A 70,592-nucleotide genomic window follows, 5' to 3' on the forward strand; every position below is an offset into this window, starting at 1 on the left:
ATTATTTTTGGAATCTTATTCCTAAAGGGACCTCAATCTTTGCAAAGTATTCCAGTAAAAAGTTAAACTTAATGGAATAGAAAGCCCCTGGTCAAGTCTGTAGATCCTCTCCATGTGAAGAATACCAGGAAGGGGGAATCTAGGCTCATGGAGCATTTATTGAGCACCTGTTGTATGCAAGACGCACCTATTTCTCACAGTAGCCTTCGGGGGGAAAATCATCCCCTCATTCTATCGTTGTGAGAACTGAGGCACAAGTCGACAAGGGCAGGGTCGGTCACCCCGTCCGTGGGGATTGGAGCCCCGCTCTTCTGACTTCGAGCACTGAAGCTGGGTTTGTCTCTGGTTGCTCCTGGAGGGAGACCCAGCTGGAGACAGGTCTTTGTATTCAGCACTGGCACTGCCCTCGCCCCACCAGGAACTTTTATCTTGTTCTCCAGGAGGGATAATTCCTTCATTAAGGTCCTGGTGCAGCAGGCAGTTCCCTATGGCTTCTGCCTTCCTCTACACAGCGCCCCCACTGGCTGGGGCATCTCTGCTGGGCTGGCTGAGCAGGAGGCGAGGGAGCTTCCAGCTCCCCAGTCCATCCTCACTAGCTGCCCCTGTGGCCATCCACATGGGGTCTCCGAGCCCCATGCTGCCTTCGACGCGACAGTGAAGACCCTTTGTCCTCTCAGACCCAGGCCATCGCCTGCTAGGCCTGCCCTGGCCCACCGTGTCACCCTCTTGCTGAGGAAATGGAAACATTAACTTCTCCACCCACTTAGCAGTCGAGAGCTAGCTAAAAATCTGTTTTATGTCACTGCTGACTTTGGCGGGTGCTGTGCCTCAGGCAGAGGGAGGGGCTCCCCTCATCCGCTGGCCCTGGCCTCTCCTTTCCTTCAGGTGCTTGTGGTCTTCACAGTGTCAGGGGCAGAGAACTGGGTGTCAGAGCCAGGCCTGAGCTCTGGGGCCTGGGCTGGGTAGGGGGGGCGTGACGCCCCCCTCTCCCCCCATCCCCCGCTACTCTTCACCAGGCCTTGTCCAGGGGCTGGCCCTGGCAGGAAGAATTTGTTTCTCTTATTCTTGAAATGTCCAGAAGTCACAATCCAATACTTTTTCTCTAGAATATTTTATGCTAATCAAGTTCATGGCCAACAGATCATTTAAAATGCTCGAATGGAACTAGGGAAGTTGAGGGGATGGTGGGGCTGAGAGGGGTGAGGGAGAACGAGGAACGGGGTGAGGTGGATCAGGATGCACGGTGCTCGTAAACCGACACGTTGAAATGAAACCCCTCTGCACCATGACTTAAAAGATATTAAAATAAAATGCCCAGGCATCCTCCCCTCCCTCTTCTTAGCCGTGCTAAGATGCTGTCTTTCTGAAGTGTGGTGAAGCCTGGACCCCAGAATGAGCAACGCTAGCATGTCCCCTTCTGTCTCCCGGTCCGTTTTTCTTTTCTTGTTTTTTGGGGGGAGGAGAGGAAGAGAAGAGGGTCTTGCTATATAGCTAAGGGGCTGGCCTTGAACTCCCAGCCCTACAGCCTCAGCCTTCTTCATGTGGGGGTCCAGGTGTGCACCATCACACGTGGTCATTGCCAGCTGTGAAGGGAATCTGAGGTCTCCTGGAGAGCTCCCGCTAACATGGGTGTGCTCCACGCTCTGCACAGTGACAGTAAGGAGCATTTTGTTTGGTGTGCCTCATGCTTCGGCTATGAGGACTGTCGGGGTCTCTAGCCCCCATGCTCCCCTGACCCACGGGAGAGACGGGGAAGGCACACCCCAACCGGACGAGCCAAGATAGGAGAGGGTCGGCAGGCCGCTTGCACCCAGCCCTCCCTCACCGGAGGACAATCGGACGGTCTGGGAGTCAAGTCGGCGCAAGATCTCGTTTATTGGGGAAGTGCGTGCCACTAATATAAGGCACAGGAGCCAATCAGGTCTAAGATCGGCAGGAAGGGGCGGGATGAGCTGTCCATCAAGGGCAGAAGGGGGGCGTCACCACTCACAGCACCGCCTCCGGGTTATAACCAAAGACACTTGGAGCAGCTGCGCATTGTTGTGAGGCGCCGTCATCTTAGCCACGCGTGGCCCCACAACTGAGAAACAGGCGGAGCCAGCTAGTCGACTTCCAGGTGTGCCCCACAGAGGACTCCTTGTTGTTCCTGGGAAGCCTGTGAGTCGGCCCCCAGCCTCTGAACCGCCAGCGTCAGTGATTAAGGAGAGGCTCCACAGGGTTTCACCTTCAGTTTTCAAGGAATCCAGCTGAGCACTTGTGGGCCAGGGCCATAGCCCGGACACAGATGAAGCCATGCCCGAGCATGCAGGGGCAGCGAGGAGGGACGGAGGAAGCTCCTTCCCAGTCACTTAGTGAGGGACGACAGGCCCCAGGCCGGCTTGGCTCGGGGTTCAGGACTGTTTGGCCCAGCATGTGGTGGGCACCTGACTGTGTTGGTGGACAAGCTGTGGCACCCAAGCACATGCACCCCTCCGGGGCTGCCTCCCCCCCAAGGACACATTCTAGAAACATCAGCACTGAGTGACAGGAAGCAGCCGAGGCCTTGCAGATGTCAGGCCCTTCTGTGGGGCCAGGATGCTCCTGCCCTTGGGGACCTCAGGCCCATTTCTGCCAGCAGCCAGTTACCAAGCACCAGCCCAGGAGGGCGAGAGGCTTTAGAAGGGGCGCTGGGGGTCTCCAGCCCATCTCGATTCCACTGAGGCCCTGTGCATCTAGGCCCCAGGTGAGCCAAGGGGGGGGGCATGCCCCAGGGGAACGGGACCCACGACTTGGGTCACCAGGAACTGTGGGTGGGAGGTCAGAGGCCCAAGAGACACAGGCCCGCCCTGAGGACTACACAGCATAAGCAGCGGGAAGCCTGGTGTTTGTCCATACCGGACAAAGCTCATCTCGGGCAGGGATAGTGTGGGCCATCTACAAAGGCAGAGTCCCCAGGAGACCAGACAGTACTCAGAGCAATGAGGGGAGAAGGTTCTAGTACGAGAGGGTGGTGTGCTTCCCAGCTCTGAGGGCTGGTTTGAGGTCAGGTGAGGACTTGTAGGGCTGCATCTTGAAGCCCCGGGGCCGTGGCTTGCTTCCCAGTTCCTGCTCCTCTTGTCCTGCATCTGTAGCCTTGCCCGTCTCGCTCTCCTTCCTGAACTCATTTCAGCCCCCAGCTCTGTTCTCTGGCTTTGTTCCTTCCGGAAGGATCCGTTGGGGGTGGCTGTGGCGCCCGCTGCTTGGCTCAGTCCTGACACGAGTCCTCACCGGTGTGGACTCCATGTCTCATCCTCAGCCAGACCTGTGTTCTGTCTTAGATGCTGTTCCTTACCTCTGGGAGGCACCTCCTTGATCTAGTCTAGTCCCTCAGGCATGCAGACCCCCAAGAAGACCACCCCGAGACCCAGCAGTTGGGACCTGGCCTTGATACGCACAACCCACCAAGAGCAGCACGGCCCTAGCTCTCCTCAGGGCCACAGGAGGACTCTACTTGTGATAATCTGAGATGATTTAACAGAATGAAGGAAAAGAAATAACTTAAAATATTGACAGCTAGAGGCATAGAGAAGCTAAATATACATTTTTATGGGGCAGGAGGGTGATGCTAAGGCTCAAACCCAAGGTCTTGCATATGGCAAGGAAAGGAGTCTCTCGACCACTGAGCTATGCTCCCCTACCCCGACATTTTTATTCTAAAGAAACACAGCGATTAGAAATGGTGAAATATTGGCATTCGCAGGGAAATGGTCAGAACTTGAACAAATAATGTTGAGCGAGACAAGCCTAGAACACAGAAAACAAAGGGGCATGATCTCCCTGATATACGACTGTTAAGGTAGGGGGAGGGGGAGACAGTAGAGACCAGGTCTGCAAAACCAAAAACTTCTTGTCAAATGGTGCCGGGCTCGGGTCGCCTCCCCTGGCGCGGGGATCCAGGCTCTGCTCTGCTCTAACAGCTCCCTTTCTCACCCTCTCCCCTGGTCACCCGACCCGCAGGTAAGGCCAGGGTGGAGTGGGGGGCCCAGGAAAGACCTCAGGTGCACGCGGTCGAACGAGATCGCTTTACCTCCCTTCTTACCTGTAAAGAAAGCCAGGCGTGCACGGACCTCGGAGACGCTTCGTGCGCAATCTGATTTATTAAAGCGGGGGCAAGGGCTAATGGTAGGAAGGGATGGGAGAAGGCTGATCGGCCAGGACGCTGATAGGCTGGCGAGCTTGCCATAGGACCCGCCCATGAGCTAACGTCACTCGGAAAGGGCCAGGCCAGGGGGAGACTGGGGGTGCATGGGCTGGCGAGAAAGTTTGGGGGCTGTTTGCAAAGCCGGTTCTTCTGGTTCTGGACCCAGAGAATTGTGGCCTGCTTCCGCATTCCCCAGGGCTGGGGGAAGGGCGGCGTCTCGGGCACGCTCCCAATGCCCATCCCCCGTCAAGTCCAAAGGCTGGACCCCAACAAAATGGTATTGCCCACAGGTTTGGGTCAGCGACCCTACATTATGTAACTAAAACCAAACAACTAGTCAACATATAAAGGTCAAAAATTGACCTCTCAGTGGAATACAATAGCTCAAAAGCTATGTATGTACGTTCATATAAGACGAGGATAAGCAAACCCTATTGCTGACATTACATTTAATGCCCTAGGCGAATTTCCTTTAGCATAAGCCACGTGGCTACTGTATATGTTCTTGGTACACTGTGTATTGTATATATGTCTACCTGACCTGGGGAAGGGAAAGAAAAACAGGGCGTAAGATATCACAAGAAATGTACACACTGCCCTACTATGTAACTGTACCCCTTTTGCACAACACCTTGCCAAAAAATTTAATTAATAAATAAATTATAACAAAATAAAAATTAAATAAAAAAAAAAAGAAAAAGGAGAGGGTGATCCGTTTTGGCTGCAGTGGGCGAGGGCTGCCCGGGGCAGGGCCAGCTCTGAAGAGCTGCTTCCTTCCAGCGGCCTGGCTGCAGCAGGCCGCTCCACACCGCCGCTCACTCAATTCAGACCTCGCGCAGCCGCGTGGCTGCCCCGCTGGGCACCTGCTCACCTTCGCCCTCAGCATCATCCCCAAGGCGGCCTGCTGGGCTCCAGGGCCCGCCCGGCACCCGAAGCGCCCAGAGTGAGGGTGAGGGGTGAGCTTCCCCTGGGGGACCCACATACTGGGGGCGGAGTATGAGTTCTTCCACGCTCCAGGTGTGGGACCTTCGAGAAGGTTCCAGACCTTGACTGAAATAGACTCCCTCCCCTCTTCCTCGAGGCCGGAGCTGGCTGCCTTGCAGGGCGTGGATGGACGGCACACGCCACGACGAGGCGGAAGGAACGCAGTGGGGGCTGGGCACACGCCACACCCAACAGCTGACATTGGCCCATCGGAGCCAGCCACTCGCCGGAGAGAGAGCATGGATTGGAGACCCTGCAGCCGGGAGGAAAAGAAGGGGAAGGAGGGGGAGACAGAGGAGGGGGGAGGGGGCTGCAGAAGAGAAGGACCACCCAGAAAATGACACCAAGTGCCTGACACCACAGGTGACAGAGAGCGCGTGGATCAAAGCCGTGGGGACCCCTGGGCCCTCTAGGCGTGGCGCCTACCTCTGGAATGAGGTCCCCGAGGGGCCGTCTCCTTGACACACGGGAAGTCCTCACTCCTGATTGCCGGCTCTGCGCTGACTAATGGCCGACCTGACATATTTCAATGAGTGACCTTGTTGCAGCTGATAATTCGAATATCTTTCAGTGTCAGAAATAATAAGCACCACCATGAGATGAACAAGCAGAGCTTAAGTTGAGTGCAGATTAATGGGGTTTTAATATTCCTAATTTAATCACTCCTTTCTGTCGCACTGTGGGCAACATGATGTAGCAGCTAATTATTTTTTTTTTAAACCACGATGGGGAATCTTTCCTAATCAATTTTATATTTAACATGAATGAAGAGAGGGCAGTGATTAATGAGAGAATAAATCTCAGCAAACAGGGGCAAGCAAACGATTGGTTAGAGATAGGACGGGAGGGTCTTTCTCTTTCCTTCTGCAGTGAATTCTTCAGGGGTGGGATGGGAAGGAGCCGCATGGTACATATATGTCTTTCCTTTTGAAAAGAGGAAATAAAAGTTGTAGAGATGGTGTTAGCTGAAAAGTAATAAGCACACCTACTTTTGCAACTGTGTACTGGTGTTCGCTAATAAATCATGCTATACTAACAAGCTCCTTCATAACTGTCACAAGGTATGCTAGTAAGTATTGTAGCATTTCATGTTTGCTACATTGTATACTGGTGAGTATTGAAGCATACCATGTTTGTTACAATGTTTGTAGCAGGTATTATAGCATTTCCTGTTTGCTACAAAATATTGTAGTAGTTATTGTAGCATTTCCCATGTGCTACAATGTATACAGCAAGGGTTGTAGCATTTCTTATTTGTTACAATGTATACAGTAAGCAGCCAGAGGCTTTTGGAAGCTACCACAGGCTGGAGGAGCACACAGAGCACAGAGTGGTGAGAGGCGCTGGCCTTCATGTCAGGGAAGGGTCTACGTTTAAATGCTGGCACTGCCCTTCAGTCGGCGACCTTGGGCCTCAGCTTTTCATTGTCCCCATGGGTGTAATGGTGCCCTTGGTGCACCGTGGGGACCCTGTGTGGAGATAACATTGCCTGGTTTCGATTCCACCGCACTGGAGAGTGGGAGGCTGGCATCCACAGACCTCGACCTGAGGGTGTGCACAAAGGAAAGCCACAGAGCAGGGTGGGAGCGGGATCCGGAAGGAAGGGGCACCACGAGGGGACACCGTGTGGCCAAGTGCGGGGCCACCGGCTCAGGAACATTCTGGGCTCCAACCAGGAGCTCAGGGGCAGGGTGCAGAACTGTCAGTCAGGGGCCGGGAACACATCAATGCGCAGACACGCCCGCTCCGCCTGCTAAGCAGCCTCCAGCGTCTGAGGACCCCTTCCAAGTCGGGGAGGGGCCTTGGGACTGTCTGGGAAATGCACAGAAGAATGGAAGTGGGGCTCTGAAGACCTGGGAGGAGCTCTGAGCACTGTGACACCCCCACCATGGGAAAGCATGGGGAGACTACACAGCCTACCCAGAGGGGCTAGACACCCAAGAAAACAATGCTAGACCTGTATGCTAGTGCATTCATCTATCCATCCATCTGCCCACCCATCCATCCATCCATCCATCCATCCATCTGCCCACCTACCCATCCATCCACTCATCCATCCATTCATTCATCCACCCATCCATCCATCCACCCATCCATCCCTCCACCCATCCACCCCTCCACCCATCCGTCCCTCTACCCATCCATCCATCTGCCCACCCACCCATCCATCCACTCATCCATCCATTCATTCATCCACCCACCCACCCATCCATCCACTCATCCATCCATTCATTCATCCACCCATCCATCCATCTACCCATCCATCCATCTGCCCACCCACCCACCCATCCATCCCTCCACCCATCCACCCCTCCACCCATCCATCCCTCTACCCATCCATCCGTCTGCCCACCCACCCATCCAACCACCCACCCATCCATCCACTCATCCATCCATTCATCCATCCACCCATCCACCCACCCACCCATCCATCCATCTAATTTTTTAAATTGAATTCTTCAGATGCATTGAGCTTCCTAAACTACTGCATCTTACTTCAGTGTAGCCTCCACCTTCCCAGTGGGTGCTAAGGTTCCGTTCTCTGGTGGGTCTCGCCCACCTCTGCTCCTCAACCCAAACCTGTGGCCCCCAGGAGCAGGCCGCGCGCAGTTCTCGCCCCTTCCTCTGCACGTTGAGCGGGTTGCTGTCCTGTCTCACCCAGGAGCTACATTTAAGCCCGGTCCTGTCTTTCATTTCCTCTGTTTGGGGAGGTCATCCGAAGTCCTCAGTGTGATTCTGTGAAGGCTCTGGGCTCCCAAGCCAGAAGTTGAGGCCAAGTTTTAAAACTCCGCAGGGGTTGGAAAGCATTTGCTGCAAACCTCGCCATTTGCCTCCGGGAAGACGGGAAGAACCCTCTGCGGCAGGGGGGCCTGCGTGCAGCTCTGCCCAGCCTCACCTCCTTGGCTCTGGTGTGTAGGGGGGCTGTGACCCTCCCTTGGCTGAGAAGGGGGCTCTGCTCTTTCTTTGCACAGCAGGGGGGGATTTCCCACAGTTCAGAAGGGCCCCCCTCCCCCTGCCAAAGTGCTTGCCTCCCTTGGGTTTGAAGCCATTTCGGTTTCAAGGAAATTGAATCCATGTGTGTTTGGGATTCGTTGCTTAACTCCTAAAAATGTTGTTTGGTCAGAGCAATTGGAAATCCAGAAAGCTTTTTAAGTGGCTTCCTACCCAAAAAGAAACGAAGGGCTCCAAATTGAGAATGGCCCCTGGGGCCAGCCCCGTGCTCTCAGCCTGATGGGCCAGAGAGGATCCCGCCCGCACAGGTGGGGCTCGCTTACCACCCAGGAAGGGCTCTGGAAACTTCTCCCTGAGCTCTGGGACACTGCCTGGTTCTGGCAACTTCTCCCTGAGCTCTGGGAGGCCTCCTGGTTCTGGCAACTTCTCTCTGAACTCTGGGAGGCCTCCTCCTGGTTCTGGAAACATCTTCTGAGCTCTGGGAGGCTTCCTGGTTCTGGAAACTTCTCTCTCAGCTCTGGGAGGCTGCCTGACTCTGGAAACTTCTGAGCTCTGGGAGGCCTCCTGGTTCTGGCTCCATTTCTGGGCTTTGGAGAAGGCAGACACCTTTGCAGCCCTGTCTTTAAGTTGGGGTTTCCGAGTTCCCGGTCTCCTTTCTAGAACACAGCTGTTCCTATGGTGGTTTACCCAGTGCCACTGAGGGAGGACAGGCCCTCGCTCCTGGACATGGCCCCGAAGTTTGAGCCCCTGGGGTGGCCTTCCAGCATGGAGGGAAGGAAGGGCATCTTCTGGAGTGGTCCAGTCTACCTAAAGACTGGAGGATTGGTGCTGAGCCTAAGGGCCCCTGCTCTGCCACACCCCCAGCCTCAGTTTCCCCATCTGTTAAATGGTCTGAGATCTGGGCTCCTGGGGCGTCAGGACCTCAGGTGCGCCAGTGTCTGCACCTTGCGGGGGCTGACGCCTTCCCGGGAGCTGCACCAGGGCCGACGCTGTCTCCGGTCCCCCTGCCCTGGAGCCCGAGGGGGCCCCGTGAGCTGCTGTCCAGCCGGAAGCAGAGCCGTTCATCCCCATCCGTGGCTTATGAAATGCCCCTTATCCGCTGCTCTTGCTCTCAGGCCTTTCCTATGAATGGAATAATCCAGAGATCGTCCATACATCTATAATGCCACTGTGACACTTTGCTATGTGGGGTTAGTGCCCACCTCACAGGTGAGTCAGCCATGGGTCAAAGGTCACCAGGCCACCCGGATCCCTGATGGACTTGCTACAAACTCAAGGCTTTCCACAAGTCGTCACTCCGAGAACAACCTCCAGACCCAGAGAAAGGGCTGCGAACGCCCCAAGTTTCCTGTCAAGGATATAAATCAAAAGCTGCTCCCGGGAGAGGAGAGGCATGGGCGGGGGTCTGCGAGGGTCCCCAGTGCAGAAAGAGCTTTGGGTGGGGGTCCCGACCAGGGGCAGCTCAACTCCATGCGTCCCATTGTATCGGGCTGGCGGCGGTTCTGAGTGGTGGAGCTCCATCCCCTGCCCTTCCGAGTCCTCCTCCCGGAGGTGACGGAGAAGGACAGCCCTCCCATGGTGGCGAGCTCTGCCTTTGCTGTGGACAACTGCTAACATGGACTATCGAGGCTGCTCACACTGGGGCGGGCCAAGGATTTGGGGGGGGTGACCCCAAGCGCAGAAGATGATGGCCAAGGGCTTGTCACAGAGCAGCGGCTTTATTTGTGCAAGTGGGAGTTCTCTCATTGCAGGTTGGTGATTGTTGCAAACACACACACACACACACACACACACAGAGAAAATACAACACCCGACACAACCGGCTGACCCTGTACCCTGCAGAGATGACCGTGAGAGCCTTGTGAACAGGGCCGCTTCAGTGCGAATCGCCCTGTTCTGAAGGGAGACGGAGCCCACGTTCTCATCATTGTAATGAAACCTTCCCAAGTTTTTTTTCTTTTTATCACAGGCTTTCTCTGAAACCTCCCTGCCAAATCCATTGTGGAGTTCCAGAACTAAAAGGACAGAGAGAGAGAGAGAGAGAGAGAGAGAGAGAGAGAGAGAGAGAGAGAGAGAGAGAACTCTGAAACATGCATAAAGCTCTACTCTGCCCAAGACCTTTCACCTTTCCTAAAGAGGTCTCCGTCCCTTGGCCCGCAGCATTTAGCCCCAGACGCGACAGTGGTTCTGGTCTCTTGATGCGATTGATTTCAAGGTGGTGTTGGATTCTGCACCAGCCCAGCCCCAACCACCCACATCCTCCAGTCACTGCTCCTTCCTGGTGGCAGATGGCACCTCAAGGGACCCAGACTAACAAGTAGCAAGTGTGATAAGAACGTCTTTAGAAGGAGAATGTAGAAAATATGGGGCATCGTGTGTGTGTGTGTGTGTGTGTGTGTCTGCACATGCACTAGTCCTGGGGCTTGAACTCAGGATCTCACATTCTTGCTTGTGTACTCTACTGTTTGAATCACCCCGCTACGTCCAGCTTTTTGCTGGTTAACTGGAGATGAATCTCATGAACGTTTCTGCTTGGGCTGGCTTTGAACTGTCATCCTCAAGTCACAACCTCCTGAGTAGCTAGGATGACAGGTGTGAGCCACCAATGCCAGTTAGTAACACATTTCTAGAGTCAAATAAGCCACGATGTGACCGGTTTTGACTGTGTGTCTCTCTCTGGTCCTGTGCAGAGAGCAAACATCAAAAGTGACACAAGTCTAGGCTCTTGGGAACTCGTCGCTTGTTTTCTGGTTCAAGCCCCACACCCCTCCCTGCTCCAGAGATGGCCACCACGCAGACCCGGCCCGCCAGTGGCTTCCAGGCTCCTGGTCTCTGTGGGCGAGTTGTTTCGCGGGCGGATTGGGGCCTCATCCTGCAGCAGAGGGCAGAAAGCCTCGTGGGCAAGATGGCTGGAACCTTCCCATGTGAACCAACAGGGGGAAACCAGAGCTGAGAGGTGGAACTGCTCTTAGGGACATGTTCGTGCAGGTGGGTTCGGCCGTGCAGAACGTTCTGGACTGTGTCATTGTGTGAAGCCCCTTTCCCTGCAGCTAGCTGAGCAGGTCTTGGGTTCTTTGTCATCGAGAGGCGCTCCAGCATCCCAGGAGGTAGCTGCCACGTGCAGACTCCGCGTGGCCTGCAGGACCAGCTGCCGGGCATCGGGGCCCTCTGCCGGCTGTCAGGGTCGCATGCCCGCCATGGCTCCATTCCATGCCCCAATTCTCATGAGAGAACAGCGCCCCCTTCAGGTTACACCTCGTCATTCCCCCTGCCGAAGGTGGACCCCTAAGTCCCCCCCCCCCCCAGCTTCCTGTGGCCTGGGGAGAAGTGAGGTTGTGGGGAGGGTAGCTAGGCTTCCCCTCGCCCCAGAGCCCCTTCCCGATGCCCCATTTCCCTGGACTCCCCGTCAGGACAGGAGAGCAGCCATTGTTGGCCAAGGCCTGTCTGTGTCTCCGCTGCAGGCAAGATTTATTCTTCCTTGGAGAGGATTTACAGCACCGGCCCGGGAGGCAGGGCCTCTGCAGTCACTCTGGGTTTCCTGTGGCCATTTGTTTCCTCCCTGCAGTGCTGCCATGAAGAGCCCCCCCCCCCCCCCATCCACACTCCTGGAGCTCCGCTGACGTGGGCGCCATCGTTTCTCCTCCACGCGGCCCCTCCCCGCCTGGCAGCTTCCCCCCTCCCCCGAGTGCTGCCTCTCCTGTGCGTGCGTCCCAGAGGCCTGCTGGCTGGCCGTGAGCGGGGAGCACAAGCTCACGAATGGTGTGAGAGTTCCCACACAGCGCCCTTCTGTCAGCTCAAGCTTCGGCAGTTTGCAATGATCCATGAAGCCATTCCTACCACCCCCTCATCGGGCCCCTACTTTTAGCACCCTGCGGCATCGCGTTGGCTAACTCTGACTGGCGTTCGTTTCAAACGCCCCTCGCGGCTGTGTGCCTATGCAGACCTGGCCGGGGCGGTCTTACAGCAAGGCGAGCAGGGCCCTGCCACAGCTGTCAACAAGCCAGGGTTCCCAGTGGGTCTCTTCCAGTCTCGGTGCAGACCTCCACGGTCGATCTATAGATCTGATAAGCTGGTTAAAACCAAAGTAAGTTCCAGGTGCTATGTCTTCCTCTGAGAGGCTTCCAGCTTTGTATTGACCCTTCTGCATGTTCATGAACCAACTGGAAAATAATTTTTGTGAGTGTGTGTGTGTGTGTGTGCGTGTGTGTTCACACATACATGTGTGTCTGTACTGGGGCTTGAACTCAGGGCTTTGGCACTGTTCCTTAGCTATTTCATTCAAGACTGGCACTGCACACACACACACACACACACACACACACATACACACTATCTACCTACCTACTTATCATCTATCTACCTACCTATCTCTCTACACACACACACACACTTTGATTCTCTTCACCCCAAGCACCCTCTTCTCCACCCCCCTCTCCCCTGCTCCTGTTGATCCCTTCACCAGTCAGTATTCTTTCTTTTCCCTGAATAGTTGGTGGTCTAACTACCATATGTCTAGGGGCTTTTCTTTTCTGGTCTTGCCTGTAGAGTGCTCTGGAAGCCCCTTGTACCTGGATGACCCTCTTTGTCTCAAGAGTAGAAACACATTGCTGCTATTATTTTGTTGGATACATTGTCTCTACCTTTAGCTCATGTCTCTCTCCTTCTTCTCTACTCATGATTTGTAGGTCTGGTCTTTTGATGGTGTCCCAGTGATCTTCTTACATGCTCCATTCGTATTTTCTCAGTAGTTTTTCTTTGCCTTCAATTGATGTAATTCCTCTACTATCTCTTTGATCCCTGATACTTCTTTGTGTGTGTTTTTTTTAACTAGTCCTGGAGCTTGAACTCTGGGCCTGGGTGTTGTTCCTGAGCTTTTTCTGCTCAAGGCTAGTGCTCTACCACTTGACTCTCAGCTCCACTTCTGACTTTTTTTTCCTCCTGGGGCTTGAATTCAGGGCTGGACTGCTTTTGCTCAAGGCTAGCACTCTACCACTGAGCCACCATGCCACTTCTGAATTTTCTGTTTATGTGGTACTGAGGAGTTGAACCCAAGGCTTCATGCATGCTAGGCAAGCACTCTACCACTACGCCACATTCCCAGCACTACTTCTGACTTTTTTTGGGTGCTTAATTGGAGATAAGAGTCTCAAGCTTTTCTATCCAGGCTGACTCAAACTGCAGTCCTCAGATCTCAGCCTTCTGAGTAGGTAGGATTACAGGCGTGAGCCCCAAAAGCCTAGCTCTATATTTTCATCTTGTTCCATTCTATTAGTGAGGCTTTCAACCCCCTTTATTTGGGTTATCGAGCTTTTCATTTCCACAATTTCAATTTGATTCTTTTTCTCCCAGTGTTGCTCCACCTTTATGGAATTCTTTTTCATATCCTGCATTGTGTTTCTTATTTCATTCCATTGTTTATTTTAATTCCCTTTGAGTTCATCTGGCTGTTTATTTGTATTCTCTTTTATCATTCTTATCATTTTCATTTTGAGTTTAGTGTTTGAAGGTTCATCTGCTTCATGTGGCTCAAGTCCTTTACTGTGGAATTATTTGTTGAAGAGTCACCCTATTTTGTTTTTTCCTATTGATTGTGCTATATTAGGATTTACATACCTGAGGCCTGGTTCTTGGTTGGAAGTCTGAATCACCTATAGTCTTTCAGTTGGAAGAATCTCTTCTATCGCTGGGTAGAAGGGATCTTTGTATCTCTTATAATAATCCTTTGCATCACTGGGCTGGGCGCTATGGCTCAGGAGTGGCCGGAGCCAGGGCTGGGGCCTGACCCCAGCTCTGCTGGGTGAGGTAAGCCAGCCAGAGCCTCCTGTCGATGGGTCAGCTGCCTGGTTCTGGGCTGCTTTCTCCACCGAAGCTTTGCCCTCTGCTTTTCCCCTCACAAGGACCGCCATCCTGAGATCTGGGGCCCACTCGGATATCTGGAATGACCTCTTCCTTAGATCTTGAATTTTGTCATTGCAACGATTTCTAGGTGAGAGGAAAGGTGTAACGAATATGACAAGAAACGTACTCACTACCTTGTTGTGTAACTGTGCCCCCTCTGCACATCACCTTGTCAATAAAATTTAATTAAAAAAAAAAGATTCTAGGTGAGCATATCCCGGTGTCCCGTCAGGGGCTGGCGGTGGTGACCAGGGGCAGTGCGGGCCTCGGAGGACGGCCTCGCCGAAGAGGTCTGCCTCACACTGGCCCGCTGAGAGCTGGGGGCGAGGCCTTTGGGAGGGAGGACGGGTGGGCGGGCTGCTGTGGAATGCCAGGAGGAGGCTGGAACTCCATCCGGCCGGAGGGTCTGGGGCGACCCTGAGCCAGGGCGGGGCGGGCGGAGTCCCGCGCGATGTTCAAATCTCTTCCCCCAGCTTCCCCATGGCCTGGGCCCCGGCTGTGTGGAGTCCAGCAAGCCACAAACCATTCCGGTCGTGCCTGGGGTTGAGCCAGATTCACACGGTGGCTGTCCTCTGGGACTCCCCAAGGAGAGGTTCCGAGGTAACCAACAGCTCACCCCTCACAGCGCCCAGCAGCAGGCCTCGGAGCCCCGGATACCCCTCACTGCTCAGCGGAGCGGGTTGCCATGGCAACGAGCCCATGTCAGCCTCCCCATCCGTCCACCAGCATCTTCCTAAGACTGCCTGGGCCTGGCTGCCAAACGCAGCCTTGGGTGGGAAGCTGTGGGATTTCCATGCAGAGGTAAAGAAGCGGAGGAGGAGGAGGAGGAGGAGGAGGAGGAGGAGGAGGAGGAGGAGGAGGAGGAGGAGGAGAGGAAATGGGAAGGAGAAAGAGGTGAGAGGTCGTTGTGGTATTTCCAAGTCTCTTGGCATCTCCTGGTGTAGCAGTGAGAATTATTTGCTTGGTTTGGTGGGAAGTGGCAGGGAATGTTCTGGATCTCAGACTGCAGATGCTCATGAGCCTTTTGTGGTGATGCAGGTAGAGGCTGTGAACTCCTATTTGAGCTTATAAATGGGCACTGTGCTCTACATGCTCCCTCTGGGGCCATGCTGATTCTGTGTGTGCGTGCGTGCGTGCGCGCGCATGCGCGTGCCAGTTCTGGAGCTTAAACTCAGGGCCTTGTGATCTTGCTCAGCTATTTCACCCAAGGCTGATGCTCTGCCACTTGAGCCACACCTCTGCTTCCAGTCTTTTGATGGTTAATTGGATTTTCTTTCTTTCTTTTCTTGGCCAGTCCTGGGGCTTGGACTCAGGGCCTGAGCGCTGTCCCTGGCTTCTTTGTGCTCAAGGCTAGCACTCTGCCACTTGAGCCACAGCACCACTTCTGGCCATTTTCTGTATATGTGGTGCTGGGGAATCGAACCCAGGGCCTCATGTATAGGAGGCAAGCACTCTTGCCACTAGGCCATATCCCCAGCCCTTGATGGTTAATTGGAATAAGAGTCTGATGGAGTCTTTTTCCCAGTCTGACTTCAGACTGCAGCCCTCAGATCTCAGCCTCCTGAAGAGCTGGAACTACAGGCGTGAGCCACCCGTGCTCAGTCCGTGCTAACATGTTAAGAGCCACGGTGATGGACTCCAGGGAAGGCCTGTAAGGGACCTGGGTCACTCGGCATGTTATGAATGGGTTAAAGTCACCCCTGGGGGCGTTGGTTACGTGTAGCGGCAGCGGGATCCTGATAAAGAGGTGAGTGGCTCTTCAACCACACTCCAATGCAGCACAGAGGCCCCCAGCCCAGCCATTCCCTGGACACCTCAGCCTCCAGAACCCAGAGCCATGCACCAGTGCTTGTCTATGAATCACCCAGCCGGCAGCTTCCCGTTACAGCGGGGGAGCACACACTCAGACCACACGTGCCTCCAGCGGGGGCCTTGGGGTGTGGCATGCACTCGAGGTGGAGCCCGGCACTCAGAGGGGCGCAGGTGCGGGGCGGACCCCACAGCACATTGAGGGAGACAAGTGCCTTTGCCGCAGGAGCCCCGAGAGGAGGCTGGGGGTGAGGAATGCACAGGGGGCGTCGTGTGTGTGTGTGTGTGTGTGTGTGTGTGTGTGTGTGTGTGTGTGATGGGTGGGGAGTCTGGAGGCAGAGGCCAGCTGGGACCAGGCTGTCGGAGGAGGAGAGAACAGAAGGGGAGACGTGGCCTGGCTGAAGCAGGGAGGCCATCGAACCCGGCTGGGGGTCTTGGGAGCCAGACACGAGCCACGCCATGGAGGCGGGATGGGCCCGAGGACTTCATCTCGCTTGGATATCTCTGGAGGCCAGGCTGGAGCACGGTGCTGCCGGGCTGGGCTTGCCTGAGGCAGGTGAGAGGCAGTGTTCCCGCCTGGTGGCTGCCTCCTTCCTTCTCCCCCCCCCCCCACACCTGGCCTCCGCCTTTCCTCCCTCCCACTCCCCTTCCAGATCTTCGGAGGACTTGTCCCGGGATCTCCAATCCACTCAGGCCATGTGGGCCGGGCCCCTTGTCTTTATATCTGCAGAGGCCCCTTTCCCACGCAAGGTGCAAGTCCTAGGACAGGGGATGTGGCGTCTCTTTGGGGGGAGTGTTCAGCCCATGATAGGCATGGCGAGAAGGGGCTCCCTGGGGGCTGGGAGGGTGTCCCTACTCCTCAGACAGGGTGGCAGTTCTGAGCTATGTCACTCACTGTCCCCACACCTGCCCTGCCCCTTCCCGCGTGCCCTGGGTGTTCAGCACGCTCGGTCTCCTCCGGTACCCCCTGTCCTCTCTGTGTTCTCCCTACAAGACAGCCCCCTGTGTCTTTCCAGCTGCCTTCCACCTTACTGTGAAATCCTTCCGTCCTTCCGTGGGGCTAGAGCAGAGCGTGTCTCCCGCCGTGGGCTAGGACTCAGTGGTAGAGGCCTGGTTTGGAGCCCTGCTCGGAGCTTGGGGTGTGTGCTGAGGTGAAATCTCAACTCCCCAACTCTCCTATCCTGCGTGCGTGGCCTTGCATCATTTTGACTAAAAGAACAGCGCTCCCCAGAGCCCTCCTACCCCAGCTGTTTCCTCCCCAGGCCACGCCCCGAGCTCTCGGCCAGTGAGGCTGCCGTGGGTGCGTGTCCTGAGTGGCACGTGGCCTGCAGGAAGAGGGAGCTGGGCCAGCGCCTGCTCCCCCCGCCCCCCAAACTCAGGAGCAGCTGCAGCTCCTCCTGGGGCGGCCGCTCCCTCGGGCCCAGCTCCCGATTGGGAGATGGAGCCGCACACACAGGCACTGTGCGTCTCAGCTAACTCTTCATCGGCATTGATGACTAGCATGTGTGTGTGTGAGTGTGTGTGAGTGTGAGGCACTGGCCGTTAGCTACCAGGGAAGATGGCGGCTCCGGGAACCTCCACAGGGAACATCCGGAGAGCCCTGGCCCTGGCGAGTGGCGAGGGAGGCCTCCGCATCACCAGGCGCTTCGTGACTGGTACTCAGCCCAGCACACCATGGGAGGGACCCACGGGAAGCGGCGACTCCTCTGGGCTGCCCGGGGCCGCCACGCAGCCATTGGCTTGGGGGTTAAGGCAGGCCAGTCCCTTGCCTTTCCTGGGTGCCCATGGCTTTCCCGGGTCACTGTGTCTCAGAAGAAGCGAAGCAGGTGGGGACACAGGGCCTAGCAATCTGGGCAAAGCGGGGTCCTGGTGCAAGGACGCAGGCCGGGAGTGTCCCCCAGCACTTGGCCAGCGTTGGCCGGGCAGGGTGGCGGGGCAGGGGCAGCCCAGGCTCCCGTGTCCCCTGCCAAGTCACCCAGGCCCAGCCTGGGCCCGCAGGGCTGTGTGCCTGTCCCCCCACAGAGTGGAAGCGCTTCCAGGTGACTGCCTTGCCTGCACGTCCCAATGGCTCTTGTGTGCTGCCGGGCGGTGGGAAAGGAGGGAGAGGCTGTGGGGAGCCCCCAGGAGCCTGCACTGTGTGAACTAGGGGAGACCACTCCATCCCGCTCCCCTGTGGCCCTGAGTCTCCTACCATGGCAGGGCGGTGTGAGAGAAGGCTTCAGCCTCGGCTGGTGCCGCTCCTGCCCTGGGCCTCCCACGGCCCCTGGAGCCGAGGGATCTCAGGGAGCCTTAAATGGGAGAGAAGGAGCGTTTCTGATCTCATTTTCCAGTATTTCAGCTGTGCCGTAATCTATTTACCACACAATTTGTGTCACTTTGATAAGCTGCTGCTTCAAGACTGCATTTATTAAAATCAAGAGCAGGGGCAGCTTTCAAGTCTCTCAAGAGCTGTAATAAATGTTTGAAATTAGTCATTACGGTGTTGGCTATGGTGCGTATCGTGCACTCCATCTCGGTGACGACCTATCACAGCTCCCATGAGCTCTTTTTGGGTGCTGCTGCTGAGGACTCTGCTTGGACACTGGGGGGGGGTGTGTTTTTGGGGAGCCCTATGAAATGGCATGGAGGAGGAAGTTCCTCCGCTCTCTTCTCTCTCCCACTGACTCTCATTTTATTCCTGGTATCAGGACCGCCTCTTGCTTCACCCCTGCTCAGCAGTGCCGTTTGGGGTCATTGTGATGTTGTGACCCATTTTCTACGTCCTTTGGTGGTGGTGGGGGGGTTGTAGTTAAAAGAGGTAGCCTTGGAGACAGAGATAGGAGGATCTTGGTTCAAGGTTAGCCCCAGCAAAAGTAAGAGACCATATTCAAGTAGTATATAAATAAAACAACAAAAGCAAAAAGGACCAGGGAGGTCTCAAGTGGTAGAGCACTTGCCTTAGCAAGCTTGAAGACTGAGAGCAGTGCCCGGTACAGAAACAGCCGAGGGCTCTTCTCCAAGAACAGGTGGGGGCGGTGCATGCAAAAGAAGCATAAGCATTATTAACTTCCACCTGGCCAGCCAAGAACTGTCCTCACCTACAACAGAATTAGGGATCTTGGTCACTCCTTTCTCCTTCCTCCCTTCTCTTCCCTTTCTTTCTTTTTTTTTTTTTAAATGGGTCTGTAGGGCTTGAACTCTGGGCCTGGGTGCTGTCCCTGAGCTCTTCAGCAAAAGGCAAGCACTCTACCACTTGAGCCACAGCGCCAGTTTTCTGGTGGTTAATTGGAGATAAGAGTCCCACAGACTTTCCTGCCAGGGCTGACTTTGAACCACAATCCTCAGAGTTTAACCTCCTGAGTAGCTAGGATTACAGATGTGAGCCACCTGTCTGGCTCCCTTTTGTCCTTTTATCTAAATCTTCTCTCTCCCTCTCCCCTCCTGACCCCCTCCTTTCCTCTCTTCTTTCTTCTTCCTTCCTCTTCTTCTTTTTCTCCTCTTCCTCTTTCCTTCTCCTCTCTTCTTGCCTTCAAGGTCAATCATTTCTTCAGGGTGAACAAATGACTCCTTCCTCCTCTGATATTTGTGGCTTTAACTTTTCCATGCAGATGTGGAAGAAACGGTCTTGAACACTACTCACTGAGGAAAAGAAGTCTCAGCGTTGAAATTAAATATCGTCATGATATAAAAGAGTAAGCAGCTCTGGTTGACAGCTCTGACAGTGATTTGTTCTAGAAAACAGCACTTATGATGTCAGTCCTATATGGGAGTATGCTTGAATTAAAATAATTACGGCTGATCGCACAACAAGGATTCCCCACAGTCAATCATCCTTCACAAATGCCCCAGAGGAAACGCCTGGCAGTGGGAAGCTCCTCATGGGGGGAAGCCAGGAGAAAGTGCTGGAGCCCCGAGGCCCGGACACCGGGCCGCTGAGCCCTCTGGGACTGGGTGCCCGGGCACCAGTGGGATGCATTCCACTCTCTGCCCCACTGCGCTCCCTGAAGTCAGAGGTGACCCAGTACAACCTTCTGTCTCCCTTCACGGTCTCTCTTGCAGTTCTGAACTGAAAATACAAAGGGCTCCAACGGATCCAGCGCCCACCAGAAGAGTTAAGCCCACCAGGGACTTCTGTGTCACTTAAAAAAAATGTGTGTGTGCATGTGTGTGTGCGCGTGCCCCAGTGGCTCACGCCTGTCATCCTAGCTGTTGAGACTGAAATCTGAGGATCACAGTTTAAAGCCAGCCTAGTCAGAAAAGTCCGTGAGATTCTTTATCTCCAACGAACCACCAGAAAACCAGAAGTGGAGCTGTGGCTCCATTGGTAGAGCGCTAGCCTTGAGCAGAAAAGCTCAGGGACAGAGCCCAGGCCCAGAGTTCAAGCCCCAGGACCAACCAGCATCCAACAAAAATGCCATATGTATATAACAATTTAAAATAAGTTTATTATAGATGATGACAATAATTGTGTCAAGTCCCTCATTTACTTAACAGTCTTTGTCTTTTGACTGGAGTATTCAGGTCCTACACACTTGGTGTGATTATTGTTATTCAAACCTACTATCTTACTTCCCTGTTTATTCCGTCTTTCCTTTACTTTGTTTTTACTTGTCTTGCTTAGTATTACTTTATGATTGAGTTTTATCTCGGCTATTTACTTACTTCTCTCTCGTCAGCCTAGTGTTTTCAATGTGTCTTTTCCACGGCCTGTTTTCACATGACACGTTGTGTGTATTTATGGACTTCATAGCTTCAGGAATTCCCACCGCTCTCCCTCTACCCCCATGCTGTCACTAGCAGACACTTTTCTTCTACCTGCGTTGTAAAACTCTCCATTCAAAACAGAAGAGTAGAGCAATATTTAAAAGGAGAATGGGGGAAAGGAAGACACCATACAGAAGGAAGCAAAACCATTCCCTGACTCATGCCGCGGTAATCCCTCTGACCCTCGCCTTTAAAATAATAAAGTAAATAGTAATTTTTAAAAGAAAAATATTAGAAAGAACTTCCTATTTTCTCAGTTATGCAGCATTAATGATGCTCTTTGTTTCTTCATTTAAACCCAGATTTCCATCTGGTATTTTCCTTTTGCCCGAGGGACTTTTCTTAATGTTCTTCCTTGCACTGTTATTCTGGTGAGGAGCCATCTGGACTTTCGTGGGGCTTTGAGTGAGTGTGTGGGTTACACACACATACACACTCATACACACGCACCATCCCCGGCCATGCCTTCTCCCTGTGCTTCACCACAGAACACACACCAAGCAAAGCCCGCCTTCCCTTACTCGCCACCTTCCTCTTCTCTTTGGAGCTAAGTCACCCCAGCTTTGGGCTCCGGCTCCCTCAGTTCGTGGCCGGCTCCTCCCTGTGTGGTGAATGAGGCCCGCCTGGGCTCCTGCCGGGACCTCTGAGGAGCTGGGATTCTTTCCCCGGCCGCCCTTCCTCGCCGTCCTGAAAGCAGGCACCTGTTCCCCAGGCCGCCCTGGGGTCCCCTCGACCCCCTCGGCCCCTTCGGCCCCCTCGGCCCCCAGCCCCAGGCTGGGCACAGTCCTTCCTGCCTCAGGAACTGGCTGACTACATGAGCTTGCATTCACTTTCCCCAGCCTCCTGCTTGGGGGGGAAGCCCCCCCCACCTGAGGGGTGAGGGGCTTGTGAGGGAGGGGAGGGGGAGGGGAGCAGGGAGGAAGGAGGGAGGGAGAGGGGAGGGAGGGAGAGGGGAGGGAGCAGGAAGGGAGAGGGAAGGAGCAGGGAGGGATAGGTGAGCGAGCAGAGATGGAGAGGGGAGGGAGAGGGGAGGGAGTGGGGGCTGGGGAGCAGGACTGGGCTATTTCAGAAGGTGGGGGGGCTCTGGGGCTAAGGGTCCCCCCGCGAGTCTCGCTCTGCAGAGCCCCCTGGGCACGCGGGTGCTGCCGCTGCCCCCTCCTCCCCCGCAGCTGCTGGCTTCCTTTGGGGAGCCGAGACACCCAGAATGGGAGGATTCGCTTCACCCTCAGCCGCGCGTCCGTGCATCTGTCCTGTGTCCTTCCATCCTTCTGTCTCCCTAAGCCTCCCTGGGTCCTCCAGTCAGCGGCCCCCCCTCACCCCAGATCGATCTAGATAAAGGTCTGTTCTCAGGTGCAGCCGGGGAGAGAAAGGGACAAGGTAGTGAACACACACACAGCGTGAACACACATGCACACATGCCCAGTGAACACACACATAGTGAACACAGGCTGTGGACACACACAGTGAACACGCGCGGAGCGTGGACACACATGCACACACACTCTGTGTGCCTTTCTTCCTGAGGGAAGGGGATGTCTACCAAAGTCCCCTTTGAAAAAAGGTGTGTTTGACTGTTTAAAAAGTAACATGCAGGGGCTGGGAATGTGACCTAGTGGCAAGAGTGCTTGCCTTGTATACATGAAGCCCTGGGTTCGATTCCCCAGCACCACATATATAGAAAACAGCCAGAAGTGGCGCTGTGGCTCAAGTGGCAGAGTGCTAGCCTTGAGCAAAAAGAAGCCAGGGACAGTGCTCAGGCCCTGAGTCCAAGACCCAGGACTGGGGGAAAAAAAAAGAAGTAACATGCAGCCTTGAACCTGTGGCTCACACCTGTAATCCTAGCTTCGCGGGAGGCTGAGACCTGAGGTTTGAAGTTTGAAGCAGGGAAGGCTCCAATGAACCACCTGAAAACCAGAAGTGGCACTGGGGCTCAGAGTGGTAGAGCGCTAGCCTTGAGCAAAAGAGCTCAGGGACAGCGCCCAGGCCCTGAGTTCAAGGCCCACGACTGACCACCACCACCACCAACAAAAGTAACATATATCTCATGGCGGATATTTCAAGAGACAGGAAGGAAGCATTCTGCATTAACCCACGGTCCAGGAAACAGCCCAGTTTGTCAGCAAGTATTCATTCCAACTGCGCTTCGTCTATATAACTTCACACCACGGTTTGCTTTTATTGCTATGTTTATGTTTGCTGCATCGATATATAGTAGCCATTTTAACTGTGTGTGTGTGCGTGTGTGCGTGTGCACACGTATGCACATATAAAACCAGCACCTGATTTAAGATGATGCTCTTCATTGGGTTGTCAGAGACAAACTGCGCCGTAATTCTGGGAAGAGCACACCTTGTTGTCTGTGAAGCTGCCCAGCCAGTGAGACGGAAAGACAGTGCCCCCACCGGCTCCTCCCGGTCCTGACGTCACACCCACCCGGATGTAGGAGCCGGGGCCAGAGACAGGGCCAGCCATCCTCCACCCTCTGCCCCCTCACACCGGACTCAGAGAGGTGCTGCCGTGGAGAGGCTCATGAACCTAGCAGGCCTGGTGGGCCTGGGCTTATGTGTTTAAAAATAAGTAAGTAAGTAAATGCATGAAAAGCAAACACTTCCTTTCTGGAAAAGTGACACGGGTGGAATCTAAGAAGAAACTAGCAAAGAGAGGAACTGTAATAACTACGTCTTGTCATCATCACCCAAGTCCCTGCCTCAGAAGAAACTTTTGGGAATTTCTTGTGTATCCTTCCAGAAGTTCTTAGCACACTTGGGACAATCTAGGTCTTTCCTTCCTTCCTTCCTTCCTTCCTTCCTTCCTTCCTTCCTTCCTTCCTTCCTTCCTTCCTTCCTTCCCATGCAAATAGCATTTGCCTAACATGTTTGATACCAGAACATTGAGCTCTACACGGTCTTCTTACTGGCTGTGTAATATTCCAATGCTTCAGTTAGGCTTTGGTTTAACTAACTAGTCCAATGCTGATGGTGTTTTGGTATCTTACAGTGTTTGGCTTCTGCAGTGTGTACAGTCATTGTTCCTGCCCAGGCCTCTTCAAATGCATGTCCAGGAGCAATTCCTCAGCGCAGAATAGAGTCCATTATCACTCACGAGGTCCTAGAGAACAGATAAAAAGAAGTGGAAGAGGCAGGGGAATTGGAAAGGATGAGTCAAATCTGTCATGTCTGAAGACACTAGTCTTCCCTGCCTAGAATATCCAATACAATCAGCTGACAAAGTATAAGAACTAATAGGCACATTTTAAAAAATCACTTGCTTTCCTACACCCTAGTAGTAAGCAATTAGAAAATGTAATGGGGGGCGGGAAGGGAAATTCTGGGCTCACATTTCCTTAAAGTAGAGGTTCTCAAACATTAGGCTCCCTCAGAGATACCTGGAGGGCTTGGGGGAATGGGTGGCACTGGGCCCCACCCACTCAGCGGGCCCAGCCGGCACCTGGGAATCTGCATTCCCCGCTCAGCGCCGTGGCTGCCAGCCTCTGGGCCCGTCCGGGAGTTGCGAGGGTGTAAAGATTCCATTGCTGTTTTCAGTGTTTGTAATCACGGGGAGCAGTGAGCCCCGCACCGGTGAGCCCCACCATCATGACAGGCAGAGCTGCCTCAAGGTCTTCCTGGGTTCCCAGTTAGATGGGCGAAAGGGGCTGTGCTAGGGCTCTTGTTTGCTCTGTGTGTGTGTGTGTGTGTGTGTGTGTGCGCGCGCGCGCGCGCTGGTACTGAGGCTTGAACTCAGGGCGCTCACTTGAGTCACGCCTCCACTTTTGCCTTTTTTTGTTGGTTAATTGGCAAGAAGAGTCTCATAGACTTTTCTGCCCGGGCTGGCTTTGAACCGTGATCTTCAGCTCGCAGCCTCCTGAGTGGCCAGGAGGACGGGCGTGAGCCACCGCGCGGGCTGCGTCTTGGGTTGGGACTGAGATCCAGCATCCTCCCTCACGTTTGCCACCGCTGCGAAGAGGGCAGCTTTGGGGTACAGGGAGCCACTTGCGGAGAGCAGCACCTCTTCCCGGGAGGCGCCCACCCACCTCCTCAGCTGGGGGCCCCTCTGGCAGGCCGAGAAGGTGCCTCCGGGGACCTCCTGGGGGCCCTGTCACCACCTCTGGGAGACAGCAGGGAAATGGCAGCCATCCCGGTTCTCGGCTGGAAGCAAGCAAGGCGCTGGCACTCAGGAGACAGTGCGATGGCTGGAGATGGTTAGGGAATGGCGTCCCTGCACCCGTGTGTGTGTGTGTGCATGTGTGTGTGTGTGTGCGCGTGTGTGCGAGGGCCAGGGGCGGGGCGCGTGCCATGTCCACCGTGCGATCTTGGCGATGCACCTGGCGTGTGCGTTAATCAAGACGCAGGGCCAGGGCCGCGGCAGGCCATTGTCTCCGGAGAGCCGTTCCCGGGATCCCCCTGCACTCGCAGGTCCGCTGGCGCCGCGGGGAGGAAGCGGGTTATGCAATGGGCTGCGGTGGGCCGCGGGCCTGCGCGCACCATACATCTGCAGGGAACCCGCGCCTCACGCTTCACGCAGCCCCAGAGGAGGCAATGACTCGGGACCCGCAAGGGGCGATTCCACCGACGTTCGTCCCTGCGGTGACGGGACAGCCCGGGTGGCCGAGAGCTCAGCTCCCCCCCCACCCCCGTCCCTGTGCCTGCTTACACCTGGCCCTCTCTTCCGCCCTCCTCCCACCCCCATCCTCCCTCCACCCTCCACTGCAGCCCCCTTCCCCCGACCCACCCGTCCATCCAGTGACTCCTCCACCCGTCCATTCATCCATCTCCTCATTCTTCCCTCTCTTTATCTCTTCCTCAATCTCCCCATTCATTATCAATCTCCCCAGGAACCCATCCACCTACCCATTCATTTATCCACCTATCCACCTGTCCATCTGTCCATCCCTCCATCCATTCATCCATCTCCCTATCTATCCACCCATCTTCCCGTCCATTCCTCCACTCACCTTCATCCATCCTCAACTTACCTTTCCATCTACCGACCCCTCTCCATCCATCTGTCTATCCCTCCATCCTTGTATCTACCCATCCACCTCCCTCCCTCCCTCCGCCTATCCATCCACCCACCCATCCTTCCATCCATCCGTCCACCGCTCTGTCCGTCCGTCCACTCATGCCCCGTTTGTCCTTTCTGAGGCAGGATGGTGTGATGGACAGAGGACGGGCTGGTGGCCGAGGCTCCGGGCCGGGGCCTGAGCAACTCCGCTTCCCACCGCCGTGGTCTCAGGCAGGCGAGCTTGTCTTTCCCGTCGGCATGGCAATGGCGGATGGGCAATGCATGTTGGTGCTTGGCACTCTGCCTGGCATCATAGAGTTGGTGAATGTAGCCACTGAAACGTGGTTCATTCATTTGCCACCAACACCATTTGCGCCTCCTCCTTGGAAAGCCCTGATGAGAAGAACCGATTGAGCGGCAGAGACCCACACAGAGGTACGGAGGGCGGCAGGCCGCAGGCTGGCCGGTCCCCTGCAGCCCAGCCTCTCCCAGGCCCTTCCCTCGGAGACCTGACACCCTTCCCTGGGTCTGCGTACCTGAGCGCCACCCCCCTGCCCGGCAGGAGGTACCAAGACACAGCACCCCAAACCGAGCAGCCCTAAATAGCGGGCCACTTCTTCCTCTCACAGTCCTGGAAGGCCGCAGGGCGAGGGCGAGGCGAGCTCCAGGGGCTGGGAGGAGGCTGGGTGGCCGCCTTTGGGGCCCTTGGCATGGGGGTGCCCCACTCCCCCGCTCTCTCTCCTTTGCATGGCCCCCGGCTCCCCATAGTCTCAGGTCCTCCTCTGTCTCCCCCAGACTTGCGACCCAGCAGAACCCAGGGCGATCTCGCCTCCATCCTGCCTTAACTGCGCCTCGGGGCCGGGTCTCACCCTCGGGGGCCGGGGAGGGGGGGCTGAATTTTGGAGGACACCATGCACACCCTGGAGAAAGAGAGTGGGATCGAGCCATGGGGTAGAACCGCAGTCCCCGGGGGCAGATGGGGCTCCAAGCCCAACGGTGTCCCCAGGGTGGAGAGGAGGCAGCCTCCTTCTAGAACCTTCCACCGTCCCCATTCACCCATAGGACCCTGCTTGGGGGAAGGCGGTGAGGGCATCTTTTGATTTAATCAAATGATTGAGCCTACGCGGCCGTGGATGAGGGCGTCCTCTCGGGCAGGTGGTCGGGGACTAAGCAGGCAGCTAGGACAGAGGAGGACGCGGCCCGCGGGGAGGGGGTGGTGGCTCTGGGTGGGGCGGGGGAGGGGGTGGACGGGGGGGGGGGGGCCGGGTGTGTGTATACGTGTGTGTATATGCATGTGTGTGTGATGTGTATGTGCATGAGTGTGTGGTATGTGTGTGATGTGTGTGCATGTGTGTGGTGTTGCACGTGTGTGTGTGTGTGTGCGTGTGCGGTCAGTGCCTCCCCTTCCTCCGTTCCCTCCCGGGACGCCGAGGGGGTTTACTGTGCAGAGGGGGACAGGCTGGCACCAGGCTGGGCTTGGCGGGACACATGGACTGTCTTAAACGGCGGGGAGGGGCTTGGGGGAGGGGCTGGGGGAGGGGCTGGGGGAGGGGCTGGGGGCCCTGGAGAACCTTTGTCATTATTTCTTTACATTCCAGGAGGCGTCAGGAAGTGCAGGGGGGCGGACAAGCAACGGGGGGGGGGGGGGGGGGGGGGGGGGGGCTGGGGGAGATCTCTGCCACGAAGGGGAAGGCAAGAGAGGGAGTTGGGGATTGTAGGAGATGACAAGAGCCTTGCCCTCCCTCCTCTGCCCTCCCTCCCAGCTCCCCTCCCTCCCTGAAGCTTGAGCCTATGGGCGCGCCTGCCTGTCTCTACGATGGGTCCCGGGAGGGGATCCCCCCGCAGGGTCGTTAGAGTCTGTGCACCTGAGGGGTCCCAGGCCCAGAGAGGCCTTCGCTCCCTCCGCCACCCAGAGCTAGGGTCCCCCCCACCCCCGGCCTGGGCGGAAACTGACTCGGGCAGGGGCTTCAGCCAGCGGGGACAGCCCCGTTTCCGCTTTACCTCCTTCAAATTGGATGGTGCGGCCTGAAAGAGGACCTGGACTCTCCCCTCTGTCTCCCTCCCCCTCCCCACAGTGTCCTCAGTGTGTGTGTGTGTGTGTGTGTGTGTGTGTGTGTGTGTGTGTGTATGCATGCGTGTGTGCTCGCACACACTAGTACTGGGGCTCTCGTTGGCCCTTAGCTTTATCACTCAAGGCTGGTGCTCTTTCCTTGAGTCATACCCCCACTCTGGCTTTTTGCTGGCTAATTGGAGATAAGAATCCCATGGACTTTCCTGCCCGGGCCGGCTTCAAACTTCCATCTTCAGATCTCAGCCTCCTTAGTAGCCAGGACTACAGGTGTGAGTCCCCAGCATGGCTCCCAGAGCAGCTTTCTAAGGCTGCCTTCGTGGCTGCGACCTTGTCATTATTCCTTCTCTCAGCCGGGCCCCAGCATAGAAACTCCCTCGGAAATGGACTTGTCTCTGGCCAGGGCACACTGTCCTGCCTCCGGAGAAGGTTGATCTAGGATTCCCCCTTCCTTCTAGAAGCTGCTTCCTCTTAAGACACCCAGATCGTTCCTGCTGCAGCTTAAACTCACCCAGCTTCTGCTGTCAGTGCTGGATGGCTTCCCTATTCTGTACACCTTTTGTGGCTCTTAATTCTATCCTTGGTCCCTTGGTCCCTTTTCTGCTTCAGAGGCGTCCCAGTCCACGAGGGCTGGGACCCAGGGGTCCTAGGTGGGGAGTCCTCAGCCCACCCACCCACACCCCCCCCCCGGCCTTGGCAGAGCCCTGCTCTGCCCTTCCTGCTCCCCTCCCTCCACACTGATATTGAGGTGTGAGGAAGGTTTGGGAAGCAGAACCCAGGGGCGTTCACATCTGCAGACGCCCCAAGTGGCGGTGGGTTCCAGAGACGCATTCAGAGGCTGCTGCACAGAACACAGTGTGGGGACCTGGGGGGAAGTGTGGAAATAAGTCCCAGGGGACGTGTGGGGGGGGCTGAGGGGAGGTGGGGGGCCGTGGGGAGGTGATGGGGGCCACAGGGAGGTGGGGCATGGGGGTGGGGACACAGGGAAGAGCTACAGCTGGAAGCCACTAGAACTGTCCTGAAAGGCACAGGGTGGGAAAGGGGGCCAGGAAGGCAAGAGCTCCTGGACGCCTGCATCCTACCTTCTGGATGTGTGTGTGCGTGTGTGTGTGCATGTGCGTGTGTGTGTGTGCATGTGTGTGTGTGCAGGGAGGGTGACTGGCTGTCCCTGCCGCTGGGTAGGAGATGGTGTGTGTCCATTTCACAGATTTGGAGCCTGGTCAGAAGTTGGGACTTGCAGGAGGACACAGATGGCTCACTCCTGGTCCCCACCCCCCACCCCGTCTCTAACTCCTAACTCACTCCCGGTCCCCGGTCCCCACCCCCCACCCCCGGCCTCACTGGCCAGTCGGGTCCAGCTGTCACTTAGACACCCGGGCCCAGTCACAGTAGATTGGTGGGTTCCTCGTTCTCCCTCCCTTGCTCGTGGGTAAAAGCTGGATCCGGGGTCGCCCTTGGTGTGGATTCTCATTGGGGCAGAGATTGGCAAATAAAGGTGGTAGTGGAGCTTGTAATACTAGCTGCTCAGGAAGCTGGGACCTGAGGAACACGGTTCAAAGCCGGGCTGGACGAGAAAGTCCGTGAGATTCTTATCTCCAAGTAACCACTAAAAGCCAGAAGTAGCGCTGTGGCTCAAGTGGTAGAGTGAAAAAAGCTTTGAGTGAACACACTAAAGGACGGCATCCAGGACCTGAGTTCAAGACCCAATACTGGCACACACAGAGAAGGTAGTGACGAGAACTCTACACACGGCAGCTGTAGATAAGGGATGGCTACAGAACCACTCCTTTCAGATGCCTCCCCTCGACAAGGCCCTGAGCAAAGATCCCCCACCCCCATGGGTTTTCCTCTCAAACCAATTTCAGTTGAGTTGTCCCCTTCTCCAGCCTCAGCCAGACAACCGCTCAGCAGCTTCCTTTCCCTGACGCTCCGCAAAGACAGAAGTGGAAGCTGACGAGGTTAGCTTGCCGACAGCTCTGAGCCCAGGCAGACCGAGTCTCCCTTGTAACCACCCGGTTCTGTACATGGGAGCCGCACACGTGCCGAGGGCAGGACATGGTGGGCATCGTGGGGGACACGGCAGGCTGGCACAGGGAGTGGACGCAGGCGCAGAGGGACCACCCAGCCCGCCGCGGCAAAGGCTCCTGCAAAGAGCTGAGTCTTGGCCTCGCACAGGGGCTGTGTCCTGGGCCCTTAATCTTTCACACTCCTTCCAGCTCATTCTAAGCCTTCTTGTTTCCAGTGTCACCTCCCCTACTCCTCCTCACTCAGCCCTGAGTCAGTCTTATCTGGCACTGCTCTGTCTGGGACCTTCTACTTCTCTCCAAGACAAGAATGTAGACCAAATCACGAGTTTCCACTACGCTGACCATGGCAGGCATAACTAATCAATCACAGCACCCTGGCTCACTGAGAGCCCCAAGCCCCACCCCTACCCCCTTCCTCAATAAAGGAGTCCAAGGAGTCTCCAGCAATCCTTTGGAATCGGCGTGGGGAATTAATTCTATTTTCTGACCTGGTTTTCATCTTTCCTGCTGGGTTATTCCGGGCCGATGCCGCATCTAGTTCAGCCTGCACCCGGCGTTGTGGGTCCCTCTGTGGTTGGGGTGCCCCTGCAGAGGGAACCTCAGCCTCACGTGCTGCCCTGTCACTTTCCGGGTGATCAGCCCCACCCATCCAGCGGTCACCGAGTTTGCACCCTCTGACACTTTGAAGTCTGTTAGGATCAGGAAATGGGGAGGGAAAACGCTTTCTGTGTTCACCTTTGACCTTGCGTTCACCTTGCTTTGTCTCCTGTGCACACAACCGCCGGCCTGCATGGCACCCCGTCCTATGCATATTTACGATGCGTCTCCTCTCTTCCGTCCCCTCCGCCCCCTGCGGGGACACCGGCTCTGGAGTCTTTGTTCTGTTCGGGGAGGCCCTGCGTGTCTTCAGCAGTACTGAGGACTCACTGGGGGTACAGGCGTCGTTGATGTGGAGGGGACCTCTCTGGCTAAGTGGGAGCTGGCTGGTCTTAGCTTCTGCCCAAGAGGCTGGGGGCTGCTCAGCAGCTCCGACTGGCATTCATGGAAATGGAGAAACATGTTCACGCTTACTTCATACGTTCAGCTCGCCGGCAATACACTTCACAGTGTGGACCGCAGGCTGGGGGCCCGCGCCGAGGAGCCGCCAGGGAGCTGCACGCACGCAGGGCTTCAGCAGCAGGAGGATGGGTCCGCCCTGGGGCCCGTCCCGCAGCCCTGCTCACCAAGCCCAGAACCTTCCACGGCAGAGTCCCTTCTTTGGCCCTCGGTCCCCTGGGTACCTCGCAGAAGTACTTAGAACGTGCTAGAAAGTATGTAAAAGATTCAACAACTGCACAAAGTTGCTTTTATAAGCCAGGCACCAGGGGCTCGTGCCTGTAATTCTAGCTCAGATCCGGAGGCTGAGATCTGAGGATCGTGGTTCAAAGCCAGGATGAACAGGAAAGTCTGTGAGACTCTTATCTCCAATGAGCCAGCAAAAAGCCAGAAGTGGCGCTGTGGCTCAAGAGTGCTAGGCTTGAGCACAAAAGCTCAGGGACAGTGCCCAGGCCCAGAGTTCAAGCCCCAGGACGGTCACACACACACACACACACACACACACACACACACACACAGAAGTGCCAAGGCTGACAGCTAGTCAGAAGTGAAGTCCTCTCTCAGCCCCTGACTGGAGTAGGGGATCAGTCCTAGGAACAAGGAGACAGAGGCCCTGTGACCTAGCAGGGCCCGAGTTCAAATCCTCCTCTACCCTCATGCAGCTCTGCACCTTTGGGCAAGTGACCACCATTTAGTCTCCGCCACCTGCACTACAGGGCCCAATTGCAATCGACAGTCGTGAGGACCAGTGACGGGGCTCCCTCCATCAGACCTGGCTCCAGTGCATGAGTGGACATGTTAGGTTCTATCCTCTCTCTGACAAGCAGGACCTGGACCAGGTCACTGCGCTCCTCCGTGGAGACCGCCCTGTTCCCACCCATGTGAGGCAGTGTGTCCTGGGGTCTACGCGCCGGCTGTGTCCTGCCAGGCAAGGATCTGGCCACTTCTGTTCCAGAACACACCAACTTGACAACCGCCCTGTTCCAAAGTGCACCCGCCTCTGCCAGAACACGCGGCCCGGCTGCCAGGCCCCCGCCCGACAGAGGCCTCTTTGTGCGCCTGTCCCCAGAGACCTGGGCGGCCACCACGTAGGTGATCCCTTCTCCCATGGCCAGGCTTCGTCAACAGGGCCTCTTCTCTCCGGCCTGGCATGCCAGCCTCAGCTCGGCAGCTCCGTGTCCGCCCAGGGCCGTCTGTCTTGGGTTGCTGCCAGGACTCGGGTCACCGCCATGTCTCGGCAGACCATGGCACCTGGCTCACTACTGAGTTCTCCTTGACCCCAGGGGAGCAGGACAGGCAAACGCTCGATGCCAGATGAGAACTAATACGGAGGGCTGGAGCCACCATCTTCTCGAAAAGGAGCCCAGGACCATGGACAGGTGCAAGATGAGCGCGGCGGAGCGCGGCGTGCAAAACAAAGCTTCTAGAAGAGTGGTACCCAACTCTGGCTTGCGGAGCCATTCATGGTGGGAAGAACTCCCCCCCCCCCCCATTCTGGCCACCTCCCCCGGTCCTTGTTGGCGGGGACATTCTTCACTCAGATTGCACGACTACTCAGGCCTGAAACAGGGCACCAGTCACGGGCCTACCGCCTCCCCGTTTTCCTGTCCACCTCCACGTCGCCGTGGGTTCTGGGAACGTCAGGGCTGAGCCACAGACAACTTTTTTTTTTTAATTTATTTATTAATTGAACACAAATTTTTGACAAGGTGTTGTGCAAAAAGGGTACAGTTACATAGTAGGGCAGTGTGTACATTTCTTGTGATATCTTACGTCCTGTTTTCCTATCTCTTCTCTAGGTCAGGTAGACTTATATACAATATACAATGTATCAAGAACATATACAGTAGCCACGTGGCCAGGCCCAAGGAAATTCGCCTAGGGCTTTAAATGCAATGTCGACATTAGACAGTATGTCGACAGTAGTCTTATATGAATGTACATACATAGCTTTTGAGCTATTGTATTCCCCTGAGAGGTCAATTTTTGACCTTTATATGTTGAGTAATTGTTTGGTTTTAGTTACGTACTGTTGGGTCGCTGCCCCAATCCTGTGGGGAATACTATTTGACAAGCAGTTTTTGGTTTCACAGACCTGGTCTCTACTGTCTCTCTGTCACCCCATCTTAACAGTCATATATCAGGGAGATCATGCCCCTTTGTTTTCTATGTTCTAGGCTTGTCCTCGCTCAACATTATTTGTTTGAGTTCTGACCATTTCCCTGCGAATAACAATATTTCACCATTCCTAATCGCTATGTAGTATTCCATTGTGTATAGGTACAATATTTTTTGGATCCATTCGTCTGTGGAGGGGCATCTGGGTTGTTTCCATATTTTGGCTATTATGAATTGTGCCGCGATAAACATGGAAGTACAAATGTCTTTTTGATATCTTGGGGTTTGCTGTTTTAGGATAGATGCCTAGGAGTGGTATGGCTGGGTCATAGGGTAGGTCTATATTGAGCTTTTTGAGAAACCTCCATACTGTTCTCCAAAGTGGTTGTACTAATTTGCACTCCCACAACAATGGAGAAGGGTTCCTCTTTCCCCGCACCCCCTCCAGCATTTGTTGTTTCCTGAGTTCAGAGTATAGGCCATTCTAACTGGGGTGAGGTGGTATCTCAGGGTTGTTTTTATTTGCATTTCCTTTACTGCCAGGGATGTTGAACAATTTCCTCATGTGTTTCTTTGCCATTTTTATATCTTCTCTTGTGAAGTCTCTCTTTAGCTCCTTTGCCCATTTCCTAATTTATTGGGCTTATTGGGTTTATTGGGCTTGGAGGGGCTTAGTTTTTTGAGTTCTCTGTAGATGACAGATATCAGGCCTTTGCACAGACAACTTTTTGATAAGGGACCAAAACTACCCACAAGCAACAGCAGGCCTCCGGGATAGGGTTCCCCCGTCTCATGAGGAGGCTGCACCCCTGAGCAGGAGTAATCACCCCCATTAGACACCAGCTGTTCCCCTCAAACAAGGGCATCCAGAACAGCACTATTTTGGAACCCCTTGCAAAACCACAGCTGAGATAACCGTCATCAGACCGCAAACCTGAACAGCATGGCTGCTCTGTGAACCGCATACCCCCAGCCTCCCGGTCCCTTGCTCCTCTCTACTAAGCCTCAAAGCCCCTGCCGCCTCCTTGAAGATGAACATGGGGACACTGAACCCCTTCCTCTGCTCTTTCCCACGTGGCCACGCAGATTACGTGGCCCTCTGCTCTTCCTCACTAGGGGTCTCTTTAATTGTGCTGGGACAGGTGTCTGACCTTGACCCTAAATCCCTGGTGTCAGGCTTTCCTGTGGCTCAGCTTCCTGGGAATCCAGTGTGTGTGGGGGTGGGGGGGAGGATTTGATCAAACTTCCTGGGGACACCCCCTTGGAAAGATGGAGAGCTCCCTGAATTCTCCCTCCTTGCAATCAGTTCTTGTTCAATCAAGAAGCCGAGTCGCACGTATCTGGATTCCTGGGGGCTGTGGTTTTTCTTCTTAAAGATGAAGCTGAATATTCAGCTGTCGCTTTGCCTATTGGAGGAGAGGGAGGAGACCCAGAGGCGCCAGGGACGCAGAGCTGAGTTGGCTTCCAAGGGGAGGGAGAGGAAGAGCCAAGCTCAAGCCCTGAGGCCCTGGCTTTGGAGGGTTCATCCACCATGCTGTCCCCAGGTAGCCTTAAGCCAGATGTCACCTGGCCCCGAAGGACTTAGGCCTGAGCAAGGGACAAGCCTGGGGACCAGCTTTCCCTTGCCCCGCCCCTCCTGGCAGTATCGACTGCACAGCTCATGCTTGGGGATCTCCAGGCCCATCCTTGGATTTGCCCAGCCTCCCCCGTGCCATCCCTGCCTCTCCCCCTCCCCCCCCCCCCCCCCCCCCCCGCCCCACCGGCCTGGGACCTCTTTGAACCACGCCGGACCCTTTTACTCCAGTCTGGGCCGCTGAGGGCAGAGGCATTTCCCGCGCTCCCCTCCCCCTCCTCCCTGCCCTTCCCCCGTTGTTATTGCTGTGTTGATTTGCATGCCATTTTGCTTGTGGTCTCCATAGCAACAACCACCAAATGGCCCAAGGATAATGGAGAGGCTGGGGGGGTGGGGGGGAGCCTGCCAAGCTAGCGGTTTTGACTTTCAAAAATGAAAGCAGTAGATCTTGATGGAAGCTTGGCAGAGGGGGGGGCAGCCTCTGCCCCCCCCCACACCACCCCTGGAACCCCTCAGTGCCCCTCACCCTAGACCTCTACCTGCTTAGGAGGCCAGGAAGGAGCCTGTGCCTGGCTCCAGAACAATGGGAAGCAGGAAGGGGCAGGAGATGGTTCTGTCCCCAGAGAAGGTTTTGGGGACAACTAGAGGCTTGCGGTACAAAGCCCCAAGGTGTTCTTCCACTGGCCACCTCTGTTCTCTGTCAGGGGCTCCGTCCACCCCTGCCGCCGCCCTTCTACGAAGGCAGAGGAAAGTGGATGCCCTGCTTCCCATCTCGGGGGCCTGGCTCCTCGGTCCAGAATCTCAGAAGCCTAATTGTTCACACATGTCCCACCGTGGCCGGTGATAAGATGCAGCTGGGGCCTTGAAGGGCTGGGGCAGAACTGGGGTGCTTCTCTGATTTCAAGATGAACAAACTGTACCTCAAGGGCCAGAGGGGAGGACCCAGGCTGTGCACGGCCCCCCACGCTCCCGGGCCAGTCTCTGGCTTACCCGCCGTACATCTGAGAGGACGAGACTTCTGCCTTCGTGTGCTTCCATTGCTGCTCCCCCGTGGCCTTCTGGTTGCCTGTGGGGGAATCTTTTCTGTCACACGGTTGCATGATAGAAGCACTGCCGTGTGCAGGGTAGCTGCCATCTTACAAGAAGCCACATTCCTTATACAGATTGTTTTTAAGGGGCTAGAGGTGTGGCTCGGGTGGCAGAGTGCCAACGGAGGAAGGCTTTTCTGGCGAGTGCCTGTTTTGGCCAGGTGTCCTGGTTTTGGTTAATTGATTGGGTAAATGGTGTTTGGTTTTTTTTTCTTTTTCTTTCACTCGGGGTCTGGGCACTGTCCCCTCAGATCCTCTGCTCCAGCCTAGGGCTCTACCCTTTGGAGCCACAGCTTCGTTCTGGTTTGGGGGTGATTCATTGGAGATAAGAGTTTCCTGCGTTTGCTGCCTGGTCTGGCTTCAAACTGCGATCCTCACCCAGATCTCATGCTCCTGAGTGGCTAGGATTCCAGGCAGAGCCACCAGCGCCCGGCTTCAATAAACGTTCCCCTCTTTCAAGCTTGTCCTCGATCGTGCAAGGTGGTGACCCTCAGTCCTGACCAATCAGAACAAAGGGCATTCCTAGCAGTTTAGGGGGACAACCTGGGGCGCCCAGCTTGCGAGGACGATGTGCCCAGGACGGGCGCGTGGCGCGCCTCTCCGCCCTGCTTGCCAGCTCCCTCCGCCCGCCCGCCCGCCGCCCCCTCCCCCTCATTAACCCAGCGGCTGAGAGCCTCGCCAAGACCAGGAGCCCGTGGCCTGGCACCGCCCCTCGAGGCACCGCCCCTTCCCAGGCACCGCCCCCTCGCGGCACCGCCCCTTCCCAGGCACCGCCCCCTCGAGGCACCGCCCCCTCGCAGACACCGCCCCCTCGCGGCACCGCCCCTTCCCAGGCACCGCCCCCTCGCGGCACCGCCCCCTCGAGGCACCGCCCCTTCCCAGGCACCGCCCCCTCGCGGCACCGCCCCCTCGAGGCACCGCCCCTTCCCAGGCACCGCCCCCTCGCGGCACCGCCCCCCACAGGCACCGCCCCCTCGCGGCACCGCCCCTTCCCAGGCACCGCCCCCTCGAGGCACCGCCCCCCACAGGCACCGCCCCCTCGCGGCACCGCCCCTTCCCAGGCACCGCCCCCTCGAGGCGCCGCCCCCTCGCGGCACCGCCCCTTCCCAGGCACCGCCCCCTCGCAGGCACCGCCCCCTCACAGGCACCTCCCCTCGCAGGCACCGCCCCCTCGAGGCACCGCCCCTCGCAGGCACCGCCCCCTCACAGGCACCGCCCCTCGCAGGCACGGCCCTCACAGGCACGCCCCCTCGCAGGCATGCCCCCTCGCAGGCACCGCCCCCTCACAGGCACCGCCTCCTCGCAGGCACCGCCCCCTCACAGGCACCTCCCCTCGCAGGCACCGCCCCCTCGAGGCACCGCCCCCTCGCAGGCACGCCCCCTCGCAGGCACGCCCCCTCGCAGGCACCTCCCCTCGCAGGCTCTGCCCCCTCGCTGGCACCGCCCCCCTCGAGGCACCGCCCCCTCAAGGCACCGCCCCATCAAGGCACCGCCCCTCGCAGGCACCGCCCCCTCGAGGCACCGCCCCCTTGAGGCACTGCCCCTTCCCCGGCACCGCCCCCTCCCAGGCACCGCCCCCTCGCAGGCACCGCCCCCCTTTGCTGGGCACCGCCCCTCGCAGGCACCACCCCCTTGCTGGGCACCGCCCCCTCACAGGCACCGCCCCCTCGAGGCACCGCCCCCTCAAGGCACCGCCCCTCGCAAGCTCCGCCCCTCTCGGGCACACTCCTTTGCAGGCACCGCCCCCTCGCAGGCACCACCCCCTCGCAGGCACGACCCTCGCAGGCACCGCCCCCTCACAGGCACCGCCCCCTCGCAGGCACCGCCCCCTCGCTAGGCACCGCCCCCCTTGCTGGGCACCGCCCCTCGCCGGCCTGCAGGCGCCCCCCACCATCGTGTCTCAGGGAAAGCCTGGCTGGCAGGGTGACAGCACGGACCCGCATCAGGATGTGCATGTGAGTGAGGACACAGTGACTCCTTGCGGCTCCCAGGGTCTGGACCTAGGGTGAGGACCTGGGGGGGGGGGGGGAACCGGAGGACAGAGACTCCAGGCACCTCTCCTTCCCCATTCCAGCCTGTGAAGAGGCTGAAGCCTGCGGATGGGGCAGCCCCTCACATTCCTCCCACAGTGTCTCCCCATCTGTTCTGCAAGAGCCCCCCGGGCTGCCCCCCAGGCTGCCCCCTTCCCGCCCCAGTGCAAGCTGGACCTGGGGGGAGACTGGGGAGGCCGGGGAGGCCGGTTTCCAGGCCCAGCCCCACCTCTGAAGCTGGACAAGGCGTCTTCATACTCACAACCCCAAGGTGGGCCTGAGGCTGAGGCTGGGAGGTCAGTGGTCCCCACCTCTCCCCTTCATGTCAACCAGGCAGAGGCAGGCAGAAGAGGAGCTCACAGGCAGCCGCTTAGAAAACACAGCAAGCCGGCACCGGGAGCTCACACCTGCAGTCCTAGCTACTCTGGAGGCTGAGATCTGAGGATTACGGTTCAAAGCCAGCCTGGGCAGGAAAGACTGTGAGAGACTCATCTACAATTAACCATCAAAAAGAAGGAAGTGAGCTGTGACTCAAAAAAAAAAAAGCTTAGGGACAGCACCCAGGCCCTGAGTTCAAGCCCCAGGACTGGCACCAATAAAATAAAAGAAAATAAAAAGAGAACAACAACAAAAACAGAGAGAAGAGGAAGCAGGGTTCCCTAAAGTCTCCCTGAACCCTGCGGTTAGCACAAAGGATCTGAGGCTGAAGGAGGAATCTGCCCCTGTCCTTGAGGATCTGGGGGTGCAGAGGAGTCTGCCTTGGGTGGGGGACCACCCCCTTGGGCCCGTCTCATGTTGAGCAGCCGGCGGCGTGTCCCCGCTGCTGCAGGGTGAGCTACCTGCCCCGTTCTCCCCTGGGGGACACTACGGGCACAGCAGCTGGCCTTGGCCTCGCGCGCCTGGTGGGCGTGCCCTGCCCGGCCCCTGGCTCAGGCTCTGCGCTTGGCTGCTGGGAGTCTGTCCAGCCCGCTAGGCCAAGTCAGGGTGTAGCGAGCTTGAACGGAGAGCGCGGGGCCCTCCCCACCCCCCACCCCACGGCCCCTCCCCCACCCCCACCCCAGCGCTGTCCACAAACCGGGCTGAGTTTAAATCAACACCAGGGAGGAGGAAGGGGAGGGGGGACAGGACAGAAGAGAGGAAGGGAGGGGGGAGAGAGAGAGAGGGGAGGGGGGCAGCAAGGCGTGAGAGGGAGGAAGGGAGGGTGGGTGAGAGGAAAGAAGGAACTGAGGAGGAAGGAGGAAATGGGGCTGGCAGCCAGGGTGTGTGGATCTGCCTCTCCTGATGGCAGTGCGGGGACGGGGGGGGGGGGGCAGGCAGGGACCCCGACATCAGCTTTGACGTTCGGGGACCCACGCTGGGCGCTGCCAGCCCCGCCCTGGCGTGTATGGCGTGGGACTGCATTCCGGACTCCCCACGGGGCAGGGGCGGCCCGGAGAGCGTGCCGGGCTCTGTCTGAGGCCACGGGGGACCCCGCCGCCTCCCGTGCCGGGCTCTGTCTGAGGCCACGGGGGACCCCGCCGCCTCCCGTGCCGGGCTCTGTCTGAGGCCACGGGGGACCCCCGCCGCCTCCCGTGCCTTGTCATAAACTAGGTTGTCACCTGGGGAAGGAGATTTCTCATCACCGATGAAATAGTTCCGGAGACAAAAACAAGAGAGGCATTGATTTTTCACGAGGCCGGACAACCTTCCGGGTGGCCCGGGGAACTGGGGGGTCACGGCGGCTCTCCCGCTGAGCCTGGCCGGCGGCCATGACCTCTGACCCCAGCAGGCCAGGCGACACCACAAGCCTCCTCGGACCCCCTCCCCCTGCCTCGTGCCGGTGCCCACCATTGCTGACTCCAAGATCCAAGGTGCTCTCGATTACAACGCAGTCGCAGAAGATCACGGCGTGAAGCCAGCCCAGGCAGGCGAGGCCCAGAGACTCTCACCTCCAGTGAAGCAGCAAGGAGCCCAAAGCGGAGCCGTGGCTCAAGTGGTAGAGCGCCAGTCTTGAGTGAAAAAGCTAAGGGAGAGAGCACCCAGGCCCGGAGTTCGGGCGCCAGTAATGCCACCACAGATACGGTGGAGAAGACCCAGTTACTGACAGTTCCCTGGAGGCCGGGCCGTGCTGTACCAGCCGGGACCACACGGGGAGCCGTCGAGGGGGGAGGGGGGAGCGGGCACAGGATTGGCTAGTCCGGGTGGTTTCAGCCCCTTTTGGAGCAGGGGAGCTTTCCCCAGGCGGCCCCCACCCCCACCCCCCGGCCCCGGCTGGGAATGGTTGGGCTGAGTTTGAACAGCGGGTCCCGGGCAGACCTTGTGCCACGCCCAGGAGTTCTTGAGCCCTGAGCCGAGGCCTCTCTGGCCGCCCGCGAAGCCCGGGGCTTGAAGCATCACGATGCAGACACAATCCATCCAGGCTAATAGGCAGAGCTGAAGTGGCTCTCCACCGCCTGAAGGGGACCCTGGAGCCTCCAGGGCGTGGAGGGCACTTGAGCGGCACCGCTGAGCTCCCTCCGGAAACAAAGGCTGTTGTCACAAGCCGTCCACACGACGGCTACGGCCACGCGTGGTCCGCCTCCGTGCGTCTGACGTGACGTGAAATCCAAGCTGGATTCCAGAGGCTTTGTAAGGACCAAAGATGAGCTCATGAATAAAAACTCTATGACTATTATATATGTTCCAATGATAAAATGTCAGCTATATTGGGTGAAGTCAAATGCATTGTTGGAGTCATATTTCCTTGTGTCTTTGTGTGTATGTGTGTGTGTGTGTGTGTGTGTGTGTATGTCTGTACGTGCACATGTACAAGTACTAGGCCACTCAGGGCCTGGGAGCTATCCCTTAGATATTTTTGTTGTTGTTGTTGTTGTTCAAGATTGGTGACCACACCCAAGAGCACTGACACAGGGCTGTCAGTGCTGTTTGTTTGTGTATTTGTTTTTGGCAGGACTGGGGATTGAACTCGGGTTGTCTGCTTGCTAGGTAGGCACTCAACCACTTGAACCACACCTCCAATACCTTTCTGTATTGCTTATTTTACGTGTGTGTGTGTGTGTGTGTGTGTGTGTGCACGCGCGCCAGTCTTAGGCCTTGAACTCAGGGCCTGGATGCTGTCCCTGAGCTTCTTTTGCTCAAGGCGAGTGCTCTACCACTGGAGCCACCGCTCCGCTTCCGGCTGCTGTGGTGATCAATTGGAGATAAGAGTGGACTTCTGTGCCTGGTTTCAAACCTAGGTCCTCAGATCTCAGCCTCCAAAGTAGGAAGGATTACCAGCGTGAGCCACCGGTGCCCAACTTGTATTGGTCTTTAAAGTAGGGTCTCACTTACGTCGGGGCAGACCTGGCCTGCAATCCTACTTGTCTCTGGGCATGACAGGGGCTCACCACTGAACCCAGACATTGTGCTTGCTCCCTAGGTGGGGTAAGAGGTGTGTTCCACCACATCCAGCCATTGCGTGACATGGAAGCTCATGAACTTTTACGCCTAGGCTGGCCTCAAACCATGATTCTCCAATCTCTGCCTTCCAGCATCTGGGGCTACTGCGTCCAGCCATGTCAATTTTTGTTTTTTGGCCAGTCCTGGGCCTTGGACTCAGGGCCTGAGCACTGTCCCTGGCTTCTTTTTGCTCAAGGCTAGCACTCTGCCACTTGAGCCACAGCGCCACTTCTGGCTTTTCCTGTGTATGTGGTGCTGAGGAATGGAACCCAGGGCTTCTTGTATACGAGACAAGCACTCTACCCACTAGGCCACCTCCCAGCCCCATGTCAACATTTTAATGCCCAGTAGAGTCAACACTCAATCAATGCTTGTCAGATGAATGAATGAATCACAGTCACAGAATGGCAAGTCAGGATGTCATTGTAAGACTGCACATTACAAGGACATTGTTGCCTGTGTAGGAACGATCACTGTGTGTGTGTGTGTGTGTGTGTGTGTGTATGTGTGTGTGTGTGTGTGTAGATCCAACTCTTAGGTCGCCTTCATTCTTACTTGTGTGCCTCATGCCAGTGTTTTTACTTCTGTTATCGTTTTCTTGTTTTGTCTGATAGTGGGTACGCGGTTGCTCTCTCTTCGTGGGGTAGTGAGGTTAGGGAAGTGGGGGTCACACCTCCCACTGATGTTGTAATCCAGTCCCCCAACTCGTGCTGCCTCTTTGGGGAGCTCGCTGACAAACCCCAGCCTCCCGCCCCCCCCCTCCCCCCAGCAGGGGCAGACCTGCAGGGGCAGACATCACCCTGGATGTTTGTAGTCAGCCTTGCGGGACGCACTGACACCCCGGAAGCTGGCCGTGACCCCGTGGCTGGCCCGGGCCTTTCGCCGTCCCGGACTCCCTTGCTCCTTACCCAGCTCGTTCTGAGCACAGCCTCGGAGCCATCCGAGGACCCCACCCCCACCCCCACCCACGGATCCAGAGTCACGCTGGGGGTTGCGGGGAGAACGGCTCCTGCCATCCAAGACGAGATGGGAGGGGCAGAAGGCAGCAGCCGAGCCTCAGCCCTCCCCGCTCCAGCCCCGCAGAGGCCCCTCGTGAATGCCAGTCAAACCCTGTGATCTTCGCCCTCGTTATTCAGTGAGGAGATGGGGAATTAAAAATACATGACAGCGTGGCATTTTCCAGGTCGCATGGCTGAGCACTGGCAGGGTGCTCATCAAGGGTCCTTGTGGTTGCTGGGCGTCTGAGAGGCAAATCCCAGCCCCCTCCTTCCCAGCCCGGGCCCCCCACCCCCACCCCAACCTAACCCCCCTCCGCTTCCCATTCCCACGAGAGCATCTGACGCCTGGGAAGCGGGCAAGGTGCCTCCTGTCGGCGAGGCCTGGGCTGCGAGCTTCATTCACAGGCCCGGCTTGTTCCATTTCCTTTGCCCCCTTCCCCCCCCGCCCCCCCCCCCCCCCGTGCCTTGAGGTTCCCTAAATTTCGCCGGGACTTGGAGACTAAGCCCGGGACTGGATCCCTCGCACAGAGCTTCCTGGAGAGCTGGCAGCCAGCACTTAGGCAAACAGCCCTGAAACCTGAACACGGAGACCTGCTTCTCCTCACTCCTTGTAGGGAAACTTCTAGAAAGCCACCCCATCGTTGCAGGCTGTCCAGTGTACGACAGCGCTGAGCTGCAGCGCTCCATGACTGACAGTTCACCTCTGCCCTCCGTGATTGACAGCTGGCTGCATCCCGCCCACAGCACCTGGGAGTGGAGCACAGTCCCGGGGTGCCCTGGGCCCCGGGCCTGGAGGAGGGGAGGGGCCTGGGGGGAGTATCCCTGGGCTGCAGGCCCCCACCCCCACCCCCCAGAGGCAGAGCCAGCTCTGTCATCTGTCCCAACTCCGTGTAGCAGCAGCAGCAGCAGCAGCACTGAGGCGGCTTGGAACCGGCCGCGATGGGGGAATTGACGCCATGGCCATCGGCAGGCAACCACCCTCGGGCTTCGCCCCACCTGTTGAGCCCACGCCAGCACACCGCCGCCCTCTCAGATGCCCCGCCCCCGACACTGGGGAGCCACCAGAATGGGAAAGAGGGGGGGGGGTGCGGCCATGTGGATGTCTGGGAACAGCAGCTTCCCAGGCTCCCGGGCAGAGCGCCCGTGGTTGGTTCCCCCTAACCTTGGCTTTCACCACCGGCAGTGGCGTGCAATCAGCTCCGAGGCGATGTCCTCCTCGCAGGAGGGGCCGCCAGGGCCGCGGGGGGGGGGGTGGGGGGGCGCTTCCTCAAGGAGACCCCACCCCGCACACCCGCCCCCCCTCCAGTGAACGGGGCTCCGCTGTTCAGTCGTGGCAGGCAGCGCGTGCATGGCCCCGACTCGGAGGAGATTCCGCTCAAGGGATAGTTGTGATTGCCTCCAGCCTCCTCCGGGCTGCAAGCTCTTCCGCGTGTTCTCTCCTTGGCTAAATCACAGCTCCGATTGCTGCTGGGACCCACGGCTCGGGTGGCGGCACCGATCGTCTCAGTGCTGTGATCTGGCGATGTGGCTCGCACAGCCAGGGACACCGAAAGTGTCCCGCTCACCCCCCCACCCCCACCCCCCTTCCAGTCCTGCTCCTTCCCCTAGAGGGGCCGGGGACCCGGCCGGGCACCCAACCCTTTCCGTTCTGGAAAAGCAATCCCTCTTCGAGGGAGGCGGCCACGCCTTCCGAGTTAGGAGAGCGGTGGGCATGTGCGGAGCCCGCCCTCGCTGCCCCCTCCTCCGGATTCCCAACGGCCTCGGGGAGCCGGTGACCCTTCTTTGCTGAGGGAGCAGAAGTAAGCCGCGTGACCTGGGTTAACCACGCGCATTTGGCGGTGTCACCAGCTGCCCCGGTGTTTGCGCGCGTTTGTTAAGGAAGGGCCGCGGAGGCCGGGCTGTTATGTAAATGACCGCCGCCGGGGTGCAGGCCAAGCCCCCGGAACCAGTGCTGTCGGTGGCTTTGGAGAAACGCTAATGAACGCCGGGGCTCGTCCGTCGTCGCTGGGTGCTCGGTGGCTCGGTGGCGGGCCCCCACGGGCGCCCCGAGGGTCCCTTCTCCCCCGTTTCCCCAGCAGGACCCACAGGAGGTGAGCTCTCCTCCCTTCCACGCTCTCAGCACCGCCAGGGCCAGGCACGGCCACGCTGTCTCCCCCTCCCAGGCCCCCGAGACCACCCTCCTGTGCCCGCCCGGGAGGGCGGAGAGCCAATGGCCGTCCACGAAAGCCAGGCTGGCTGGGCGCGGTGGCTCGCGCCTGCAGTCCCAGAGGCTAAGGTCTGAGGGTCCGGGTTGAAGCCAGCCCAGGCAGTATCTCCAGTTAGCCACCACAAAGCTAGAAGAAGAGCTGTGCTAGAAAGCCAGACCTGAGTGAAACCACAAAGGCAGAACGCCCAGGCCCTGAGTTCAAGCCCCGGGACCGGCCCAAAGAAAGGAGGAGCCGTTAGCTTCTTTGTAGGTGACATCCACAACATCTCCCTCTGGGAGGGGTGGAACGGCTCCCGGATGCCAGGGGAGGGCCACCGGGGAGGCTGGCCAGCCCGGGAAGGGTGGTTCAAAGCCTCCTCCTCCCCGGAGGGGAGTCCGGCTGTGTCTCCCAGTGTCCAAGGGGAAGGCTGGGGAGAGGGCCCGGCCCCAGAGGCAGGAGGCAGCCCTTCCCTCCCCCCCCTTCCCCTCAGTTCCCCTCCCCACCCCCCCCACCCCACCCCTCTCATTGTCTGTGCGGAGCTCATTTAAACCCTGACTAATGGAGTGTTGTCTCTACCAACGAGATGCTGCGTCTCCCAAGGCGTCCCTGGGTAAATAAAGGCTAAATAGAAAGAGCGGGCCTGCGGCGGGCCTGGCCCTGCCGCGGAGTGGAGGGAACCTGCTGAAATGGTTGATTAAAAAGAAATCAAATGAGACTGTTCTCTTCCCGACGTCAGACATCAGGGCCGGGCTCCTCTCGGGGCGGCTGGGTAATGCGGGCCGCGGCCGGTGGGGGGGGGGAGGAGGGGGGACGGGGGGGGGGGCGGCGCTCCCGGGAGCCAAGCGAGCCGCCTGCATCTGGCTTCACGGCGCGGTGTGATTTACACTCACGTGGAGATGCATTTTTAACCAGGAGCTGTCAGGGACACAGCGTTCATGAGGGGGGGGGGGCTGGGGGGAGACGGGACCCCAGGAAGCCAGCCTGGAACATGGAAGCCGGGAGACACGGAGGGGGAGGGGAGGACACACGGTGGGAAGGGCATGGAGGGGGAAGCTGGTCAATGGGTGGCAGGGGTGGAGCACCCCAAAGGAGCAGGGTGCAGGAACACGGCTTGCCTCTGTCTAGCTCTGTCTGGGGCTGGAACTCAGGGCCTTTCGCTCTTGCTCAGCCTTTTTGCTCCAGGCTTGTGCTCTACCCCGAGAGCCACACCTCCGCGTCTGGTTCTTGCTGGACATCCGTCTCTTAGGCGTCTGTGCCCAGGGAGGCTTTGAACCCCGAAGCTCAGCTCTCAGCCTTGGAAGTAGCTAGGATTGCAGGTGTGAAACACCAGTCCCTGGCAGCACTCGTGGAGATGCTGGAAATGGAACTGACGGCCGTAGGGAGGAAGTGCTGATAGCGTTCCCTTTGGGGTGATGAAATGTTCTAGAAATCAGGGTGCCGACTATACTATCTTGTGACTACTGTAGTTTATACCAAGCGTCACATACTTGGTGAGCCTAGGTGCTGTCCCTGAGGGTTGTTTTTTTTTTTTTTTTGCTCGAGGCTAGCACAATACCACGTGAACCCCAGCTTCGCTTTTGGCTTTGGTGGTGGTTCATGGTAGATAAGAGCCTCACAGACTTCCCTGCCTGAGCTGGCTTGGAACCATGATCCCCAGAGCTCAGCCTCCTGGGTGGCCAGGATGACAGCCCAGCTTTTATATCCATCTACAGGCTTTCACATAGTGATGACGGGAGGATCGTATCTCCGTGTGAGGAAGGGGATGGAGTGGGGCGGTTCCTGGAGGGGCCCCGTGGCATGCCATCCCACTGGGTTTCCGTCTCCCACCCTTGAGCCTTCCCTTGGCAGGACCGGGGAAGCCATCCATCCTCCTAAGGGTTTCCGGTTACAATGGCTCCTTGTAGCGCCACCGCTGACCCACAGGGGGCGCGCTGCGGCACGCGCCGTGGCCGGAGACCCAAGGCCCCCTGGACGCCATGGTTCAGAGCCCTAAGGGGCCACCTGCAGCGTGTTGGCTGGTCTGAGAGGAGAGGAAGCCCTGAGTGAAGGCTGGCGGGGGGGGGGGGCAAGGTGGGCGTGGCGAGGGGACTCGGGGTACAGATGTTAAAGGTGGAGGGCATAGGGATATGGGACTAGCCAGAGCCGGCCGGCGATGGCAGTGATGGTGGTGAGGGGTGACTCTACCCCCCCCCATACCGTGGCCCTTTCCATCACCCCGGGGGTGCTCCGTGGAAACGCGTGGTATGTTCTTGAAAAGATTACAGCGCGTTATCCCTCGGCGTCCCTAATTCCTCTCAATGACCCCTTCGTGTCGTCTGACATGCTTCTTGGGTCTCCATCTGCACTGGGCGCTGCGTCCAGAGGCGTTTGTTTCCCGGGAGCTTCCGAGGTGAGCAAGGGATTCCTCTGAAGCCCCAATTCCCCTTTAGAACGAGTCGAGAGAAAGGTGGGGTGGACTCACTCTCTGAACCTCATTCCAAATATGCCCGGAGGGTTCCCCACCCCACTCAGTGGAGGCTTGGGGCTCCCTGAGAGCAGTGTTCTGGACGAGTTGCGGGGGGGGGGGGCGCTGGGGACCCTTTGGGGCTGGGTAGTGAGGAGACAGAGCTCTGGTGGGGGCCAGACCCAGTCTGAGCAGTATGCATGTCTCCAAATACCAGATTGCACTGAAAGGAACATGGGAAACGTTGGTCCTGCTCAGACAGGAGTCTGCAAACTGGGTCTCCTTGGGTAAATAAATCCGATATCAATTATAGCCTTGCACTGGTGGCTCCTGCCTGTAATCCTAGCTAACTGAGGAGGCTGAGATCGGAAGATTGAGGTTCAAAGCCAGCCAGGGAGGAAAGTCTATGAGACTCATCTCCAATTAACCACCAAAAAGGTAAAAGTGGAGCTGTAGCTTAAGTGGGAGGGCACTAGCCTTGAGCAAACTTGCTCCGGGAGAACGCCCAGGCCCTGAGTTCAAGCCCCAGGACCAGCACAAAGAAAGAAAGAGGTGAGGGGCTGGGGGGGAGAGAGAGAAGAAGAATCAGAATCAGTTGTTAAGCCAATAGCCATGACTGCCCTCCTAGCTTAGGAAGCTGAGGATCCATGTTCAAAGGCTCGAAGACTCTTCTCTTCAGTTAACCAGCAAAAAGCTGGAAGTAGAGCTATGACTCAAGTTGTAGAGCACAAGCCTGGAGCAGAAAAGCCAAGGAACAGAGCACTCAGGCCTTAAGTTCAAGCCCCAGTAATGGCACTTAAAAAACAAAAAACAGGGGCTGGGAATGTAGCTTAGTGCAGGGGTCCCTGCACCCCGGGTGCTCTCCCAACCAGCGGGAGAGGCGAGGAAGCGCACCCCGCTGAGGGTGAACCCAGAATAGGTAAGGAGCCGTGAGTGGCCCGCCCTCAGCCCAACCCAACCTTTCGCCGGCAGTTGGACAATCAGATGACTCGGGAGAGGTTCAAGACTGCTCTCAGTTTTAGTGGGGAGGACGGGATCTTAAGTATGGGCAATGGCAGCAGGAAGAGGAGGGTGTACCATACCTAGCCAGGGGCGATGCTTGGCGGTCCGAGCTGTCAGTCAAGGGTGGAAGGCCATGGGACCTCCCTAAGGGGCGGCCTAAGGACTAGCAGGACCGCCCCCAGGTTACTGCCGGCAGCCATCTTGCTGCACATGGTCTTAAGGCTGGGAGGCGTGGCCAGCTAGAGCCGCCTTTCCAGTTCCGGACCCGGAAGGCAGGCGGGGCTAACCGGGATCCCTCTTCAGGGAGGCGGTGCAAGCAAGCACGCCCCCAGGGACTGAGGCAGGCGGGGCTCTTCAGGGCTCAACAACCACACACCTCTGGGGCGCAGACAGGAGGGGCCAGTCGGTGCGCCCCACAGCTTAGTGGTAGAGCGCTTGCCTAGCATGCATGAAGACCTGGGTTTGATTCCTCAGCACCACATAGACAAAAAAAAAAAAGCTAGAAGTGGTGCTGTGGCTCAAGTGGTAGAGTGCTAGCCTTGAGCAAAAGAAGCTCAGGGACAGTGCCCAGGTCCTGAGCTCAAGCCCCAGGACTGACAAAATAAATAAATGAAGAAACAATAATTTTTGTCTTGTTTTGTTTTGTTTTGCCAGTCCTGGGCCTTGGACTCAGGGCCTGAGCACTGTCCCTGGCTTCTTTTTGCTCAAGTCTAGCACTCTGCCACTTGAGCCACAACGCCACTTCTGGCCATTTTCTATATATATGGTGCTGGGGAATCGAACCCAGGGCTTCATGTATACAAGGTGAACATTCTTGCCACTAGGCCATATTCCAGCCCAATTATTGTTTTTTTTTATGATGGAAATATGTAATGGTGGGAAGTTTAGAATGATGGGAGCAAGAATGCAGGCTCTGTGAGGAAAGGGACCTTGTCCAGTCATCTTTGTCACCCAGCACAGCCCTGACAGATGGCCAAGAGCAATAAACATTCATGGCATGCACATATGAATAGGTGAGTGAATAGACAGATGCGTGTGGGTGGACAGATGACTGGCTGGTTGGAGTTACAAAGATGATCGAGTAGACAGATGGATGGGGAGGTAGGTAGATGTGTGGATGGATGGGTAGGTGAATGGCGAGGTGGGGTAGGTAGCTGGATAATGGATGGATGGATGGGTAACTGGATAGATGGAGGATGGATGGATGGATGGATGAGTGGATGGGTAGATGGACGACGTATGGATGGTGGGTGATCGGGTGGGTAGGTAGATAGATAAATGGATGGACACCTGGCTGGTTGGGTAGTTGGGTGTTGAGTGGGTGGATGGATGGGTGGGTAGTTAGCTAAGTGGATGGATAGATGGTGGTTGGGTAGGTTGATGGATGGTCGATGACAGCACCCACTTGAGAGGGATAATTCCCGGCTTTTACAGCCCAGTGTTAGCAAATGTAAGCAGATCGCGCCAGCCTCGGGAGGTCCCGGGACCGCAGGGCCTCCCCCTCCCCGGCGGCTTGGTCCCCGTGCAGTATTTTCCACTTCAGTCCTAGAGACCATGGAAATTGACTTGACAACAACCCGGAGGGAGCAGCTCTCTCCAGGCTGCAGCTTTCAGAATCAATCTCCCATCACCAGAGCCTGCAAATAAAATAGCGGCCCCGCCCGGCAACTTCAGAGGATCAAAGGCAACACGAGAACGGCAAAACCAAATTGCGCTGGATGGCAGCGGTCCCTGAGAAACCATGGCTGACTCCACTGGAAGCAGGGGCTGGAGCCCACCCCCCACCCGCCTCCCGCCCTCCCCACCCTCCAGCCACCGGGGTTCAGAGCACAGCTTGCAAACTGCCTGGGTAAGGAAGGAGACGCCAGCTCACGCCAGCTCACAAATGGATTTGGTTGGCCTGTACCTGACTTTGAAATTTCTACAAGTGGATCCCTGATCCTGTTGGTGTATCTGTCTAAAGGGAGGGGACCCAAAGGGGTCACCGAGGGTCAGCCCAGCCAGTTCTCAGCTCTCAGGCCCCCTGAGGTTGAGCCAGGTTACCTGGGGCCAACCTGGGCCTCTTTCTAGTTAAGACACAAGGAAAATGAGCCAAGGCTGAGACAGCAACAGGAGAGAGAGTCCAAGTCCTCTTGCTGCCCCCGCACAGGACGCCCTCCTATTGTCCATAGGGTGGCCAGAGGGAGAGAGAGGTAGGTGGAGAATGGACAGGGCGCTCATGGGGGTTGGCTGGAGTGCACAGAGCCGCCTGCTGGGCTGTCTGCAGGAACCCGAAGCCAGCGGTGCAGTTCTGGCTGAGCCCAAACGCCTGACAACAGCAGCTCCCATAGGCAAGGGAAGGAGAGCGGGAGGGAGGAAGGCAGAGGAGAGGGGGAGGGAAGGAGTGGGAGGAGAGAGAGAGAAGGGGGGGAGAGAGAGAGGCTCACCCACCCTTTCTTCCCCTCTGGGCTCCATTAGTCCCTCAGTAGATTTGGTAGGGATGGATCTTCTTTATTCATTTTTTTTCTACCCAAAAGCCAATCTCTGCCTGGCTCATATCTAAAATCCCAGCTACTCAGAAGGCCAAGATCTGAGGCTTGAAGTTCAAAGCCAGCCTAGGCAGAAAAAGTCATGAGACTCTAATCTCCAAGTAACTATCAAAAAAATCCAGAACTGGAGCTGGGGCTCAAGTGGTAGAGCCACCAGCCTTGAGTGAACAGAGCTCAGGGACAGCGCCTAGGCCCAGAGTTCAAACCCAGCACCGGCACGCGCGCGCGCACGCGCACACACACACACACACACACGCAAAAAATCCAGACATACCCAGAAATCATGTCTCCAGGGACCTGGACACCCCTGAGCCCCGTCAGATCGCCGTGGGAACGTTCACCCCCACCCGTGGCCTCGCCGGGGCACGGGTTCGCCCACGCTGCTCCCCGCTCCCCGACGCGGGCTTCCAGGAGGAAACCGTGGAGACCTCGGAGTCTGTTTGCACTTGGGGGGCGCAGAGGGGAGGGCGCCCGCCGTCATGATTAATCCCTTTCATGCGACTGCGTCGGTGCTGGGCGCTGGGGCTGACTGGGGAATGCGGGGGTCCGGCCGCAGGACAGCGCCTCCCAGAGCCCGCCGCTCCTCCGGCCCGGCTCCCCCACACCTAACCTACCCCTGGAGCCCCGGGGCCACTTGTGGGGGTTTTCTGGTGGTTAATGGGAGGGAAGACTCTCACGGGCTTTCCTGCCAGCGCCGGTTTTGAACCTGAGTCCTCAGGTGTCAGCCCGCTGAGTGGCTAGGACTGCAGGCGTGGACACTGGTCGGCGCTTCACGTTCCCAGCTCCCAGGGTCGCCGCTCAGCCTTGGGTTCTTACGCCCCATGCCCGATCAGCAGGGGGGCAGCAAATCCAGCCCCAAGAGGTCAGCATGGGGCCAGCGCTCCGGACGGAGCCCCGGCTTTTCCTGAGGCCTCCGGATGCTTAGAGTCCAAGATGTCAGGCGTGGCCAGAGCCAGGCCTCTGCACACACCAGGAAACAGGCTGCATTAAAAAGAAAAAGCCCGGGCTGGGGATATGGCCTAGTGGCAAGAGTGCTCGCCTCGTATACATGAAGCCCTGGGTTCGATTCCCCAGCACCACATATATAGAAAAGGCCAGAGGTGGCGCTGTGGCTCAAGTGGCAGAGTGCTAGCCTTGAGCACAAAGAAGCCAGGCCCTGAGTTCAAGGCCCAGGACTGGCAAAAAAAGAAAGAAAAGGAAAGTCCAATGTGCTGTCCAGAGGCCTGGGATGCAGATCCTGCTAAAGCCTGCTTCTTGGGGAGAGGTCCCTTTCCAGGAACTCCCAGCTTCCCGAGCTGTCGGCCCAGAGGACGAGAGAGACCAGCGAAAACTCTGCTGCTCAGGGTCCGGTGACAGAGCAAGACAGGGCCCCCCAGGCAGGGGAGGGGGGACACCAAGACCGCAAGGGACCCCAGCGTGGCTCAGCATTGCTGAGGCCTCTTCAGAAATTCCAGCACCCAGCTGAGGGGTATGGTGCCAAGGAGGCTGTCTGTGTCTCTGTCCTTCCTCTGTCTGTCCATCTGTCTGTCTCCTTCCCTCCCTCCTGGGGTTGGAGTTGGAGGGGAGGGGACGTGGGGCCAGCCATGTGGAGCAGAGCCCAGGCTGGCTGGAGCCCTCGGGAAGGCTGGCAGGGGGCATGTCCAGGCTTGGTCGGGTGGCCACGTGGCCTCCTCTCTGGTGGCGGGCATTAGTTCTCCGGGCCCAAGGGCTCTCGCGCCCATCGCTTGTTTGCTTCTCCTCTTCGCCAGGTCTCTGTGTGGACCCCATACAGGGTGGAACCCCGTGCAGGGTGGACCCCATTCAGTGGCCCCGTTTGCAGACTTTTCTTCCAGGCACACCAGGAGCACTGCCCACGGCACCCACACGCTTTCGGGGGATCCCACCCGGGCCTGGCCTCCCCAGCTGCCCTCCATTTGCCCAGATTTGGTGAGGAGGCGAATCCACGGAGTCCATGAGCAGACTCAGACTCAGTTTCCCCCAGGCAGAGGCTTCCGGGTCAGATGCAAGTTCACAGGGGGCCCTCACCCTGCTCGGAACAGAGCCATGGGCTTACGATGGCGGGGCCACCGGCTCTCCCCAAGGCCGTGGCCCCCAGGCCCTGGGAGATGCGTGAGAAGGGACATCAACACAGGGCCTCCATTTCAGGGAGTGTGGCTTCTGCGATGGGACTTGGCATCCACCCCATCTCTCCTTCGCCCTCGCTGGGGACGCGGGACAAGTGGCTTCATGTCTCTGAGGCTCGGGAGCCTGGCCTGCCAACTGAGAATACTGACTGCCTCTTTCCGGCGGCGCGACCGCGAGGCTGGGCGACACGCGCGCCAGGTGCCCGCCACGGGGCCTGGCACAGACCCGGGACCTCGGCACACGACGCCAGGTGCCGCAGCAGGAGGCAGAGGACAGCTCCTCACCCGGCCTGAGCCCACGGCCCCGCGCGCACCACACCTGTCCATCCACGTGTGGACACCGAGGGGCATAGCCACAGCAACACTGTGACGACCAGTGCGTCCACAAAGGCCGCCCCAAGGGAGCAGAGGGGACGCAGCGAGGAAGAACTGGTCAGCCATGCTGGGGCCGGGGGCCCGGGGCCCCCGCCGCAGAGCACGCTGCCTTAGTTATCTGTTGTCGTCATTTCTCGTTCACTGAGTTGGACCAAATAAGAGACACAGTAGAATACACAGTTTATAATTCCGTGTGTGTGTGTGTGTGTGTGTGTGTGTGTGCGTGCGCGCAGGTGTGTATTCATGTGCTGCTATTGGGGCTTGAACTCGGGGCCTGGACACTGTCCTTTAACCTTTTCACTCAACGCTGGCACTCTACCGCTTGAGCCACAGCTCCACTTTCAGCTTTTGCTCGTTAATTGGAGAAGAGATGTCCCACAGACTTTTCTTATCAGGCTGGCTTTGAACCTCAATCCTCAGACCTCCACCTCCTGAGTAGCTAGGATGACAGGTGTGAGCCTGTAACAATTTGTTTTTAAAGAGTTTGAAAACGAAGTTGGGCGCCAGTGGCTCAGGCTTGCGGTCCTATCTACTCAGGAGGCTGAGAGCTGAGAGCTGAGGTTTGAAGCCAAGCCGGGGCAGGAAAGTCCGTGAGAATCTTACCTCCAATCAACCAACAAAAAAGCCAAAAGTGCAGCTGTGGCTCAGTGGTAGCGCACCAGCCTTGAGTGAAAAAGCCTGAGTTCAAGCCCCAATACCACGCCCCCCGCCCCCCCAACAAAGACAAAGTGGGAACAACACAACTGTCTGCTGCCAGAAGGGAGAGTTAAATCAACCTGCCCGAAGGTTAGCCATTAAAAAGACACCAACTATGACACAGACAGATGCTGAAAATACTGCCCTAAGTGAAAAAAGCCAAATCCAGAGGTTGTATGTGTCCACTCACAGGAACATTCTAGAAACATTCCATCAAAGACCAAACTCTACCATGGCAGGTGGGAAAAGGAGGACCACCCATTTCATCGGGATCCTTGGCCAAGGGGGGTCCCAGTTGACATCTGTGTCCACCCCACCCCTGTCCAGGTCACCAAGGAGACCCTGGGGTGGGGGGGGGGTACGGGGGTGGGGAGATCTTCCTACTGGAGCCATCAGCCCCCACCTGCCCCTTCCCCTATTCCAAGACTCTCCAGTAGAGGCTGCTGTTTGCCCCGGCTGACCCCGCGTCCTCTCCTCTCCAAGGGCCGGTGGGACACGCTCCCTTCCGGGCCACCTCCTGCCTGACGGTGCCTGGCTGCCCCCGGTCCAGCCCAGCTCGGGGTCTCCGTGGCTGCGGCTTCTCAGCCTCCCCATCTCTCCTTGGCAACCAGGGTGAGCGCGTGCCGCTGAGGTAGCTCCTCGCTTCGGGAAGGAGCCGGCAGTGATCGATGAGACTTTAATTAACGTAATGAGACGTTTATAACTGTGGTTATCTCCAAAATTAGGCCTTTTAGCGATTAGTCCTGGGGAACGCTCCCAGGGTAGATAGAGCTCTTTTCAGAACCACTGGGGGATGGGGGGGGGGGGAGTCTCCGCACCTGAAGATTTTCCCAGCATCCCCTGGGGCTGTGAGGGACGGATGGATGGTGGGGAGCACCATTCTCCCTAGAAGACAGGACGTGAGTTCTGCCTGCCGTTTCTCCCCGGGAAGCCACAAGTTCAATGTCACTAGACACCCGGTCACGGGGTGGGATGCTAAAAGACCCCAGAGAGGGGTCCTGTGGCCTCAGAACTCACAGATTCGGGTTCGAGTCTTACCTTTACAGCACTTATTGGTTCTGAGAGTTTGAACAAATACCTGCTTCCGAGCCCCCCTCACGCCTGTAAAATGGGATCAAGAGTTCTTGGGCTGGGGCTGGGGATATAGCCTAGTGGCAAGAGTGCCTGCCTCGGATACACGAGGCCCTAGGTTCGATTCCCCAGCACCACATATACAGAAAATGGCCAGAAGCGGCGCTGTGGCTCAAGTGGCAGAGTGCTAGCCTTGAGCAAAAAGAAGCCAGGGACAGTGCTCAGGCCCTGAGCCCAAGGCCCAAGACTGGCCAAAAAAAAAAAAAAAAAAAGAGTTCTTGGGCTGTGGAAAAGGACAGACACAGAATGGAGCCAGGCTCGGGCGCTGTAATCCGAACAACTCCAAAGGCTGAGAGCAGAAGAATTAAGGTCCAGGCAGACAAGTCCAAAAGACTCTGTCTTCAGTTAACCAGCAGAAATCGACTGGATGGATGGATGGCCCACATGGTAGAGGACCAGCCCTAAGCGAAAAATTGGAGTGGGGGCCCAGAATTCAAGTCCCACTGCCAGCACACATGGTAGTAGTAATAATCATATATAATAATAATAATAATAAATGATGATGATGATGATGTATGTGAAGGTACTTTGCAAATTCTCAGGCACCTGACCCATGACACAAGGCTGTAATGTGGTCTTCATAGTACATTCCAGAACACTCTCTAGAATGGCCTTGTCCGTGGCCGTGCTGACCCTCTGGGTTTCCCACAGTGTCCATAGCCAGGCGTTAAAGACACACACCTCCTCTCCCCAGCCGCGGTGCCAGCCCTGGGGCTCGAGCGGGGCCAGGAAGACGCCGCGGCGTCCACGCCGCCTGGTCTCTGGCTTGGGTTTCGCCAGAAAGGACGAGAGTAGTGAGGCCAAGGGGGATGGCCCTGGAGTGGCTCCGCCAGCCCAGCCCCCCTCGGCGGCGATCCCATTACCATGGGGAGGGTGCAGATGGGTAGCTCTAGGTGCTGGGAGAGGGGGTGTCAGCATCCCCGGGGTCACTTCCGCCCTGCTGGGTGCCGGGTGCTGTGCTGGGTATTGGATGTCGCGGGTGCTGTGCCCGGTTCTGGCTGTCCCGACTCTGAACCAGGCGCTGGGTGAGCTGGCATTGCTCAAGAGCGCTCGGCTTCCGGCAGACTTGCCGTCCACAGCCGCGGTGACCACAGCCCAGGCGGCAGTGCAGCAGGCGAGGGCAGGGAGGGCAGGGCCAGGCGCTGGGGGAGGCGGAGGCCCAGGCGGGGAGGGAGCGGGCAGCGGGCAGCGGGCCCCCTGCAGCGCGCCCGGGGCCAGGGGCCCGCAGCCGCCGTCTGTGCCCCGCTTCTGGCTGCCCCGGGTGGCCCTGGGCCCCAGGCGCTGCCTCCCTGGGCCTCGGTGGGATGGACCAGGCCTGCGGGCTGCTAGGAAGAGGCGGGCGTGCAGTCCTGCCTGGCAACAGCGGGGAGCCGCCTCCTCCCCCGCCTGGCATGGCGAATGCAGGAATTCACCAGCTCTGCCCGGCTCCAGGGCAAACCCCCAAGAAGAGCCGGGAGACGCCCACCCCAGGGCCCACAGGACAGGGGCAGGCGACCTGGGGCCACACCCTGAGAGCCCAGAAGGCGGCAGTGGAATTATGGGAGGACTCCCGGCCCCCCCCACCCCCTGAGGAGGGTGCTGCACCCCCCCGCCCAGTGTGCTGGGCCAGCGCGTCCTAGCTGCATCCCCAGGATCAGACCCTGAGCAACTCTCACTGCCTTCTAGAGGAGCCCGGGCCCTTCCTCCCATGGCCCCCCAGGAGAGCTGCCGGGGGCGGGGCCTCCCTGACACCCCGGGAGGAGAGGAGGGCGCTATGGCAGACACATCCAGGGCGCAGCGCCCCAGTGCAGGGGCAGCCCGCAGAGCAGGCCGGTGCCTGGGCGCCTTGCTCCGGCACAGGTGTGCGGAAGTCTCGAGCCTGGCCCTGGGAGACAGTGCTCTGCGCAGGGACTGAGAGCAGACCCTCAAGCTCAGCTACTCCAAAACCTGCTTTTATACGCTTTGGGGTGCTACTTCTATACTGTGTGTGGGGGAGGAGGTGTTACTAATACTAGGGCTTGAACTCTGGCCTTTTCACTCCAGCGGACCCTCTACCTCTTGAGTCACACCTCCACTTCCGGGATTTTGCTGGTTAGTTGCAGATGAGATTGCTATGGATTTGTCTTCCCTGGCCTGGTTTCGAACCTCCATCCTCACATCTCAGCCTCCTGGGTCGATAGGGTGGGAGGTGGGGAGCACCCTCTCCCTTCCACTCCTCCCTCCCCTCCCTCCTTCCCTCTCCCCCACCTCCTCCCAGCCCCCTCCTCCCACCAGTGAGTTCTGGGTTCAGCCAGGCCTTGGTCTGGGATCTTCACCAGGGCCCAGGAAGTGCCCAGGCCCTGGGAGCCAGATGGAGAACCCCACCCCCCCACCTCACCCCCCTTGCCCCCCCCCCAGACTTCGCCTCACTCCCAAGGGTCCCCCACAGCTATCATCCCTCAGCCCGGCTCTCCTCCAGCTCTGCCTCCTTAGCCCACAATGTTAATCACCCCGGCAGGGCGGATTTCCTCCCCCCCCCCCTTTTTAGTCAAAATCAATGACAATGACAGAGTTATAAGGGAGCCATGGGGAGGAGGAAGAAAGCGGCTGGTGTCAGAACCCATGCAGTTGGAGGAACCTATTAGGGTTTCAGTCGCCCGGGGCGGCTGCTTGGCGGGGGGGGGGGGGGGGGGGGGAGGGGGGCGGGGGGGAGGGGGGCGGGGGGGAGGGGGGCGGGGGGGCGGGGGGAGGCACGGAGCCCACGGAGCCCACCGCAGGCCTTGCAGGGCCTTCGTCTGAGCACCTGTCAGTCACGTCCGTGGGGGGTGGGGAGCGAGGCGGAGAGACGGCTCAGTCACACGAGGCGGACGGAGAGCTCTACTGGGAAAGAAGGGGGGCCCACGGGTCTGCCCAGATGCTGGGCGCCCAGACAGAGATGGCTGTCTGGGGACAAAGGTGGGTGCCCTCCCTGGAGAGGGGGTGACACTGGGGGGCGGAGGGGGAGGGTGTCCCAGCCCAGTCATGAAGCCTGGACTGACCGGACTCATTAATCTTGGGGTCTTCCTGACCCCACCCCCATTTCCTCATCTGTGAAGCGGGGTGCTGATATCTGCTCCCTAGGGCTGTTGGAAGCTGAATGTAGGATAGCCCAGCAATCTGCAGGCCCAGCATAAAGACAATGCAGGCCTCTGTGCATTGAAGACTGAGAGTTTAGGCTAGGATTATTACTGTGAAGTCTCTCAAAAGAGGGGCTGGGCCTATGAGGTCATGCCTATAATCCCAGCTACTTGGGAGGCAGAGGTGGGAGGGTCTTACTTTGAGGGTAGCCTAGGAAGAGGGAAGAGAATTAACCAGACCCTGTCTCAAAATCCAACCAGGTGTGATGGCATCCATCTGTAATCCCATCTACTAGGGAGGCAGAAATGGGAGATCCCATTTCAAGACTGGCCTGGGCAAAGTTATCTTGAGACCCTATCTGAAAAAACGAACTAAAGGCAAGGGGGCCAAGAGGGGTGAGTTCAATCCCGAGTATCACCAAAATACAATAAAAATAAATAAAAAAAAACGTCCACGGGCCTGCCATGGGGGACTCTGCGTGACAGATGAGCATCAGCAGCCCAGGGTATCCGGGATACAGGATGGAGGCTGGTAACCATGACAACAGGATGGTCCAGGTCTCATCAGGGCCCTGCGTTGAGAGCTGAGAACACAGTTTCTTCCTCTCCCTCCCCTCCCTTCTCAGAGGCCAGGCCTGCGCACCCGCCATGGAGTTCCTGGCTCTTCTGGGCACTTCCTTCATCTAAATCACACCTCCCCTGCCCCCTGCCTGGCAGAGATGTTTGCTCCTTTCAGCTGATCTTTGCTCCTAGCGCCCACACTGAACCAGGGAGAAGGACGTGGATTGGGGGGCGCATCAGCTCCCATGGAGTAGCTGCAATGGGCTGGGGGTGGGAGACCCCTCATGCAGGGGGCATCAGAAAACAGAGGAAGGAGAGGAGGGAGTATGGGCATGATGCCAAAGGCCCCAAGAAGCAAGGATGCATGCAGGTCCTGGCCTGAAAGACAGGGGTGGGGTGTTCCGAGTGAAGGCACCGGACTGGGTTCCGCTGGGCATCACGAGGCCACCTGCCAAGAGGGGGTTCGTGCCTCTGTCACAAATAACACAGAAATCGGGGCGCATCGTTCAGGAGGCTGGAACAATGGCAGCGGTGGAAATGGAGGCTGGCTGGCTCGGCCTCCCGCCTCAGGACTGAACACTGCGCTCCTGCCTGCCTGGTCCTCCTCTCCCAGCCCCAGGGGGGGGCCTCCAGGCCGCCGCTCCCCTTCTCGCTCCGTTTCCCGTCTCAGGGGAGAGGGCACCGGGGCCACGTGGGCCAGAAAGGGCTGGGGCACAGCTCGGTGCGGGATGGCTCGTGGCTAATGCTCCATTCAATAAATACATTTTTGCTAATTGGATCCGTTCCTGCAGTATGCTGCAGCATCGGGTCTCCAACACCATTCTAATAAATCGGGTGAGGAACTTAATCATGTCAGCATCCGACGAGCGTGTACGCGACGCGATGAGGAAAACCAGGCCGAGTTGACAGCCTGGCTTCTAGAAGCTTCTGCTTCTCCTGCTGCTGGGGCGCTGGGGTGGGGATGGGGGTGGAGAGACTGAGAACAGGGTGCTGAGCAGAACCCAAGCCTCCCTCACCCTCGCCCCAGCCTGTCCCCCACCCCCATGGATGTGAAGGACCAGGTCAAGTTCCTCCTCTCCCCACCAGCACCTGGTAAGATTGGGGGTGTGGGGGGGATTTGCGTTCACTCAGCTGGAGGAAGGAGGGCAGGGCCAGCAGCAACAAAGACCTTCTCCCGGACCCCGGAACGTGGGAGTGTTTCCTAAGCTGGTTGTGAAACCCGCCACTCTTCAAACTAATTTGTATCGATGCAAAGCCAAATACACCTTATTCAAGACCATGGCAATAACAACTCAACCCCTCAGAAGTAGAGCTGTGCTTCGAGAGGGAAAGAATTAGCCTTGAGCACAAAAACACACGCAAGAAAGAAAAATTCAAGGACTACGCTCAGGCCCTAAGTTCAACCCCAGAACCAGCGCGCACACACACACACACACACACACACACACACACACTTCCTAATTCTTCTTAGCTATGCGCCCAGGACCGTGCACGGGGGGGGGGGGGGGCGGGGGGGGTTGGGGGGGACGAGTTGTGGTTCTCACGTCTGCTCCGCGTGCAGGAAGCGGTGATGGAGGCCGCTTCGTGTCTCCTTTCCAGCTCAGGGCTTGCTCCTTTGAACTCGGCTGGGGAGGAGAATTTCCATCGGGAGAGAGCGACCTACCAACCCAGGCCTGATTTCTCTCGCACTGTTGAGGGGGGAATGTTGGCCCTGAGGTTTCAACTGGAAAGGACTCCTGGTGGTGTGTGTGTGTGTGTGTGTGTGTGTGTGTGTGTGTGTGTGTGTGTGTGCGTGTGTGTGTGTGGTAGGGCAGGTGGCACTGGCCACCAGTGTTGGGGGGGGCGATTGGTTTCTGTTTGCACACGGCCTAGGGACCATCTGGCCACTGCTTGCGGCCAGGACTGATCTGAGCAGCAGGCTGTGGGGGAGGGGGGGATTGGGGGGCGGGCGGGGAGGGGCGGTGTGAACCCCGCTCCCCCAGGCCCAGACCCAGGCACTGCTGGTGTCCCGCTCAACGTGGGGGTCAAGGAAGGGGGCTGGGTGTGTCTTTCGGATGTCAGCTCTGATCACCAGGCAGAAGGACCCCACCGAGGGGCCTCCATGCGCACCCCGCCCCCCCAGGTAGAGAGAGTCCATTAGTGACAATGGCACGTGGACTTCCTGTGGGCCCAGGGCCGGCGTAGCAGGCAGGAGAGCCTGAGCTAACTAGCCAAATAGAGATGTGATTGTAATGGTGATTAAGTAGAAGCACCTCATTAATTTCATGGGAGAGGTGGGGAAACTTCCCCCAAAACTCATTGTTTGCCTGGCCCCCAAAGACATCCCCAGGAGACAGACTGGTTGGGTCTCATTTAAGTATGTAAATTTAATGGTTCAATAAGTAAAATTGCCTTTATTGTTTGGAGTGGTTTGGGCGGTAATTTACGGGCCCCTAGGAAGGGGTAGGAGGGGGTAGGAGACCGCGGCAGAGCCCCGGGTGTGGAGGAAAGTCACTGCCGAGAGCAGCTCGTTTCCAGGGAGCAAGGGCAGACTGGACACCCCGGGGCCGGGACAGCATCCCGGACGGAAGCAAGGACACGCTGGAGGAGCACAGAGCAGGAGACCGAGTGCTCCATTCCTTCAGTTTAAAGTACACGGCAAGGCCGGCCACTGGGGCTCACGCCTGTCATCCAAGCTACTCGGGAGGCTGAGATCTGAGGATCCTGGTTCAAAGCCAGCCCAGGCCGAAAGATCTGTGAGGCTTTTATCTCCAAGGAGCCAGCAAAATGCAGGAAGCAGAAGTCTGGCTCAAGTGGTTGAGCACCAGGCTTGAACCAAAAGGAAGCCAAGCGAGAAGGTGAGGCTTTACGTATCAGCACAAAAACAAAATAGAATCAAATGAAAAGTGCAGCGTAACTCAACCTACCACACAGAGGTGGGGAAGAGCCAGGAGCTCTGTGAAAGGTGAAATCCTAGGGGAACCCCCCCCTTACTTGCCCCGGTAGCCGGGCAAGACTAAGCCTCACCCACTTTGGACGCCACCCCGCCACAGCCAGCCCTAGGTCCTGGTCACCGGAGACACTGGTAATGGGACATTATTCTCATCCAAGCAGAATGAGGGGAGATGGCCAGCCAGTGGGGGAGGTGACCCCAGAATCCAAAGTTCAACCCAAGCCCTGAGGAGCGCCCAGAGCTGGGGCAGGGGCCACCGAGGGCTGGGCCTCATCTGAGACCTCCTGCTCTCTGTCTCACAGAGACGATGCGAAGACCCCGCTTGGAGGGGCAGCCAACCAGGCTCAGGGAGGGACGCAGAGAACCGCCACTCATTTCTACGGGGCGCCGGTGGCTCACGCCCGTCATCCCAACTACTCAGGAGGCCAAGATCTGAGGATCACGGTTCAAAGCCAGCCCAGGCCAGGAAGGTCTGTGACACTTTGTTTTTTCACCTTCAGATGTGTTTTATTGATTTTTTTTTCTTCTTTGGCTTCTTAAAACTTTTATTATTATTAATATAAAGCTGATGTACAGAGGGGTGACAGTTACATCAGTCAGGTAAAGAGTACGTTTCTTTTTCAACGATGTCACCCCTTCCCTCCCTCTCTCCCAGTTTTTCCCTCCCATCCCCGCCCACAAGTTGTAGAGTTGGTTTTCAGCATGGAGTCCAGGGAGTACCATTGCTTTTGCATGTGTCTGTGTCTGCACTTCCCTTTGCACGGCAAAAGACATACAGACAAACAGAACAAAAGGGAAAGAAAACAACAACAACAAACACCTCTTGTTTTCATTTCCTGGAGCTCATGTCAATAAATATTATTTTGTCTGATCAGATGCCATGAGACTCCTATCTGCAATGAGCCACCAGAAAACCGGAAGGGGCGCTGCGGCTCAAAGCGGCAGAGCGCTAGCCTTGAGTGGAAAACCTCAGGGGCAGCACCCAAGCCCTGAGTTCAAGCCCCACGACTGACAAGAACTGAAAAAGCACTGGACTGACAAATGACTCAGCAACTCCATTCCCAGATATCGACAACCCCCCTCCAAAAGTGGAACTAGGTGCGCAAAGAAAAACGAGCTCAGAGCTGTGCACAGCAGCAGCTCCCCAAGCGAGACACGCCTGCAAATGGAGTTATACCAAGTCTGTTGTAGCTATGCAATGAAATATTACGCAGCCACAAAAAGGGAACATCACTTGTCACGTACCACCACGTGGAAACACTGCACTGAGAAAGACACGAAAGGCCCCTTGTTGTGTGATTCTGCGCGTATCAAATGCCCAGAATAGGCGCATCTAGAAGCAGAAAGCAGAAGGGTGCTGTCTCGATGAGTTATAACTGCTTCTGGAGTACAGGTTTACCAAAAGGAGTGATGAGAATGTTCTGGAACTATGGGGGGAGGGGGGTTGCACCACACAGTGAATGTACTAAACACTACTGAAGTAGCACTTTAACATGTCAAAGAAAAACAGAGACTCCCACCGTCACCCCCAGAAGAAGGGAGAACCAATATTGGGAAGATAAACATTTACAGCCCATAATTCAAGATGAGTGGTTATGGCATACACGCAATTAAGACTCTTTTTTTATACCCCTGAATGAAGCTTGGGGGGACAAATCAAACCAATGATAATAAAATAATAAGACCGAGCAGCTGGGGGAATAAAAAAAATCATCTCTGGGCCTCACGCGCGGATAATCGAGAGTTAACGCTTAATAAAATAATAAAATTCAGCAGCAGTGGGAATAAAGATTGCCTCTTAAGCCAACTGCCAGAGACCTTAAGTCATAAACTAACGAAGCTTCCTTATCTCCCTCGTTTTATGGTTCGAGATGTCATTGCAGCCAGGTTGTCGCTGAACTTCCTCTGGGCCAGGTAGTTGTCAATCAACATGGAGAGCGGCCCAGCTGACTCCCGGGTCCAGTGATTCACTGCCTTCTCCTGGGCACCCAGGGCCCCGGGCGGGTGGGGGGGCAGCCCGAGCCCCTGGGTGACGCTCTGGGAAAGCCGCCCCCCCCCCACTCCATCTTCCCCTGGACCAAGGGGAATTTGCCCAGGTAAAAAAGAAGAGGAAAAGGGCTCCCATCAGAAAATTCTGGAAGAAGAGTCTCCGGAGGCAGAGGGGGAACAGAGCTTGGATTTCACCTCCACCTGCGCCCCCCCAGCACCTGAGCAGACCCGGGGCGAGCCGGGGGGTTCTGTGTGTGACCCAGAGATGCTCAGCTGGCAGTGGGTGTAACGTTGCCGGGGCAACCGGGAGGCAAGGGACACCCCGGAACCTGGCGCCACTGGGCTTGAGGATCCCCCCACGCCCCATCCCCCCCCAAACGTCACCCCAACTGAGAAGCTGGACACCCCATTTCCGAGCCGCCGGCCAAGGGCGAGGAGCGCCGCAGTGTGGCTAGCAAGCCGGGCGTCCTACTCGGCCAGCGGTCCTTCCTGCAGGAACCCCGCGGTGACCCCGCCCAGGGCAGGGAGCCCCCCCCACCTCGAGCTGGACCCCCGCATCCCGGTCCTGGAGACCTGAAGGGGGAGCACGCACACACACAGGCACGCGCACGTGCACGCGCACGCACGCACGCGCACGCACTCCCAGCTGCTTTGGGTAATCCGCGTCTGACTAGCACTCAAGTACGCAGCGACGGCTCTGCCGACTGCAGATGCTGCCCGCCCCCTCCCCCAGGTCCACGGGGAGGAGGGCAGAGGCTGGGGGTCCTCGGGGGAAATCAGGAGATGGGGGTGGGGCTGGCAGACGTTTCTGAGGACAGGACTGTGGAGCCTGTGTCCGATGCCCACACACACACACACACACACACCACACACACACACACACACGTTCTCACACACTCTCAACACAAGCTCACAACGCGCCCCACCTCCCTGCATCCCCTTCTCTGAGCTAGCCACAATAGTCCGGACTGTTCTGTAGCCTCCTTCTTGGTTTCCTCCTCCCCAGCTTGCAGAGAGGGGCCTGTTGGGATGACTGCGGTCGTTCCGTCCATGCCTCCTTCCCTTCCATTGTCCGGGGCGACGCCTCTGTCCAGGGAGAGGCGTTGATCAGAGAGCAGAGGTGGGGATCAATATGGAGGACGGAAGACGGAAGTTCTAGAATCTCAGGAGCCAGGGTTTGGGATCCGTATCTTCCGGGGAACGTGTCTCTCTGCTGTCCAGACCCTGAGCTTCAAACCCTCACCAACCCCAGCTGGCAGCACCTCAAAAACGACCCCGGGAGCCTGTGCGGAAGGGGGCTGGCCTGTGAGGCTCCCCTCCCCTCCCCATCTCTCCTCACTTCTCAGAAGCCCCCATCTCTGGAGACAGCCCCCCCCCTCGTTCAGGGGGCTGACCTCCGGGGGTGGGCCAAGGGCACGAGTGGTGTGGGCAGCTCCCCCAGGCCCCCAGGCCGGGTCTCCCTCCTCTCCCCCTCGCCGCCTCCCTTCCTGCTCTCCAGATCAGCCATCACTGACATTTTCCATCTGACAGGTTCTGTTTTCCTGCCTCCCGTTGCCAAGGCAACGCGCGGGGCGCGCAAGGAGCTGCACGCAGCCGCTTTTCCGAAGGCATCTGGACACAAACAGCACCCCCCACCCCCCCACCCCCCCGCCACGGAAGCCCGGCCCCCCTGGGGACTGTTTGCTTGCTTGTTTTTTTGTTGTTGTTTTTGTTATTTTTTTTTTAAAGAAAAAAACTATTTAGGAAAGGAAGCTGAAGTAGAAGAAAGTCAGGGGAAGGGACTGGTTAATGAGATGGAGGGAAGAAAGACATTCTAGAAAGCCTCACTCCTTTTTTGGATAAAACCTAGCCAACCTTCCTGAAAGCCTAACACACCCCCCCACCCCCGGCCCCCCCAAACCCTGCCAGCTTCCCTGTTGAGAGACCAAGAGACATAGATATGAGAGAGAGGTGTGCGCCAAGCCTCCGATGGGGATGCAAGCACGCAGGCATGGCCGGCCAGGTACAGGGGTGCAGGGCAGAAATCACCCATCTGGGGAGAAGGGGGTCCTCCCCGAGGTGAGGGGGGTCCTGTTTCTTGAGGAACTGATGGCTCCCAGGGCCATGAGCAGCTGAGATGGCCGCGTGTAGGGCACGGACGGCGGGGGGGCTGCTTCCTTCCCACACCCTGGGGGCTGGGGGCCAAGGATGCCCAGCAATGGTCCATGGATCTCCTCAAAGGCCCCCCCCCGGGCTGTGTAGGCGCTCAGACGCCCCTGAGTGACTGTACTCCCCAGGGGAGGGGGTCCCCGCTCCCCCGCCGAGTCTGCTTGGGGAATGACCGGTCACCCCTGACCCTGGAAGCACCTCCAGTGACGCAGAGTGGCCCCCGCCCCCCCCCCCCCCTGCTCCCTGACTCCCAGGCCCAAGCTTTTCCCTCCTTCCGGATCTCTGTGGCTGCTGCAGTTGCCCTCAGTCAGCTCCTCTTCCCACCCCACCTGCCCCTGCCAGCACCTAACGCGTCCTTCACAGAGCAGGTGCTCAACCAACGCGGCCTTGTCTTCTGGTGGCCCCGGAAGTGGGAGAGACACATGTGCTGTCATAGAATGGGGGGACACAGCTTCCCCCACCCCCCGTCCACACCTGTCACAGGTGCACCCCACTCCGTGCAAGACACACCCACACGCAGGCGCAAACAGCGAGGCTGAGAGCAAACCCACTTCCGACGGCTCTTTCACAGTCTTGATGGTGAAATGTGGGGCAAATTGAAGAGGGTTAAAAATGCCTTCCTGTCCAGCGCTGGTGGCTCACGCCTGTCATCCTAGCTACGCAAGAAGCCGAAATCTGAGGATCCTGGTTTGAAGCCAGCTGGGTTAGGAAAGTCTGTGGGTCTCTGATTTCCAATGAACCAGGGAAAAGCCGGGAGCAGAGCTGTGGCCCAAGTGGTAGAGCACCAGCTTTGATCGAAAAAACTAAGGGATGGCACCCAGGTCCTGAGATTGAGCCTCAGTACACACACATACACACACACACACTCGCACACGCACACGCATGCATGTGTACACACATGCATGCACAATGAATTCAACTTGCCTGAATAACAAGGAAACAAGATATTAAGATGTTCGTAGGCTGGGAATATGGCCTAGTGGTAGAGTGCTTGCCTCGTATACATGAAGCCCTGGGTTCGATTCCCCAGCACCACATAGATAGAAAATGGCCAGAGGTGGTGCTGTGGCTCAAGTGGCAGAGTGCTAGCCTTGAACAAAAAAGAAGCCAGGGACAGTGCTCAGGCCCTGAGTCCAAGCCCAGGGCTGGCAAAATAAATAAGTAAATAGCTTTAAAAAGTGCTTGGCTTGTAAGATGTTCCTAAGCTCACCCTCCAGACAACCCTCTGTGATGTCTTAGAGGGTGATGCGGCAGGGCACGTGACTGCGAGTTGCTGATTTAGTTAGTTATGCTATGTAGCCCAAGCTGGCCTCCAGCTGGAGATCCTCCTGCCGCCTTCTCTTCTGCGGACTGCAAACTCGCCTGGTCATGCCATGGGCAACTGGCAACTGCCCCTTGGCCGCCCGGCGCGGCTGACTGGGGGGCCGGTAGAGTTTGAGTGGGTGGTTTGGGAATGGGTGGTCTCGATGCCCAGCGCGCTGAGCGAGGGGTGGGTGGGTGGGTGGACGGGAACGGACGGTCTCCAAGGCCAGCGCTGTCCTCCCACCCCAGAGTGAGGGCAGCTTGGGGAGGAGTCTTGCATCTCCAGAGTGTGTGCTGAGGCTCAGGCTGTTCACGAGACACCCCAAGAGGACCGGCCAGTCAGCCAGACGGAGAAAGACAGCCGGAAGCCAACAATCGCAAGCTTTAAGCTGCTTCCACTCTCAGAAACGTTTGCCTGTTCTTTCCAGAAGCAAAGGGAGCTGGCACGGGGTGAATGCCAAGTTCGTCTTGGGAGGCCGGAGCTCATGGCCCCTGAGGCCCAAGGCCGGGTCCAGGGGGGCCAAACCCTTGTTTGCATCTCATTTGCATTGTGCTTTGCAATTTCCCAGAGTGCTCCTTGCCAAGTGGTAGCAACCCTGTTGGGGCATCAGGGAAGACGCGTGTCTCCCCTTCCCAGCACAACGCTCTGCCGGCTCATGGAACACACTGTCAGATGATTCTGGAAACACCCCCATCCACCGCCAAGGGCCAGGGGCAGCGCAGACTCCCAGGAGGTTGTGCGAAGCTTTGAATCCAGCACTCTTCGTGGACACCCCGGCTCCGGAGGGGAAAGGAGATTCACCCTAACAATGCCCACGCCCGCAGCCCGAGCGCAGTCCTGGGTCCGAGGCTGAAGCAGGGATCGAGCACTGGGAGCTCCAGTTCAGAATCTCAACTTTTCCCAGGACCTAGAGGGACCCGGAAGAGGGCGTTGGCGGGCTGAATGGTGGCCCCCATCTTAATTCCTGGCACCTCTGGAAGTCATCTGAGATGGAGGAGCAGAGGCAGCCACGAGCCAGGGGACACGGAGCACAAGCAAGGCTTCACCCCCCCCCCCCACTCCAGGCCTCCAGGACTGAGGAAGAGCACACCCGCACCGCGCCGCGCAGCCCCGCATAGCAGCCAAAGGACGCCATGCAGAGGGCATTTCATCATTCCCAGTGCATCCTCCCCCGACACGCGTGCGCGTGGACACACACACAGGCACGCACGCTCGCGCTGGCCCACGACAACAAACCTGCTGAAAGACAAAGAGAAACGCTCAGAAGCAGCCAAAAGGAAAACAAGAAGCGTGACCTTCAAGAGATCGGCGGCTCGGCTGACAGCAAGATGGAATGACATCTTTAAAATGCCAAGAGGAAGGAATTAGCCGCCAAGAACGCGACGGTAAATTAAAATCGCCTTCAGACACAACCGAAGAGCAAACATTTGTGCACCGAGAGAATGTGCAAGAATACTTGTTTGTGTTGTTCTCTGGTTTTGCTTTGGGGTGTTTTTTTGCCTTTTGAGGGGGGCAAAGAGGGTGCAGTAAGGGAGGGAGGAAGGGCGAATAAACACAGTCAGATACCATGCAGAAAGTGAACTATGCAATTTGTGGGCAGGGACGGAAGGGGAAAGCGAAGAAAGGAGCGACATTGTCTAAAGCGAAATATACTTGCAATTCTAACTACTCAGGAGGCTGAGATCCAACCATTGCAGTTCAAAGCCAGCCCAGGCAGGGAAGTCCATGAGACACCTACCTCCAATTAACTACTGGAAAACCAGAAGTGGAGCTGTGGTTCAAAGTGGCAAAGTGCTATCCTTGAGCAAAAATGCTCAGGGACAGCACCCAGAGCCTGAGTTCAAGCCCCAGTACCGGCACAAAAAACAAGCAAACAAACAAAAAGCTAAGTAAATAAATGAAATCTTCAAGTAGAGCAGTTGCAGGTCCTGGATTTCCTAGTATTCTCTAAAAACTCAGTTTTCACATTACCTTAGTTTATGCATTTTCCCACTACAAAAAAAAAAACAAAACAAAACCCACAGTTGTTGTATTTATAAAAAACTACAGGGGAAAAAAAGGTTAAGAACAGACCTTGCAAAACCAGAGAACAGAGAATGTTAAACTAAGTAGAGCTGACTTCTCTAGCCCCAGCCACTCCGCATCCTCGAGCACCCACAAATTGGAAATAGTCGAGAAGGAAATGGGTCTGTACCCATTGCTCTTTGGTCATCATTCCCTAAACAATACAATGTACCAAATGTGTACACAGGATTTGCATTGTAGCAAGTGTTTTAAGTCATCTGAAGCTGGCAGGGGAAGATTATGCAGATTAGATGCAAACCCCAGGGCACTGTGCATACAGGACATGAATGTCTAGGACCCTAACACAGGATTCCTGGAACCAGTCCCCAGCAGAAACTGAGGAACAACTGTAGTATTTATTTCTGTACTATTTATTTCTTATCACTTTTCCCTCATACCTCCTGTACCGATGCGTAGTAAAAGTTACTTTACATTAGTTCTAAGTCTCCAAGAAGACAGGTGCCACATGTTTCAATCTCTAGCAGGAAAACCACTGACGGTCAGGGGCAGTCTGTGTGAAACCCCTGGGTGCAATTAATACATATCTACAGGTGATAAAAATAAATGACAAGAAGGTAAAATAGGCAGGGCTGGGAGTCGGCCACCAATGGGAGCCGAGAGCTAAGCAAGCGGGTAAGGATGAATACGGCTGATGAATGAAGACAGAGCACGGAAACCTGCTGACGTTGTGGTAAGGGGAAGTGGGATGGTGGAGAGGCCGGGAGGGGGTTAAGGTGGATGAGGATGCATTGTTGGTTTACATGTATGGGAATGTCACCATGGAAACCCCCCTTTGTACGGCTAAGATATGCTAATGAGACAGAAAGAAAACACTAAACAAAATTGACAGAATAACTAAGCAGGTAATACCAGAGGAAATACAGCCATACTCTTCATGCAACTCACTTCAAAGAAAGACAACGAAGGAAGGAAAAGGGAAAAGAAGGGACAAGTTAAAAGCCAATCGTAAGACAGCAGATTTTAAACCCAAACAAATACGTTATTACATTAAATGTAAATGGACTAAATACTCGAAGTCAAAGGCAAATATCGTCAGACTTGATTTTTTTTTTTTTTAAGCACAAGCTACACACTCCAGCTACACACAGAAACACTAAAAGAAAACCGGTAGAAAGAATACCAGGCCCTATGTCCGGCTTTTGCAAGCATGCTGGGTGAGTTCCCAGGCTCAGTGTTGGCATCTCACTGTTCGCATCCCATGGCCCCTCCTGCCTGAGGGACAGGGAAGGGAGCACCGCCGTGCTGGGATGGAAGCAGCCCTTTACTACTGCGTCCAGCAGGTGGCTACTGCAGTGACAGGAGACCAAGGTCATGGCCGCACCCCCCGAGTCTTTGCTTTCTTCCCCATGGGTGTCAAACTTTGCCTCTGACTCTCGCACTGACTCCCCTGCCGGTTGGCCCAAGCCTTAGTCGGTCTAGTGGATCACATCGGGTTCGCCACGGAGGAAGACGATAGCGTGGGAGGCGCTCCTCTAGTCCAGCTGGGAACAACGCCGGAGGTTTACAGTGGTCAGGCATCCAGCAGGTGCCAGGAGCCCAGAAGGAGGGCTTGGCCTGGATGTAGCCGTGAAGAAATCATCCCCGTTATCTACTTATCCCAGGGCTGTGTAACAAACCAGTCCTAACCTGGGAAATGTAAAAAAAAAAAAAAAAAAAAAAAAAAAAAAAAAAAAAAGGCTTTCTAGTGTTCCTGAACACAAGAAAGGAATCTGGGTGGAGTGCCATGTAGCTGGCTGCTTGCTGTCCACCTGGAATATTCAGAACCACTGAAGGAGAGATCCAGACACACGGAAGAGGGACTGGCGAGCGTGGCCGGGGGTGGCCTCGGGGCCCCAGGAGCTGTCCCCAGATCACAGGAAGAGCTCACGCCAAGCTGCGTTCTCCTCCTTCAACCGCCCCGTCAATGGAGAGGCCCGGAGGCCCTCATGGAATCTCACCCGCAAGCTCATCAGCACACAGGTCGGGGGTGGGGGGGGCAGCCCTCTCCTCCCTGGACCGCCCCACTGGAGGAGGGAGGCCCAGGGAAATCCATCTCCGTCCCTCCTCCCTCCTCCCC

Source organism: Perognathus longimembris, chromosome 17 (genome assembly GCF_023159225.1).
Source record: "Perognathus longimembris pacificus isolate PPM17 chromosome 17, ASM2315922v1, whole genome shotgun sequence".
NCBI lineage: Eukaryota > Metazoa > Chordata > Mammalia > Rodentia > Heteromyidae > Perognathus > Perognathus longimembris.